This window comes from Dryas octopetala, chromosome 6 (assembly GCF_963921425.1).
Source record: "Dryas octopetala chromosome 6, drDryOcto1.1, whole genome shotgun sequence".
Taxonomy (NCBI): Eukaryota; Viridiplantae; Streptophyta; class Magnoliopsida; order Rosales; family Rosaceae; genus Dryas; species Dryas octopetala.
In genome coordinates, this window is record NC_141371.1 from 13,469,579 (window position 1) to 13,539,396 (window position 69,818).

A 69,818-nucleotide genomic window follows, 5' to 3' on the forward strand; every position below is an offset into this window, starting at 1 on the left:
ATTTGGCGTCGATGTTATGTTTCACGAAAAGTGGAGGGCAAAGAGAGGAAGATGAAGGATAGGTGAGTGTGATGGGATCGGTATCGCCGGCAACCGTCGCCAGACGGGGGCGCACGCGCTGACTACAGTAGTGGGAAGAGAGAGAACGCAGAGGGGAGAGAGGCACGCATATGGGAGAGAGAGAGAGATAGAGAGAGAGAGCACCTATAAATGGAAAATGAAAATTAAAAAAAATGATAAAATTGAAAAATTAAAAGATGAAGAGTCAAATTTGGCTGGGTATTAGTTGACTAGGGGGTTTAAGAAAATATTAAGTATTAAATTAGAGGTTATAAGAGAGGTAGATTTTGGGTGGAGGTTATGAGAGATTATAATATTAAAATTTAAATATTATTAATTTTAGGATAATATTAGATATTTTTAAATTAAAAATATTTAGATAATATTTTTGGACGTGAATCAAAAATTCAAAAGTATTAGTTTAAGTGAGGAGAGAAAATTGGACCGGCTGAAATGGCTCTCTCGTTTTAAACCCAATATTTATAGCAGAAGTTTGAGCCAAAATCCACTAATCAGAAACCTATTATAAGGTTCAACTCCAGTAATCAATTAATCAAAGCAGTCCAAATCCAACACCCATATACTTCAAAGAGAAAATCATCCAACACCCATATGCTATTTCGTAGACACCAGACCACCAGACTTGCGCGATAGTGAGAGAGAGAGAGAGAGAGAGAGGAGAAGACTCACAGTCACAAGCTAATGGCTGCTGATTGAAGGTTCCTGCTAAAAGTTTGGGGTTGAATGGTTCCGTAAATTGCATTTGGGCGGGGGCGATAGATAGCTTGTGGGGGTCCTCTGCTTCGACATTGGGGCAGTGAGTGTGAAATGGTGCTATGAATTCATGGCCTGCTCTCACACTTCGCTGCTTCACATTCTTCCCCTTCGCAGAAACTTCACATTGTTTTGTAGAAGCTTATCAAGCACTGCGAGGGTTGGGCACCACTTGCGCAGTCCGAAGAAACCCAATTCAGTCCATTTTTCGCCTATAATATCCCCAAAGGTATATTACCCAATTATGTAGTTATTGTTTGAAACGGTTTGAGGCGGTCTTTTTTTTATTTTAATGTGAAAAATTTGATGTAAGACAACCCCTTTAAATTTGAAGTTAGGTTTTGTATGATTATCAGTGGAATGCCAAGTGACCACCATGAAATTTTGGGTTGCGTATCCTTAAGTTTAGTACACAACAAGTTAGTATGCAGTTGTGATTTATGTGTATAACTGTATATGTATATGTGTGTGTATAAATATATGGTAATTGGTTTTTGTGCAAGTATTTTGAATACGTTTAGTGGGTTTAGTTAATATTCTTATGTTATTTATAACATTTTTTAAACTTGGTTGTTTTTCATACATTTTAGGGCTATTGTAATATATCAAATAGTTTTAATTCGGCTTTACCGGGAGTTGTTAATGAGAGCGCTAGTGCTGAGCAAGTACGACATGGAGATATGCTGCTTGACTTAGTCAAGCATGAAGAAAAGAAAGTGAATAGTAACCCTTCAGATGGTAGAGTAATGCTCATTGACGGCACATCAATCATATATAGAGCATACTATAAACTTTTAGGTATGTTATACAATTCCTTCTCTTGGTATATGTCTTTCTTTATTCTGAAATTGGATTCGTCTATTGTTTAGGGTGTACATTGAAATAGATGAACTGGTTGACTTTTTATGATGTTTTTGCATATTTATTTTGGGTGTAAGAAATTAGGGTGCTACATTGAAAGCCATAATAATCTGATGGCTACCAACATGATCTTTGAACGTGCCAGCATTACCATAACTATCTTCAACATTACACATGTAACTTGAAACAACAAGACCATAAGTGAAGTTAGTTCTATACAATCTGGCAGTTAAACGCCAATGTATAATCTTCTTGCCTTTTAAGGTTATCCATGTTACAATCTGGCCTAGAGCCACTGATCAATAAACAGAATGCCACTTTATGAGGTACAATCTATTGCTAATTTTTTCTTTTTCTTTTTCCTTTTTGGAGTGCCAATATCCAATCTTACTTTTGATGCCTGATAGTTAATTTTAACCTTTGACATTAAATTCTCAGATGATGAACATGTAAACCTATCATCCATATCTGTCTGATCTCTGAGATTATAAAAATAATACAACATGAAATAAAAAACTGATAAATTTTGATGTTAAACTCTGCCAGAAACCTGATATACAGATTCTGATTATTGTCTTTTGAATCCCTTCTTGCAGCCTTTGGATTCTTCATTTTTTTCTTGTTTAGGTTTTTGGGGGCCTGAACCCGTCTCTTCCTTGAAATAACTGTTGCTTTTGTAGGGAAAATTCAGGCTGACTTGTCATATGATGGACATTTTGTGGTTGGACTTCTATGAAATTCCTAGTTCTCACTTCTCGGTCTCGATTTAAATACAATCATGTTCTGCTCCTCTTTCGTATAATTTTGTGTCGTTGTTACTCCTTTCCTATCTGCTGAAGTCAGTTTTTACTCCTGAAAATAAAATTTAAAGTACTGGAAAGATTATAAATTTACAGATTTTTTCAGTAAATTATAAGGTTAAATTTATGCCGATATATTATGCACATTATATTTGTACACTAGCTTTATTCTGCAAATTAGAAAATTTTTCATTTTCTATTGCCTTATTGAATGCTTAACAGAAGGCTACCCCCCCAAGAGGATGTTTTCTGCCAGACTTTTAAAAAACATAAGCCAATTTCCTTTCTTATTATCTTTTGCAACTTTACACAAACAAATTTAAGATTTAGGGCAGTATGTCTGTATTTGAAACTTCTTTTTAAAATTTTTTAGAATTGGTTAGAAGAGGCACCACATTTTTAATATATCTCCTTGTTTGGTAGTTCGCTTCTATGGTATATGAGTTGCTTTTGGTCATAGAGTGTGCATCCTAAAATTAGCTCATTTGAATTCCAATGATGTGCTTTTCTTTTTTGTTTGATAATTTAGCACCACTAACCATTCTTTATTTCTTTTGATGAGAGTAGCGAAGTTGCACCATGGCCATCTGTCACATGCTGATGGAAATGGAGATTGGGTGCTGACCATATTTACAGCGCTTTCTCTTGTAAGTGATGTTTATGTAGAGGATTCAATTCTTTTTCAGTTCTTTCTTTTTATGTACTTCTAATAAGAACTGACCTTATGTTACTCTTCTTTTCAGATGTAAAATTTATATGCCTTTGAAATTTATATTTTCTCATATTTTATAGATTTAGCAGCAAAATTACGTTAAATTGCTGTGTGAATGTATGATTGTGTGACCAAATTTCAATTATTATTCTTCTTTTTTATTTGACACTGCAAATAGAATCCTGATTCTGAGAATAATAAGAAATAGTCCAATTTGTTATATTATGGGAAGTTATCTTGTTCCAGTGCTTTTTTAGGATGTAACTTGGTCTGAGTTGGAAAGTTTGTAGTTGTGAATCTTATTGAGTAAGTTAGACTATATGTGATTAATCCTTGGGCATCCTCCTGTTATACTAGCCACAAGAAAATTTGATTATTTTCCCATTTCAGCTTCTTTTTTACTCTTCCCATTTCAGTTTCTTTTTTACTAGTATCTGGTTCCTGTCTAATAAATACGGTGTATCAGTGTATGACTGGAATTTTCTAAAGGGTTTACTTGGTATATTTTATATAGGATTGCAATGCACTAAGAAGTCTTTATGGCTGGGTCGAATGCAAACCAAAAGTAGTTACATTTCCTTTTATCATTTGTAATTTTAGGTCTAAGGCTTTTTTTATTTTGATTTTCTTGCAGATAATTGACGTGCTAAAGTTTGCCCCTTCCCATGTGGCGGTATGATTTTCTTCCATTATGTGTGTATCATACATTATATCTGCATTATCATTCTATTTTACTCATAATTTCTGGTATGCATGTTCTTGTTTCATTTTCCTGTTCTTAATTGGTTGGCTTACATTTTGTTTCTTCCTGTTTGGCCTTTTCTAATTTTATTTGACAAACTTAGAAAGACTAGTGATATGGAACCAATAGGCAAAAGAGAAGAAAGAGAAATAAAAGAGAGGGAGAAAGAGATGAGGAGAGGAGAGGGGGAAGTGAGAAAAGGAATAGGATTAATTTTATAACTCAAGTGTGTCTCAAAAATGTTGTATCATGGCCTATTTATAAGGCCAGTCTGTAAACCACACCAAAATCAACCCCTCAATCAACTCCATGATCAAATTAATATGCTCCCTCAAATTAAAATCCCTAATCAGATCCATTATCAAATCCTTCCCTAATCAAACCAAATCCCTTGTTTTTTTCCCTTCATTCTCCATCAACTAGTGCATTGTTGTTTCCATTTATGTGGTGTCAAATGTATTTCAATCATCATATAAGATGCAAATATTGATTGCACAGAACAGTTATTTCTTCTAATTAGGACATAGTAGCCTTTGATCCTTGTTTGGTTCTCCTTGAATATTTCTGAATATCATATCCTCCATTCTTTTCTTGCAAGTGTCTTTCTACTTTTGAATTGGATACAACTGCTTGTAATTTTTTCTTCTTTTGTTCATCTTTTCATGCAGGTGGTATTTGACCATGATGGTGGGATATGAATTTTGTTGACCTCTTCCCTTTGTACTTGATTTGCTTAAATGCTGTATATACTTATACACCGTATTAATGTTCTACATTAATTGCTATTTAGCTCTTTTAAATGCTATATACTCCAAAATCATGGGCTTAGCTAATGAAGTTTGAGTGAAGTCATATATAGTGTTCTCAATATGTAAGTTGGGCCGTTGGGGAAAGGGGGGGGGGGGGGGGGACGGTATTTCGCTTAAAAAAAGGATTTTCTGTTAAGATACCTTGTCCTATGGTTACTTATATTTTACATACAGTGGTATTGCAGGACATCCTGACTGTTGATCTCATGCATGGTTGGAGGGCTGGATGTCAGGGATGTCAGTGTTGTGTGTTTAATGTGGTGCATTTTAAAAGAGAAGAATAAGTTTTAGTTTTCCCTAAGGGGATTTTAGATTCAGACAACTTTAGATAAAATATTATTACAACAAACAACAAACTAAGCGGTTCCCCCCCCTTAAAGGAGCCACTTTGTATGTATATTTTTTTCGGGTTCCACTTTTTGATCATTCAGATCTTTTCATGTAAATACTATAAATTAACATGTGCAACATGATATATAACAGATATAATAAATTGATGATCTGTCACCCGCCCACTCCCTCCTCTTTACACATGGGAATATTTTCATATACTTACTCTGGTGATTTTCCCAGGAACCATTTACATATGAAACTATTTACAACTTTTACTTCTTGTAATATCTCTTTCCATATCTCTATCAAGTTTAATTTAATAAATTTTTCTTCTTTTATTCTCCACATTCCTTTCGTTTACACCGTCTTCCCTTTAGATCTCCATCTCTCATGCTAGATTTGTGAAACCAGGTGCAACTTATGTTTTAATTATGAAGTCTACGTGGTATTTCATGTAAAGTAATTCATTAACTAATGGATAAGCTTCAAGAGCATTATGCTAAAGTAGCATTTTGTGGTCCAAGCAGTAATGTACATATGCCTGGAAGAGCTTATTTCAGAGGATGTATCATGTCTTGTGGTTATTCATGTAAGAAGTAGTTCTAGGAGTTGATTGACTTGTAAATTTCCTCTCATTGGATCAATAATTATTCATAGAGTTGAACATAATTATGCATTTCTGGCGGGTGAAATCTCTATTTGAAGGAGGAATTTTGAACAAGAGTCTATAGAAAGTACTTTGTTCCCTGTTCCTTTAGGTGGTTAGAGATTACATAGGGCCACAGTTGGTCATTCAATTTTGTACAGAAAAAAGAGATGTATATTCTTTTGTAAATTGTTCAGTAATGGTTTACCTTTTTGTCATAAATTAACAATTGTGCTCTTATGTCATATAATACTTTGCATATGCTTCTAGAAGCAGTTAATTTTAGGTTTTATCTGAATTTTAAGATGTTGAACACTGTTATTTAGTTTCATCTACCTTTCACCCCCAATCACTGGCTAATTATGAGTTATCAGCTGCTTTGGTATGTGTAGCCGTTTTTCAAGCCCATTTTTGATTACACAGACCTTCTCTTTTCAGGAGTTTCATTTGGTCAAACTTGTATTTCATCCAAAGAAAGTGTTAAAGGAAAAGGTATGATTCTTTGTATTTTAGTTTTTTTCTCGGTTGGCATGTTGGAGTTGCGAACGTTGGCCAATCTGAAAACTAAGTCGTGGTCGTTAGTAGGTAGGAATAGATACCTGCCAAGTCTTGTGAGGTTTACTTATTATATATTTATCCTGCTGAGTTTACCTACATAATGTACACCTAATGTAGTCATCAAACACCCTACCTTGTTATAGGATGACCCCAGGTTACTTCCTATGTTCCCACATCAATAAAAATTGAAATGCATATGCAATGTCTTTTAACCCTGCTTGGAGACTTTGAATTTTCCAGTTGTTGCTTTCTTGTTGTAAATATTTTATTTTGCTGTTACATTCTGTTAAAAATTCTGTTACCTAGGCCTAGTAATGATATATTTATTTTGCTAGAGATTCTGATTAATTATTTTTTGAAAAGAAACAAAACTTTATTAACTCAAAAGCCATGTCAATGCGTGGATGAGAAGTCCACAGCCAACTTATAATAAGAAACAGTATGACCAAACACTATACAGAATACAAGTCAACAAAGAACAAACTGAACCAACAAGCAAACACCAATCCACCACAGCTAGCAAATCTAGAAAAATAGTTGAATAGGAAATCCCTCTAAAATCAGTAGAAACCCGCCCACAAGGCTGACCAAAATCCTGTGGAAAGAACAAACGTATACTGATATCCTTGTTTTCTTTCTTTTGCTTTTCTACCCTTATTCTTGTGGTTGGGTATGAAAAATGTTTTTTTTTTTTTTTGTCTTTTTCCTGTTCCTTGTGATACTGCTTATTTGGGTAATTACTGAACTTAATATTTTTTTAGCTATAAAATTTAAGGTTTTAAAACCTTGTCTAAGAGCTGTTATCTGCTTATTATCTAGGAAGGTGTAGGTTAGTGGACCATCTTGTTCACTGCACTGTATGTTGTGTTGTTCTTTCTTTCTTTTAATGAAAGTTTGTTTCTAATAAAAAAAGAAAAAGAAAAAAAGAGCTGTTATCTGCATTGTCTCTTTTTCAGGAGTGACTTGTCTTATAATATGATCTTTATTTTTATTTAAAGGCCTGAATTTTCGTCATACTTTATACCCTGCATACAAGAGCAATCGGCCCCCTACACCTGATACCATTATTCAGGGACTTCAATACTTGAAAGCATCCATCAAGGCTATGTCCATTAAGGTGATTGAGGTAATAGCTCTATATCACAGCTTAATATGGATAGCTGATCCTATTGGTATGTGGTGATTGATCATGAGTCTACTTAAAGGCAGGTACCAGGTGTGGAAGCTGATGATGTGATTGGAACGTTGGCTGTTAGGAGTGTTGATACTGGGTACAAGGTTAAATTCCGAAGTTCTATTGTTGAAAGAAGACTGTTCTTTGAAATATGCTTAATGTTATCCACGATGATTTTTCTTTTTCTGTTTTGTTTTTTTGTTGTAGCTGAAGAATGAATGAATGATTGAACACACTTTCTTGTTCATAAGATAATTCACAACTTTGATTGTCAAGTGGGAATCCCACTTTCATATATGCTCCAGCTTGAGGTGGAGTGCTGGAGATTAACTATAATTAGGATTCCAAGCATATTTGGTTTCCTTCTTTTTTTAAGGGTGTGATCTAATTTTCTGAATTATATGATTGGGTTGTTATTTAGTTTCCTATTGTAATTAGGGTTGTACCTTTAACCGTATGAATCTTATTCTCTCCCTGTTTTTCTTAACAAAAGGAACAAATCAAAATAGTCGCATGATAAATAACATAGTGGGATAATAGTATACATTTTTTTTCCTTATAGATCTGCTCAATCACTTTTGATTGCACGGACCTTTTCACAGGTACGTGTTGTCTCCCCAGACAAAGACTTTTTTCAGATCCTATCGCCTTCATTACGGCTTCTACGAATTGCTCCACGTGGCTTTGAGTAAGTAACTTTATTGAATATCCATGTTTACTTCATGGCTTATGCTCCAATCTGTGTAAAAATCTTAGTTCTTCTTTACAAATTTGCTTATAACAAATGAAGAAAGCTCTGAAGAGAATTATGTATAACAATTAACCTATGAAACAGTGGTCTGATTGGTTGATACAGGGTACTTCAAATTATAATAATGCCACAGAATTAATCAGTATCATTTTCTTTTACGTCCAGTAGATTAAAATCATCGGTTACCTTTGACTTTATGACATTTCAGTTTCAAATATTAGGATTGGTGCAGTTTTCTTCTGTGATTCTGTTCTGTTTACTCCGGTGTCTTGAATTTTCGTCATAGACTTGAGTAGTTGAGTGTCATGTGTTCTTGGTTTAGTGTATTCCTTGTCCACACTTGTCTTTTGAATTAATAGATTTCTGTTTCGCGTCATAAAAAAAAGAGGAAAGAAGAATGATTAAAACACAATTTTTTTCTTATAAAAAAACTATATAATTTTTTCTTACCGGTACATAAGATTGTTGCATCTTCTTTTTATTTTGCACTTCAATGAAGTTTCAATAGTAGAATAGTTTGAGATAAGTATCCCTCTCATCCCGCTTCTTATTTATAAACCCAATGGAATTACACCTTGAATTGTTGTTATTGGTTAGGAAAATTTTTTTTGGCACAACTTTTTGATTTGAACCTTAAAGTATAGATGAGGGAAAATGTCTGAGATGATTTGATCAAGAGCCTTGGAGATCCAAGGATGATCCACTATGGAAAACTAAGTTGGTAAACCAAAAAATTAACATGAATAGAAGTAGTAGAAAGCATAGAGATAAATAAAGAGTGAGCTTGGGTAGGTCCAAGTGGCTGAGGAGTGTTCATATTGAGGACCCCAAATTATTCATGAATAGGATTCACCCCCAATCATTTCTAGGATAAAGGCTTGAGTTGAGTTGAATTTTATTGAATGGTTCAGTGTGTATCAATTAATACTTATACCTCTGCATTCCCTTTCCTTATCAGGAAAAGAGAAGGGTGATGCATAGCAATTTTTTTCATCCATCGTTAGTGTTGCTGAGAATGAAAGATTTGAAAGTGTGAAACTTTGTATTCATATTCTTCATTCATTGTTATTGTCTTATTTTGTATTTGTTTTTCAGTTTGAATTTGGACTCTGATGTATGCGTATTGCTTTCCCAGGATGGTTTCATTTGGTATGGAGGATTTTGCTAAAAAATATGGAACTCTGCAACCTTCTCAGTTTGTTGATGTGATCTCACTTGTCGGTGACAAATGCGATAATATTCCAGGTTATGTGTGTTTCATTTTGTGAAAATTCAAATGAGAAAGTAAGAAAGATTTTTCAGTTTTCCTTGTTTAATGGAAGAAAATGTATAGAGAATATGAATATTTAGTACTGAAAAATGATGAGTAATTATAGCATGATATTCACTATTTCCAAGGCATGAGATGAAATTCAGTGAAATTTTTCTTTAAAATGTGAGACATCAGCCTCATGGCAATATTTTCATATGAGAAAAAATTGTCAGAGTTTTCATTTCTGGGAAAGTGACAATGATGCACCTGTTCCATTTTTCGAATGGTAATGTAAGAGCATTTATGTAACAATATTTTAATTTAGTTGCTTTTAAATGAAGTTCCTAGGTATCTTAATAATTATCTTTCACTTGAGCTGGGGGGATGGGTGGTTGACGTATCCCTGTTGTACTAGAATAATTAAGAAACAGAAGTATAGTTTTAATGAATGTCAATGGCTTATAAGAATGTTGTATTGGGCTTGGGAAAGGATCCTTGTTCTGGAACTTTTAAGCAGTTTTCTTTTCATTATTATGTTTCTGAGAGCAAAATGAGCATTGAAGCTTGTGTTTCAATAATTGGTTGTAATAATTGCAGGAGTTAATGGAATTGGAAATGTTCATGCTGTGCAACTGATCACTAAATTTGGTGCGTCAATATGTCATCTTTCGTACTTTCTTTTGGAAATGTGAAGCTCGCATGGTTCCAGCAATAGGGAGTCTTTCATGAAGGCCCAACTGCTCATGTAGTGCTTGGTATACTAATAATTAACCTCACTTCTGCTGACAGGCACATTGGAGAATTTATTGCAGTGCGTTGATCAAGTTGAGGAGGAACGAATCAGAAAGGTAATGGCATTAGTTATGTGTAATTAACAATCTCATGAATAAAAACTGCTTGTTAAAATAATTTTTCACTCATTATCAACTTTCTTTATTAAAAAAAAATTGAAAAATGAAAAAAAGAACACTGGTCTGGTGTCGGGGGATAAGTCGGGGTGAACTAGGCCAGGAGATTATTTCTGATTGATTGTACCTGTTTGAACTTTTAATCACATTTGAGATCCTTAGTGGGGTTTGAATCAATATGGCTGATGCACAACCTGAGTTCAAACAGTTTGAATGAAATTGTATTTTTAATCCTGGAAACAAATAAATTTTAATTCACATTGGGTTCTGTAACCTGGACCTGATTTGAGTTTTCATGGTTTTAAATTAATCAAGCATGGAGGGAGCACATCTGATCCTTGCTGGACTTTAATTTTAAATTGGTCCATTGGTACACAGCAATCCGATCCAATGTTGATTGTTTTGTAAATTGTGCAATTTTCTAATCTGACCTAAGATTGTAATCCCATTTAATGTTGATTGGATTGGATTGGATGATCGGTATTTAGTGAAGGCAAAAGGATATTGAAAAAAAAAATTTGTCATAAAATTAAATCCAATCACAGATTTTATTAGATTTAGATGTGAAATGAAGATTGAAGACAAACGAAAAGTATTATTTTGTATAATGTACCAAACATAATTCTATCGAATGCTATCTTATATCATTCCAGAAATCAGAGCTGTATATTAAGAAATTTAGATGTGAAATGAAGATTGAAGACAAATGAAAAGTATGATGTTTGTATAATGTACCAAACATAATTCTATCGAATGCTATCTTATATCATTCCAGAAATCAGAGCTGTATATTAATAAAAATTTCTATAATATCAATGCCTACAAGTTACAGCCAAAGAATCATGAATTGGTCGGTTGCAAATTGGATTGGATTTGAACACCCCTATTCTCTTGGACAGACAGTATTACCTGTAAGCTAATTCATAATTGTTCAGAACTTATAATGTGATATCTGATTGACAATGCTATATATTTGTTTTTTTGTTGTTGTAGGCCTTGATAACAAGTGCTGATCAGGCTCTCTTGAGCAAGAACTTGGTAATCATATCAGCATTTGCTTTACGTAGTTTGCTCTTCTTTCATTCTCTTGTCTTTTTTTTTTTTTTCTCTTTCTCCTTTTGGGGTTGAGGTTTGCCCGTTAGACATTTGCAGGAACTCCCAGTGAAAAAAAGAGTTGTCCTTCCATGAAGTGATATTTTGAGGGCATAAACACTTATTTATGCTATTATATGTTAAACAGTGAATTCCTTATTTCTGATAAAGCAGAAGAAAAGTTGAAGGCCCTATAAATTTGTGGTTGTGTGGTAAAGATCACACCAAAAGAAAAACTAGAAATGTTTAATCAGAATGGAATAGTGAGATCGACCAAACAAACCAAAAAGAATGAAATAGTGAGAGGATTTTGTATGATTTATGCAGATTTTGACTTTGTCTGGGTAGAGTAAGTATCTATTTATTGTCATTTCATTCATATACAAGGACTTCCTCCTGGCCAAAAAAAAAAAAAGGCTTCCTAAGAGGTCATTGCCATTTCTTTCATATGGCTAGTAATGTTTAACATCTTTTCATAACATGTTTTCTTTTGATATGTAATTGCTCTCTATTATGACAGGCACTACTACGTTCTGATCTTCCATTCTACATGGTACCTTTTGGCACAAAAGATCTGACATTTAAAAAACCTGAGGTTTGTGCAATTACAACTAGAATTTTGAAGTATGCAGTTACATTGGCTTGAATCCCATAAAGCAAGTCATCATACATGACAGCGCTTCTTTTGTTTGTTATGGAATGAATTCTAGTAGATTATTAATAGATTGAACATAGTCTGTGGCTTAGAGTTTCCTATCATCTGCGATAGATGAATGCTAGATCTACCACCTACTAGTTACTGTGTTGGGCTGATGTCTTAGTATACTTTTCCCTTTATAGAAATTCATTACATCTTTAAATTTTAAGATATTCTTAAATGTTGCTTGAATTTGTAAAGCTTCCAGACCATTACGTTTGTCACTGTTAAAAATTACGAAGTGCATGAATTATATCTATACCCTCCTTAACTAATCTAAACATGTTGAACACATGCATTTAGTATACAAGTAAAATGTTATGCCCTGATGGCACAATTAGTGATTCTGGTTGTTGATGAGTTTGTATTTGGAAAACTGATTCGTATGTTTACAGGACAATGGAGAGAAATTCACGAGCCTCTTAACTGCTATTAGTGCATATGCGGAAGGATTTTCAGCTGATCCACTCATCAGGAGAGCATTTTACTTATGGAACAAACTGGAAAACCATAATCAAGTTTTTTAGTTCCACACTTGGTTGTATTCGTATAGTAGGAAGCCTAAGCTTGTTATAAAAAGGATACGCAGGCAGCAGAAGATTCAGGGGTTTTCTTTGTAAATTCAGTTTATCAATTTTGTTTTAATACTGGGTATATAGGCTCATCAGCTTGAAATGTATTCAATGTAATCAATCAATCAAATTTCATCCACATCAGCCTGAAATTTATTACATGGAAATTACAAGAATGCCATGGCAGCTAGGGTCGGGGCTGAAGGGTGCAAGCTCAAGGGTGAGGACTAATAGTGCCTTCCTCTACTGCCAAATCTTATCAAGGCTGCATATCACTTATTAATAGTGCGTTTTGAACAATCTTCCAATTGAAAGTTTATGTTTCTGAAAAATCTTCATCAACTGTAAAATCATTATCCATTACATTCCCAATCTTCTTCATTTTTTTATGTAGATCAGAAAGTAAGGAATATATAAGTTTAGATTGACAATGAGATTTATCACCAACCACAAACACATGCACCATATTTCCAACTTCTATCCAAGTGCAACCAGGCTGCTTCTTCAACCCCTTCTCTTTCATTTTCTTCCTCATCTTTGCAGCTTCTCTCCAATTCCCAGATGAAGCATATATGTTACATAACAACAAGTAACTGCCAGCATTTTCTGGCTCCTCTTCTAAAAGCTTCTCTGCAGCCAGTTTCCCGATATCCATGTTTCCATGAACATTACATCCAGCAAGAAGAGCCCCCCAAACAGATGCAGATACCTTAGTCCCCAGCTTCTCAAGGATATCAAAAGCCTCCTTGAGCCTCCCCGCCCGACCACAGAGATCAACCAAGCACGTGTAATGATCTTCCCTCACTTTTATCGACTCATCTCTAAGAAGCTCATTAAAATACTGCTGCCCCTCCTCCACCAAACCAGCATGGCTGCATGCAGAAAGCAGCCCCACATAAGTAACATCATCAGGTTTGCACCCTAATTGCTGCATTTCATTAAACAATTTAATTGCCTCAAAGCCACATCCATGATGTGCATAGGCTGCAATCATACCATTCCAGGAGACCAAATCCCTATGGCTTGTCAATCCATCTTCAAACATCTTTCTAGCAGTGACCAACTCCCCACATTTTGAATACATGTTTATAAGTGCAGATACCAAAAATGCACATTCCTGATAGACTGTTTTACTTATCATCTGATGTATTTGTTGTCCCTCACTAAGACCAGCTAAGTTGCTACAAGCACTCAAAACACTCACAAAAGTTCCCTGGTTAGGTTTCACCCCATTATCTGCCAGCATTTTTGAGAAAATCATCAATGCTTCTTCGTTTTGCCCATCTTGTACATATCCCGTGATCATCGTAGTCCAAGAGATGGCATTCTTTTGCGGCATCTGAATAAACAACTTCCACGCCCGCTTTAAATCCCCATTCTGAATAAAACCAGTAATCATTGTATTCCACGAAGGCATGTCCCTCTCCGGCATCCTCTCAAACAATTCAAGAGCCGCATCCAATCTCATATTCTGGGTGTAACATGTAATCATTGCATTCCACGAAACCACATTTCTTTTAGGCATCCTATCAAAAATTTCTCGAGCTTCATCAATCATGCCATTTCGGGAAAATCCTGCCACCATTGCTGTCCACGAAATAACATCCCTTTCAGGCATCAAATCGAAAAGCGTCCTTGCCTCTTCAATCCTGCCACATTGTGCTAAAGCTGTTAAAATTGTATTCCAAGAAACCACATTCCTCTCCGGCATCCTCTCAAACAATCCCAAAGCCAGATCAACCTGACCATTCCTTGCATACCCATCAATCATGGTGTTCCACGAAACCACATTCTTCACCGGCATTTGATAAAACAACCGCTCTGCCTCCTTAATCCGTTTCAACCTTACATACCCACCAACCAACGCAGTCCAAGTGATTACATTCTTCTTAGCATCCAATCTGTCAAACAGCCTCCGAGCCTCCTCCATCATCCCACACCTTATATACCCAGTGATCACTGTCGTCCATGTGACCACGTCTTTTTCAAGCATTTCATCGAACACGTGGCGTGCTTCTCCAATTTTACCATCTTTGCTAAGTTTAGTAATCACCCAGTTGGATTGTGCCACATTAGAATTGGCACTATAATCTCTATCAGGTGATCTGATTCTGGGCGTCACCGTGTAGTTCATGGAGTGGTATAGAAGTTTAAGATTACATAGCATGGGAAGGATAGCTTGAGCAAAGCTCCAGAGAGGTAATCTAGCTTTGTTGTTAACATGTATCATAGTAATTGGTAATCGTAACAGGGTTAACATGTAACGCTCTGTTCGGTTCACATCAACTCTAGATGCGATCAGATCTGAATAAAGGGACAGAGCCAAGATGGCTTTCTGGGTTGAACCTCCAACAAAATATAAGAGAGTTGAGCAAAGTAACAGATCACTCAAACAAGTACCAACCAGTTATGAGAGAAGACTGATATGGGTGATGGGTGGTGACTGATGTAAATAAGCCTATACATATATTATGTGTATGTATGCCTATATATAATGAATGATTGGCTACAAGAAAAAAAAAAAAAAAACCTGTTCACAATAATTTAATAATTTAATGTATAAATACAACCTGTTCACAATAATCTAATAATCAAAATGTGGCTAGGATATAAGGCTTCCATGTTATAGTCATCAGCTGTTTTCAACAAAATGTGGTTTATTTTTCGGTAATTGAGGGTGTCCTAGGCTAGTTTTTACGTACCATACTAATCTTTTGAGCCGGTCAAAAGCAGAAAATTCACGCTGGGGCTAAGGGATTCACAAAAGATTTTACCTCCCTTGCTGACTGGTTCAAAGAGTCAAATTAGAGATTCGAACTTAAGTGCATGGATTTACAGCTACACCTCTGAATCAACTCCTTTAACATTATACATGGTTTATTGTTGAAACAATTATTGTAGGATACATGTAAAACATACTTTATAACATATAATACACCAATTCAAAAAATGTAATAATAAGGTTAACTCCAAGGTGTTGGAGAAGTTGATTCGGAGGTGTATCTGTAAACCTCGAAGTTTGAGTCTCCAGTTCGACTCTTGGAGCCAGGCAGTAAAGGAGGTAAAATTCCTTGTGAATCCTCTAGGCCGGGCATGGATTGTTTGCCTTTGACTGACCCAAGAGATTTGTCTGATACGCGAAAGCTGGTCCAGAACATTCTCGATTACCAAAAACAAATTAAAAATTAAAAATCACATAAGTTAGTGTGTTTAGCTTGTCAGGTGGCATTTTTTATTAGAGTGTGATTTACAATTTTGCCTTTTTGTTGCTTGTTTAATTATTAGGTCGATGTTGTCCTTAATTTTTTCATGTTGCCTCATTCTTATTGGATTTACGTGCGTATATTAGAATTCCAACTTTGAGCTTTGGATTTTAGGGAGGTTTTTCTGATTTTTGAGCTTGAATGCTTGGTTATTGGGCAAGTTGTGGATTACACATAAGTACAATTGTATACGTGGCACATGACTTATCAACACAAAACAATTCATCAGAAAATGACATGTGCCAATTAACACTGGGAAGCTACACCAAAGGTTAAGTCAAATGCTGAAAAGAAAAAGGAAATTATCTTTGATGGGTTAAATTCTCCAATAAAGAATTAATTACCAAATCAAATAATTTTATTTGAATTAAATATTAAATTAATTCAAATCAAGCCAATTAACTCTAAATCACTAAAATTAGGGCTCAATCCCACAAATCAATAGATTGAAAATCTAAAATTCTAAAATAAGAATTTCACTCTGGCTTATAAATACAAGCTCTTGATTCAAAAGAGGGACATGGACACTTTTGGGCAAAATCAGACAAACATCAAAACACTCAAATACTTTCATTAAGCTCGTGGATAATCAATAAAAACAATACACACGAGATTGTAACTTTTAAATTTATTAAATACAAATATTTGGTACACCTTTCTTATTTTATTTAATCTGTAGAAAAATTTTGTTCACAAAAATATTTATATTTTCAAGGTTGAGTCCATCCATCGTGAAGTATTAACTTTTAGGGGCACCCTTGGTTGGTTTTATTGACATGTTTTGATGTTCACAGCTATTTGTTCTAATCAAAATGAAAAAGGTACCCTAGGTATTTATGTTGCAATTTGCCACCGTTGGCGTGGCATTTATTTGTTTACATTGAGGATAAACAATTTGAGGCATACAAAGCTCAAGTATAGGAATTGCTGCCTTGTAATTCCGTATTTTCTTTCGCTCAATAATCAATACCATGAAAACCCACAACTGAGAGAAGAGAAGAGAAAAGTGAAAGATGTGAGAGAAAAAAAAAAAAAAAAAAAAAGACGTCAAAAGGCAAAATTGTGCCATAGTCAAATGATATTATATCTTACGTGCACGCGAATGGCATTTATATATGCAATTTTGGAGTTGTATTTGCAATTTATGATATTTTAAACTTACATATACAGTTTTTATGATGTATATGCCCGTGTTTAGACCGCAGGCGTAGCCTGCATCTATAATCTTCGAGTGCTTAGCAAGAATTACTGAGCCCTTGGTAAGAATTGAGCCGAATTGACTGTGATATAAGTTTTTTTCTTATTTCGACATTCTATGTTAAATACCTTAAATTATAGAAGATAAAGTGAGATACAAGACAAATATCATATATGTCTTGTCTGAGCATAATTAAGCCAGCATGGCCAAAAAAAGAAAAAAGCCTGCCAAACAGAAAACGGACAGGGGTGTCATTGTCATTTCACGGTAAGGCCATCTCGGATCCAAATACTATTCTGGCCCGAGCCGTAGCCCACCCGATTCCGTCTAGTACGAAAGGTCATATTCCCGCTCGTTCAAAAATTTTCAGTTCCATTTGAAATCTGTATAAGAGAAAAAGAGAGCAAATCAGCAAAGGGAAAGAGAAAGAACCTCTCTCTCTCTCTGATGATGGCTCGCTTCTTTGTGTTTCCCCAAAGCCTGCGAGCCTTAGAAGAAGAACACGAAGACAACCGCCTCTACGCTCAGAACCCCATTGACATCGCTTCTCTTCGTCCCTCCGAACTCGAAGAGTTCGTCAAAGGTATCTTCCCTTTCCCTCTCTCTCTCACGAAATTTCACTTATCTCTAGCATTTTTCCAATTCTAACGCTCTGTTTGGTTTCCGGGAAATTTCACAATGCAAGACCAGTAAAAAGGAAATTTCAAAATGCCAAATTATACTCTTTTTACTGTTTCTGGTTTTTAAAGAAAACGAATCCATATTCTGCACTTGTCTGGTTTCAGTTTAAGTTCGAATGTTTAGCATTTGTTTACCTCAGTTGTCAAGGCAACCATATAGGGGTTGATTTATTGTTAAGGACACCCTAGAGAGACGAAAGCTTTACCTTGGCTGCAAGGGGCATTAGGAAATAGTAAATTTAGAAAAATTTAATTGGAGTTCAAGAAAGATATGAGCCAACGGTAACATATTTTAGCTGAATTTATTTGTTCTAACAAATACCCTTTTTATTTTTGTTTTGATTTTAAGCAAAAATTATAGACAAATGGGCTTACTGGAGTTCGGAATTCACATTTGTTTGTCTATTGGGGAAAGTGTTTGCTCTTTTTTTTCCCCAAAAAAAAAATTTGCAGTTTTTGAATTCTTGTCTTCCATTTTTGTCCAAACAGGTATATCCTTTGATCTATCCGATAAGGAACTATTTTGCATAGAAGAGCAAGATGTGTTTGATCGTGTGTACTCGTTAATTCGGGGTTACAATAGTCTACCCCCATCTTGTAAAGTCAATCTTGTAGAGAGTCTTCGGTCCAATCTCAGTGTTCTCCTCCCAAATGTTGATTCACTCTCGCGGGTTTCTCAAGGGCAGGATGATGCCACTCCAGTGTTGGATCGGGTTGCATCACATCGTAATGCTTTTAAAATCTACACATATTTCCTCCTTACTGTTGTTCTCACTGAGGAGTCCAGCATCACTTCCAACAACACTACGAAGGTGTTTTCTTTCTGCCCACATCTCTCTTTCTCTATATATATGTTAATTGTTTATATATTTATCTATTGTATTTCTACTTCATTTATGCATCTGTGTTTGTGTGCAAGCATGTGTGTATAGAATATGAACGTAAAATGTTTATAAGCATGTATATAGGTAATTACATTAAGTGTGATATTTCCAATTTTGCTGCCAATATGGTGAAGCGTTTCGCTTGGATTTAGGTGACAGCTAGTACGAGGAAGAAACCTCCTAAGAACTCATGGAACTCATGGAATTGGGAGCCACAGAGGGGCCGCATACTTAATTTGATTGCTAATTCATTAGAGATCAAGCTTTCTTTGCTATTTGGTTCATCAGGCCTGGAAGAAAACTACCTTTCTTTCATTTCCAAGTAAGTTTGGTAACTAAGTCAATCAGATTGACTTCATTTTTCTTTTCTTTGGTGTTGATTATAAATTGAATTTCTCTGTTTGGGGTTTTGTAGAAATACATTTTCTTTGTTTGAGAATGCTACACTTCTAAAAGACTCTGACACAAAAGATGCATTGTGTCGTATAATTGGGGCTTGTGCCACAAAATACCAGTACATGGCACAATCATGTGCATCGATCATGCATCTAGTTCACAAATATGATTTTGTTGTTACCCACATTGCCGATGCGGTTGCTGGGGCTGAGAAGAAATATACAGATGGAAGCCTAGCCAATTCTCTTATCAGAGAGATAGGGAGGACAAATCCCAAAGACTACATCAAGGATACTGTTGGGGCTGAAAATGTTGGTCGTTTTTTGGTGGAACTTGCTGATAGGCTACCTAAGCTGATCTCTATCAACATTGGCCTGCTTGTCCCACATTTTGGTGGGGAATCTTATAAGATAAGGAATGCTCTTGTTGGGGTCCTGGGAAAGTTGGTTGCAAAGGCTTTTAAGGATGATGAGGGTGAAGTGAGTTCTAAATCTGCTCGTCTTCGAAACAAGCAAGCCATGTTGGAAATTCTGCTTGAGCGGTGTCGAGATGTTTCAGCTTATACAAGGAGTCGGGTTCTTCAGGTTTGGGCTGAACTATGCGAAGAGAATTCTGTTTCAATTGGCTTGTGGAATGAGCTTGCAGAAGTTGCTTCCGGGAGGTTGGAGGATAAGAGTGCAATGGTACGAAAATCTGCACTAAATTTACTTATCATGATGTTGCAGCATAACCCATTTGGCCCACAACTTCGAATAGCTTCATTTGAAGCAACCTTAGAACAGTACAAGAAGAAGCTGAAAGAGCTTGAACCAGATATCTCTTCAGAAAGTGAAATGAACAGGTTACCATCTGATGGTAATACCTCTGGAGATAGTGAGGTTGATGATGTAAATGCAGGCGTGACTAAGGAGCAGCAGGATAGTTTACCTGATAGTTGCTTGCCCCATATGGAAGAAAATATAGGTCAGAAGGATGGCTCTGTGCCAGATGTTGGGAACTTAGAGCAGACCAGGGCCTTGGTAGCATCACTTGAGGCTGGCTTAAGGTTTTCAAAGTGTATATCTGCCACAATCCCAACACTTGCTCAATTGATGGCATCATCTTCTGCCACTGATGTTGAGAACACAATTCATTTGTTAATGAGGTGCATTCAGTTTCAAATTGATGCCTCAGAAGCATGCCTCCATAAGATGTTGCCGCTGGTATGTTATTATTTTTGTTCATGCCCTTGAAATAATGATTTAACATTCCATTTGGGTCAATAAATTTTTTCCATGTTCAATCTTGATTCTTGAGTAACTGCTCTGGAGCTCATTGTTGACTGGTACATGAGATTTATAGGGTCCTGAATGTGTCTTGGCTTTTGTAGGTATTTTCTCAGGATAAATCCATCTATGAAGCTGTGGAAAATGCCTTCATTAAAATTTACATAAAGAAAAACCCAGTAGAAACGGCCAAGAACCTTATGAATCTTGCCATAGAATCAAATATTGGAGATCTAGCTGCTCTTGAGTTTATAGTTGGTGCTTTGGTGTCCAAAGGTGATATATCCACTGGTGCGGTATGTTCACTTTCAATTCTCATACTAATATTTTGCTTATGTTAGTTGAAAGCTTCCAGTTATGTGAGATTTAATTGAAAATATTTCCTTATTCTGCATACAAAAGATCCACATATTCTTGATGCTTTCAGCTTGACAAACTAAAATTGTTTTGCTTAGGCAAGCAGAAGCCAAATTTTGTTAAGTTATAAAGTTGTTGTTGGCATGTTTGTAATATTGACATTAATATAAAATGTCAACTAAGACAAATATCATATAAAAATTTCACATATGTAAAATTTTATAACTCAGTTGAAGTTTTAAAGAAAGTGTTTTCAATGGAGAAAATAGTTTTCCTATTCCCCCTTACCAAGTGGGTTTATATAAACACTTTGTAATATATTTGCTATCATGATTGGTTCAGCGACATTTTCCCTGCATGTAAGCAAGTATATACATACACATAACAATTGAATCTCATTGTGATTCCCACAGATACTACTTGGAGAGAAAAAAAAAAAATTCATACCAACAGGCAACCTTAATATTGATTTTAGAGCATGGGTCTATGTTTCTTTTTTGTATGATTGTTTTTGCAGATATCAGCATTATGGGATTTATTTTGCTTCAACATAAGTGGAACTACTGCAGAGCAAAGTTGTGGTGCGTTGTCTGTCCTTTGCATGGCAGCAAAATCATCCACTGCAGTTCTTGGCTCTCATTTACAGGACATTATTGATATTGGATTTGGTCGTTGGGCTAAAATTGAACCTTTGCTTGCTAGGACAGCATGCATTGCCCTTCAAAGATTGTCTGCAGAGGATAGGAAAAAGTTGTTGTCTAGTAATGGAAGCCGGGTTTTCGGTATTTTAGAAAGCTTAATTACTGGTTTTTGGCTTCCAGAAAACATATGGTATGCTGCTGCTGACAAAGCCATAGCTGCTATATATACACTCCATCCAACTCCAGAAACATTAGCTGCCAATCTAGTGAAAAAATCCCTTGGTTCTGCATTTGATTGTAGTGGAGGTGAGGAGTTGCAGAATGAAATCAGCAGTGGTACTACTGGCATACTTACTACAGTTCAGGTAGCAAAGCTTAGTAGATATCTCTTTGTTGTAAGTCATGTTGCCATGAACCAGCTGGTATACGTTGAATCCTGCCTTCGGAAGGTTCAGAAACAGAAAATTGGGAAAGAGAAGATGGATTCTGATTTTCAGCATGCTAATGGTACAATACCTGTTGATACCCCAAAGGTGAGATTGAATATTGCATAAGTAATCAATCAATGAAATAGGGTATTGTTATTAGCAATTATTCAGTATTTTTTTTTTTCTAAATTTATCTTTGTTATAATAAATTTTACTGAGTTTGAAGTATTTTTCTTTCATGCCATCCTGCAGGAAGATGGTATCAGTGCTGAGCTGGGCCTTGCTGCCTCTGAAGATGCAATACTTGATACACTCTCTGAAAAAGCAGAAAAAGAAATAGTTAGTGGTGGTTCTTCTGAGAAGAATTTGATTGGACATTGTGCAACTTTCTTGACAAAACTATGTAGAAATTTTAATTTGATGCAAAAGGTAATTCCCGTTGCCCCCCCCCCAACCCACCAAAACAGAAAGAAACAAGAGCTTAATGTCATAATTTCCTTTGGTTTTCTATGAAATTTAAATCATGATAAATGAATTCATCCTCGTAGATTAGCTATATAAGAAATAGGCCTTTCTGGAGGTGATTGAAAATATGAAATTTTATAACTTTTTTTTTTTTTTTCAAAAACTTATGAGTGATGTCATATATGTAATTACAATTTAGTTTGTAACTTTGTATGTACTATTATTTTTAAATTTAAACATTGCAAGTGCATTTCTTCGATATAATGTGTTTGTGCCTTCTTATCATAAAAATTTACATTTAAATTTTATTTTAACTAATTCAATATATTGACTGACTGCTGTATCCTTTCAGTATCCGGAATTACAAGTGTCTGCAATGCTTGCTATGTGTCGGTTTATGATTATTGATGCAAATTTCTGGTGATCTCTCTGTCTCTCTGTCTCTCTCTCTCTCTCTCTGTCTCTGTCTCTCTGTGTCTTGCAAATGCATGTGCATGCATGTATTTAGAAAAATCAAACATGATCTCTGACTTTTAAGTGTAATTTCCAGTGATGCAAATCTCCAGCTTCTCTTCACAGTTGTGGACAGTGCACAATCAGAAATTGTTCGTTCCAATTGCACAATTTGTCTAGGAGACTTGGCAGTTCGGTTCCCTAATCTGTTAGAACCATGGACAGAGAATATGTATTCCAGGTTACAGGACCATTCAGTTTCTGTTAGGAAGAATGCTGTTTTGGTGCTTTCACACCTTATACTAAATGACATGATGAAGGTCAGAGAGACTGGCTGGGCAATGCTGCTTGTTCTTTTTATTTTCTTATGATAAGTGGGCTCTCATTCTGGCTATTGTGTGATCAGGTTAAAGGTTACATAAATGAAATGGCTATACGATTAGAAGATGAAGATGAGAAGATTGCAAATCTGGCTAAACTATTTTTTAACGAGTTATCCAAGAAAGGTAAATTTTGATATCCATCCAGTAACATAGTTTTGGCACTATCATTTTTCTTTTGGTCTTATGAAATTTCCTTTTAAAATGACTACAATTTTTTTCACCCCAATTATGCCTTCAGGGAGCAATCCAATATATAATCTACTTCCAGATATACTTGGAAAACTATCCAACCAGAATCTGAAGAGAGAATCTTTCTGCAACATCATGCAGTTCTTGATTGGTTCCATCAAGAAGGTACAATTTATTCAACCAGTTCCTTTTGGAATTTTTGATTTTATTTACTATTATTGTTTATGAGTTTCTATTAATCTGGAATTTCTGCAGGACAAACAAATGGAAGCTCTTGTTGAAAAGCTTTGCAATAGGTTTAGTGGAGTTACAGGTAAGCATTTCCCGTATTCTTCCTTTTTTGTTTAAAACAAATTATGATTTGATGGCTCTTTTCATTTTTTGCCACTTTTCAACTTATGACATTCACACAATTTAAGGTGTAAAATAATAAAGTCACAATGACCTTCATGTGTTAAGCATTTACTTATTGTTGAAGTGTATAGTATTATACTATCTGACCATTGCAAGTTTTCAGATTGACAACATACCTCATTCTGTCTTTTCGGTTAGATAATGATATTTCTGTTTTATTGCTCTAGTTATCTGCGACACCTTGCTTTTTTTAGTTTTGCTTTGAGCTGTTTGTCTTCTAAAAAAAAGTTTATAGAGGCTTTGGTACTTGCATATGGAATTTCATTGGATATTCTCAATATTGCTTATTCCCTTTCTATTTTCGGTCTGCGAGCCACCTAAAAGTTGAATGTTTTTCCTGGACTTCATGGGAAATACACTATTATAAGTTCATCCGTGTCCATTTGAGTCTAATGCCCGCATGATAAAGGTTATTCACGTTATTCCAGGACCAGAAGGCTGTTTCCTGTTCTGCCTCTTTTAGTTAAAGCTGTTTATTATCTGTAACATCATGCCTGGGATATGGAAGCTGCTTATTCCCGTACCCGCAACCATAATAAACAGTTTCTGAAATTTTCAGTCACATTTTCTTCATGTTTCTCTGATGTTGTCTTCTTGACAATATATGTTAACGTTGATGTTTTTGCATAGTCGTAAATAATAAAAGTATATTTTTCTTATTGGCTAATCTATTGCTGCAGATGTCAGACAATGGGAATATATTTCTTATTGCCTCTCTCAGCTGGCATTCACTGAGAAGGGCATGAAAAGGCTCATGGAGTCATTCAAGACATTTGAACATGTCCTATCGGAGGATACTGTGATGGACCACTTTAAAAACATAATAAACAAGGTTTTGAATAATCTGCTCTTATAGCATCCTCTCATTCATAATGTGAAGTGTATTTTTTTTTTTTTTTTCATACATTATCTGAAACAGGGCAAGAAGTTTGCAAAACCAGAACATAAATTGTGCATTGAGGAGTTTGAGGATAAGCTGAATAAGTTACACTTGGAAAAGAAGGAACTAGAAGTGACAGCAAGAAATGCCCAAATTCATCAACAGAAGATCAGCAGCATGGAAGCTTTTGTGGTTACTAGGAACACTGGAGATGCTAGTTCAGAATCCGATATTGTTGAAGGTTAGTATCATCAACTTATGTGTAATCAAGATATTGTGCTTACCAATAGAGTGTGGAATATAAGCTATACAATCTTCTAACAATGCAGAAGTTTGTGATTTGCATCAACCTCTAGGCACAAACATTTCAGTCTTGGGTTTTAATTAAGTTTTGGTGCTTTTATATGGAATTATGGTAATTTTTGTTAAAGGTTTGGAATTTGAGGACCAAACATCAAAGTTTGGTCTTTCACAGTTTACTAGGTTTTCAAGATTTTTTTTTATTATCTTATTCTTTGATGGATATCATTGATATGGCATGTTGAACTGAATGCACAGGATTTTTTGGTTTTATCCTGTTGCTTCTTTGTACCAAAGAATTCCATGCATGTGTAGTGTGCTTCTGAATCGGTGTGGTTAGGGTCTAACCTCAGGTATTTGGTGTAGAAACAGATGGTGAAGTCATTGATCCATCTAGTAAAGGGATGATCAAGCCTGTGAATGACTTGTCAAAATCAAGATCTGTAGAGTCAGAAGAACATTCTGGTGCTTCCAGTGAGTTGACAGAATCAGAACCAGGTGATAATGAAGTTCAATCGCCAAAAGTTAACATCAGAGGTAGTTTAAGCACCACAGCTTTTTGTAAAGTTAATTGTGTTGGACATTGGTACTAAAGTGCTACTATGACAGGGCCCTCGAAATCCAAAGCGAAGAAAAGCAATATGAAAGATCAGAAAAGTCATATTTCTTCATCCACAAGAAGAAATATTAGGTCAAAACAAAGGTAGGGTCTTATTTTGTTTGCTCTTTCTTAGCATGTGGAAAGCATATATTCATTTTAGCAAATTTCTTATAAAAAAATATTTGTTTTAGAAAATTAATGCAGTTTTCTTGAGGATTGCTCTTTGATAGCTTTAACACCTTTTCTATGACATAAACATACTGGGTAGTGTTCTTGTTAGGTATTTAGTATGTTGCCATATTGTGAATTTGGATTATAAATGTTAACATGAATCTACCTAATCAATGGTTTAAATTGACAGTCTAACAACATAACATGCATGAGTGGCTAGTTAAAACTTCTTTAAGAATTCTAGATTAGGATGTAGGCAATATCCAGTATTAACATTAATATTAGTTTTAAGTTTTCAACCAAACAGTTCCTTATCTTATGTACCATATAATACTTTGGAAATCGCTCCACAAACAAGCTTCTTCAAAAGTTAAAAACAAACTGAAAATAAAGCAATGTAAGTTAATGTGTTAGTGCTGCTCCATTTGCTAGCTTTAATTAAGATCATGCTTTTTGGGTAGGCAGTGTTTCCATTAACTGGCACATTTAACATACCTTTGTAACATTATGCAGGTAGAATTGTAGAGTGGTTCACATTAATTAATCTTCTGTGAGTAGAAGCAAGAATCTCCTTTTGTTGTTGACTTGCTTGGAGTCTTTGTAATTTGCGTAAGGTAATATTTTGGCTGCATTAGTACAACGATAACCAGAACCAAGAAGGGACAGAAAAAAGAGAACCAAATATTGTATTGGTGTAAGAGAAGAACTATCTAAAGACAGACATGAGGGTTGTTGTTGGACGACCTACTTTTGCTTGTAGTCTTGTATAGATGAATGAAAGCTGTGGTTATTGAGTATATAATCTTTACTCTTATTTGAGACCTAGTCTACCCCAAAAAAAAAAAGCATGGTGCATAGTTTAACCTTTGTTGCAAGCATGCTCATTGTGATTTTGCTACGAGGAAGTATGAGCATTGGCTTAGTAGTAAGTGATGGGTCTATACGTAGAGGGACATATTTATAAGGAAACTGCATGCTATGCTCCTTTTGGCCTAATTACATTTATAGTTTCTGTAATTTGCTTGATTTTTCACCTTCATCCATGTAGTTTTAATTTTGCCAATTAGAAACTTATAGTTTACTAATTTGCAATTGAAGACAATCCGTTAAATCTATCAAATAAACAAATGGAAAAATTACGTGGTACCATGTGGTGCTCAGAGTCAGATGTTGGCTGTAAAACTGTCTTTTTGGATTTGATTTCAAGTGTGCCTTAATATTTAATGGTCGTCTTCCTCGTTGGTTCCACTGTCGTTGTGTCTCATCAAATATTTGGTGAGCTACCATATAAGAATGAAAAATATGTGCAAACACGACGGAGTGAGGGGTCCGTGGACCGTAGTCATGACCTTCAAAATTGTATAATATATGCCTTAAAGTTAGATATGTATTTCAATTTATGTTCTTTGTTAATTTGATAGTATTTGACCGTCTTTTAAAGTATTATTTGCTTGTGTGGAAACTATAAAATCAACGCAATTTTTTACATAGTCTGTTACGAGGCATTCATCCTAGATTTTGTTAAAGGCATTTTTGTAAATTAAATACCATTTTCCCACCCAAATTATCCACATATGTCATTTCACAAGATATATGCTCCAATAGAAGTTAAGGTGGATTTCTTGTCACTTGCCACATAAGAAAACTTAGGTTCTATAACATCCATGTAAACGCTAATACCTCAAAAGAGTGATCACATTAACAAATGATATAAATCAAAAGACGAACATAATGTTAGGGTATACATTGTAAAGTTTTAAAGATCAAGGTGCAAAATGAAAAATGACCTGAACGTTGGAGCATATAAAGTGTAATAAACCTTTGCTTATATTTATCCATCTCTCTAGCTTCTCTCACATAAATCAAAAACTTAGCAAAAGCATTAAAAAAAATCATGCATATCTAATCTCTGGAACGAAGAAGACTTGGTTTAGTATAATGATGGAAGGAATCAAATGTGGTGGTGGTGGAGTTGAAGGGACTGGAGGAGGGAGTTGGCATGCAGTTCAGTGCCCATCCTTAGAGGACAACCCAAGTGGGATCTATGTATTTTGCCTCCAATAGAAGCTTGGAAAGCTTGTATCTTCCTGTTGGGGCAATTTTTTGTGGAATGTAGATTGTACAACAGCCCAATTTTTTGAGTAAGTGGAACTAGGTGCTTGCTAAACCCAATAGGAAGATTTAACAATTATAATTTTTTTTAAAAAAATATTATAAAAGTAATTTTTCTTTCTGGTTGATCAAAATTATAAAAAGCTCTTTTAAATTTTCTTTAGGATAATTCCAAGCATAATTTGTACCTTTAGGCGGCGACAAACTATCAAGAAACAATATCTATCAAAATTATATCAATGTACACAGTACAAGTTATTTTTAATTATTAAAAGCATGAATAATTTTCCAAATTATAGGAAAAACATGATTGAACCTATGATTTGCAGAGAAGGCATGATGATGGCATGGCTAAGAAAGGTAGCATGGAGAGGGTTGTGGTGATGGCATGGCTAGGAAAGAAAAGAGTGGTACGCTTGCTCTCCCCTTCTCTCTCTGAATGAATTCTCCTTTGGTTGAGGTCTCTATTTATAGAGAATTTTGGGGGCTTTTGTGTAATAACAGGAAATATGGGATAAAAGGTGTAAATACCCTTTTTTAAGGGATGAACTGTAAGGTTTAGTTCGGTTTAGTTCCTAATTAATCAGCCAATGGGATGAAATAGACGAGTAGTATTATGTTTCTATTTGCCTACCCATTAGTTTCAACAATCAATGGACTTGGGTTTTAGGCCCCCCAAGTAGCCCAAAACTATCATTGTTTGGATCCCCTTTTGTAGCCATCTGACAAGTCCCGGTAGCATGGACGTGGCTTGGATCCCCTTTTGTAGACCCTGCTTTGTTGCCATTGATAAAAAAATCATTATGAAGTTAATATGTATCTTCAGAATAGAAAGTTGATACAGATCCTTCTCACCATCACAGTGAACTTTGAAACTTCAGCACCTTTTACAACAATGAAAGTATCATTTGTGCTATTTATTAATCAATCATGTGCAATTGCAATGTCAGTTTGTGGTTAAAATTCCTCAAATGTTGAAACTTCTTTGCATTTTTTGTTTCGTGCAAGAGAGAATATACTGTCACTTAAAGGTTCATGGCTACTTCCACTGCATGCCTGTTTATTTATTAAATCCATTTTTTCGTGGATCAACCTATGCATCAAAAGAAATCGATGGCTCGCTTTTGTTTGCAGATCCTTTTTTATCTAGAGAGGAATTCCTTTATTAAGGGTTACAGTACATGTTGAACTAGTATAATAGTTACTCGATTCGAAGTTCTATATGAGTAACATAAATAAAACTCTCATTTTATTTTTGTTTATGGAGTTATATACCATTTAGTAGCTTTCACTGCAGGACATGTTGAACTTGTATGATAGTTACTAGATCTAAACTTCTATATGACTAACATAAATAAAATTCTCATTTTCTTTTATCTCTGAAGTTGTATACAATTTATTAGCTTTTGTTGCAGGACCAGAGACTTGTAGATAAACTCTCATATGTTATTGTTGGTTGGTGCAAAAAGGTGGGACAGTAACTGAAAATTGAAGTGCTTTTAAAGAAGATTGGATTCTTGGGGAACTAGTGAATCTCAGTTTTTTAGTTTGTCTCCAAAGGTAAATATTCCGCTATTAATCATACTTTCTTGCTAATTGAACATGTATTGAGAAATCTAAACAGAAAATTGGCATTGCATTCAGTTTTCAGTTTTTCTGTACCATCTTTTGTCCTGGACTCTGGAGTAATAAGTGGTTGGCACTTGGCAAGCTTTTAGAACAGAAGCTAGTAATGTTAAGAACTGCTCTTTGTTGTGTTTTATGGTGCATTTGGGGGAGCGAAATAGGGCACATTTACGAGATACGGAATTGATGTGTTATGCTGAGAGGGCAATGCTTGAAAGTTCGTAGATGAATTCCCAAGATATTGGAGATGTACTGAAAGTGCAGAGTGAAGAAAGTTTATGAGTACCTTTACCAAGAAGCTATGTTTTTCAAGAGGTTTTTTAAGCTTAACTTGTTGTTGGTGAACCATTATTTTATGCAGAAAAGTGAAAAGTTGACTGCAATGCTGCACTATCTTCATAATCAGCATTCAATGTGACATGTTTACTTAGCAGAATACAGGTTTGAGTTTCTCTTATTCTTTTCCTTAGAGAATCATAATTAGTATTTGCATTTTTTAAACATTGGATTTGTTTTTACTTAAGTACTGAACAACTAATAGTTGTCTTGGGTCCTCAACTATATATGAAACTTTTTCTTTTTGGTTGATAACAAAATATGAAACTTCGAATGAAAGGAAATGAACTTTACTTTTATTGTATAGCATTTTAAATTTAGAGTTTCAAATATATATCACTTTTGTTAAAAGTCATGTAAATTAATAAGAAAAAACTAACACCATAAACGAAAAAAGGGGAGAAAAACCCTTAAATTTTATGCTTTCCTGCAAATGGCATATTTATTGATCCAATCCAAAGAGTTCCATCCTTCTCCTCCACTTCACTAATAGACTTCCATCTATGCCCACTTGTGTCTTTAAGCATTTCCAACACAACACCTTCCTCACTCAACCTGATTGCCAATCCCCTGCTCCCTGTCCATTTTGCCACATATGAATAAGCTTTCATAATGTTCAAAAAGGGCAGCTTAAGCAGTGTATTTCCTATCAATGGATATGAAAGAACCCATTTCAAAATCCACAGCCTTCTTGAGTGAATTGCCACCCAAAAGCCCCCTCTAGGACTCCTCTTGATGTTGTCTGGAAATCCTGGAAGCTCAGCAAAGACTTCGAATGCTCCGGCTTTCGACGTTTTCAACCAGTACCTCATGATCCTGCAAGGAGTGGTCTCTGCAACTAGGATGAAGTCTCCATTTTTGCTCAGTGCCACCCCATTTGGGAATGAGAGGTTTTCAAGAAGAACATCTACTTGTTTGCTTTCAGGGTCATATTTCATTAGCCTTCCAGTTTTGTCCCCACTTAATATCACAGAGATGTAATTCCTGAAAAATTATGACAAGTGCACAACTTACTTGCTTAGCATTGTAGGGTTGGAAAATTTGTGCACCAACGTAGCTGAGTAATTCACAGCATAACTATTGGTGTTTTGTTTATGTATGTAATATATATGTACATATCATGTTTATGTAGTTATTATATTACATCAAAAAATGCAGCTCAAATCTAATGACCATTTTTATGGAATAAAGTAGAGACATAAGACTGGGGAGGAGGTGAGCGAGAGTTAAGCTCTTACTTGGGTGCAGGATTAATACTGTCAATCACTGGAGCTACAAGCCTTTACTTATCTAATGACATTTTTGAAAGATAAGGGCTTTAGCATATGCAAGAAAAATAACGTTTTAAAGAAATAAGAAAAGCCCAGAACTTTGTTCTGTAGAATTACACTCAAATTCGATCACCCTTCCCCCAAAATATATAGTATAGTTCTCAAATTAAAAGGAAGTATCTATATACATAGAGGGTATGTGACATTGTACCTTCTCTGATATTGTGAACTGCTATCTGTGAAATACACTGCTCCTTGTTCTTGATCAATGTCCAAGGCATTGGTAAATCGAATTGGAGTGCCTTGTGCACTTGTCGCAACTGTAGAAGCCGAGCCACCTTCAGGCCCCACAATGAGCAGGCCCATATAAGCATCAGCAATGTAAAGGTCACCGCTGGTTTTGTTGAAACATAGGCCCAATGGACGCCCACAAATGTGCTCCGCTTGATCGTGTTCATGTGGCCCTTCACAACCCTCTCTGCTAAATGATAAACCAAGTTTCTACTTAAGCAACTCAATTTTTTCACATGTGCTATCTAGTCAAAAATTGATGAGAAGTCTTCTAAAATTACCTTTTTTGATGAGGGTTAAACTATTTTAGTTCAAAATATAAAGTCTTACTTTTAGTATAAATTGATACCTGTTTGGAGAAGTTAGAGCGAAATTGATCCATTGGTGTTTGTGTTGTTGCCATTTGACTATCCTGCCATCTGAGACTCCAGTATAGGGACCTCCACCAAGAGGATCAAAGGCAAAGCTCTCAGGGCCAACACCACCACTACCCAACATTTGAACGCCTGCTTCAAACTGCTGCCCAAACTTGTTGTCATTGGAGAGCAGCTTCTGTGCTTCATCTTCTGCATGATGAGACCAAAACTTGATGGCGTTGAGAGTAAGCAGAGCTGAGAGGAGAGCACCCATTGTTGCTGCCAACAACAGCTTTGTCCTCATCATGCTTCTCTTGCTTGTCCAGAACACAAGCCAGTTATGAACAGAGCAATGCCACTTACGCCTATATATACGTGGCCTCCCGCATGTCATACTTGCACCACTTCTCTTTAACTCAATCAAATGTGGGCCCACTTCTGTGGATAAAAAAATAAAAAATAAAACAACACTAGTGTTTGGAGTTTCTGCTCATTATTTTTCTTTTTGAGTTTATTTTGTCTAATATTATGTAGTTTTTATTTTTTATTTAATTTTTTTTCAAGGTAATTATGAATGATTCTAGGCATTTCTAGCTCTTTTCCTTCATTAGAAAGGAAAATAAATTTTAAACACTAAACTTGAAACATCAATTACTTACCTACATTTTAAAATGGGGAGCTTTAGGGGGTGGACTTTAGTTGGGACCTTTCAGCTTGAACTTAGCTACGTCTTCTCCATCTGGTGGACTTTAGTTGGGTTGGTTCAGTCACCGAACTTTAGTTGGGTTGATATGTAGTTTATTTGTTTATTTGTGGGTTTAAGAGGTGATGTGGATCTGATTAATTAATTTGTTTGGTTGCTTTTGATTGCAGAAGCTTTAATTTTGGTTTATTTAGATTTGATTACATGTTTAAGAGTGACAACCTATTATTGTGTTTTTTACATTCCTTTAGGCTATGATATTTTATATATATATATATATTTTTTTTTTTCATATTGAATGATTGTCACTGTCAGATCGTAGTAATAGGTGATTATTACTGCAAAGCAGTAGCAATAAGTAATTGTTACTATCAAACAATAACAATACCTGATTATCACTGCAAGACAGTAGCAATAAGTGATTATTACTGACAGGTAGTAGCAATATATAGGTAATTGTTACTATTAAATAATAACAATACATGATTGTCACTACCATGCAGTAGCAATAAGTAATTGTTACTATCAAACAATAACAATACCTGATTGTCACTGCCAGACAGTAACAATGGCACTAAAGAAAAGTCTCACATAATTAAATCAAGATGTGTAGGGTACGTCTTATATTCGTCAACTCCTACACATGACTTGGAGTTGTGTATCAACATTAATTCTAAAGTTGTAGATTGTAGATGATCATGGTGCACAACACTGGATGTACAAAATAAATCATGACCACTGATTCTTTTGAATTAAACTATTGATTCTTAATCATAATGTAACTGAACAAACCATTTGATTGATTAATATATACGGTCGCCGAATGAGACGAAACAAAATGGATAATGTCATATCCATCCTTGCCAAGGACCCATCATGAGGATTACTAGTAATTCTCATCTTTGCTTTGTTCTGCAATTTCTAATTTTTCTTTTTCATCAACCGTATATTATCTGCTTAGAAAAACAGAAAGAAAAGAAAATCGTCCTTAAGTCAGGCTCTTTCAAACAAACAAGGAACACATATAATCCATAGACTAATGCCCCACTCCTCCAAGTCCAAGCACGACATTGGTGAAGCATACTCCTCGGTTCATCTTAGCCACATGAATGATATATATTGGGTGAAAATGACACATGAATTTGATGGTTGAAAACTAGGAAAGAGACATAACCAGACAGTGTTATTGAGGAGTGTGACTGAAATTAGATCATTGGGCTTGGGCAACCAAGCTTGTGGACATAGTCTTCTAGACCTTCTCCACCTCAATTTCTGATAATTTTATGGGGCCACAGTGCCACACCCACACTTTCTAAACCTTGTGGCCTTTTTTCTACATCTTTTTGCTACAATTTAAAATGTGTGACACTGCTTTGCTTGGTAAAACAAGGACTTTGTTATGATGGAGAATCATGCAGACCGAGGACCCGCCTGGTCCTATGACTCACTCCTTCATTTGGTCATCTGAGTCATGTCAAATGTGAGCAAGGGTCCAGCTGTTCTCAAAAAGATTAGATAATTTCTTAACACTCTATTGTATGGTATGGAGGGGAAGCTATATGTCACTTAGAAGTTTGCATTGATCCTTAATTATAACAGGCTTACCGCATTTGTTGTTTGCTTGTATGTCTTTTGTGCATGGCAGTCTTGGCAGAGATCAATCAACTAATTCTAAGAAGAGGCACCAAAATTGCTTGAACACTTCTAGAGTAGTGCAAGAAGACTTTCCTCGGGTAATGTTAAACTGTAAACTATATATAAAACATCCAGTTATATATACTTGAGACATACATGTATAAGAACACGAAAATCATCACTACCTGCAAGTCCAAACTTACCATTAGATGAGGAAGACATGGTGGAATCAACAAGCTAGCCTTCTACTCTCTCTACAACTTGAAGTAATTGATTCTATGGGGCTCAATATTCTGCAGTGTGTATGAGAGCAGGGACTAGCTCTATTGTATAGAGGTTGTTTCGGCAAGTCCTTCCCATAGTAGACTTTGTGCCGAGATACAATCCTGCTTCTCTAAGGTTAAGAGTCCTAGTTCATATCTAGGTGGAGTCCTACAACTTCTATAAGTCCCTCATCCCTTAAAACTTATTAACATAGCTGTCATATGGGGTGAATCCGGATAGACCATGGAGAGCTCAATTCCTTTGTTCTTAAACATGATGAGTTGTTTTGTTTCCTAAGTAAACTAGATTTGTCCATAAATAATTCTTACATAAACTCCCTTGAACAGAATTCGACAAGGTTGAAGCACATCTTAGAGAGAATTCGAGCACTATTTGAGATTTGAGAATTGAGAATTGAGAGTTATATTTATAAAATTTCAAACGTGTTAAGTGTCTTTAAAGAATAAAGATTCAAAATTGACATAATTTAAAAATTTATCAATACATAAAGATAATATTTGCTATTGCGGTATCTATATTATATAACAAAAAGTAAGTCCCCGTCCAACTCTAAGACCTTTATGACTTTATGTAGCAAGCCTACCACCATGCAATCTCGATAAACTATTTACAACCACAAGTAAAAAGAACAATGTTAGGTATTTAAATGATCTGTTTCATCATATTACACTAAAAAAATTAATGTATATGTTCTCGTATTATTTAAATAGTTTAACATGTTATACTATTAGACCGTGAATTCAAATAATTAATTAGAAAGATGCTTGTTTTGTTATATGATTCAAACCAATTATGTAACAAGAAAATATAACATATAAATTACCTTTCTATTTGGATTCTCATTGATGGCCTAGAGGTTGTCATAAGGACATCCTAGTTGATGCCATTGCAATGTCTGCATTGTAATGGACAAGTTTGAGTGATGGGTAAAATCAAAGCATTGCCTTAATTAAAAAGCTTTGTAGATTATAAAATACATGCACCAAGACATTGTGTGCTCACCCAATTACCTAGTAGAGCCAAAATGAACATGCCAATATATGAAAAAACAAACAGAGAAAGGTTAAAAGTCGGAGATTGATTATACCGTGTGACATCTTTTAATCTACTTTGTCTTTTTTTTTTTTTCAAAAGAAATTGTGGTTCGAAATACCGGGAAAGTTAATATTATAAGATTAATAATTAGTTGGTTACCTTTGCTCTACTTTATTTTGATAATAAAAAAAAGATTTTGTTTATAGGTGGACCACCTCTATTTGTACATGGATTCAAGGGTGTGTGACAGTGTGAGGAAAAAGAGAAAAAATTCATAACGAGTCCATTTTGAATTTGTCAGATTACAACTAGATATGTATTTGCAATCCTTAAATCTACACTACATTAGTTAGAAATAAGTCAAATAACACAAGGAAAACAAACGCAACAAAAAATTCAAATCCCTCTACTATACGCCTAACTTATGCATAGTGTTTTGGACCTTTTTATCTCAATTACTGAAAAGCTAATAGTTGTATTGGGCCATCAACAATATATGAGACATTTTCCTTTTGGTTGATAACAATATATAGGAGCAGACTCTTCTATTGAGGTATATCTAAACTTATTTATGTTGAGGTATATCTCAACTTATTTCGTTTTGTGTCGATCTAAACCGTTCATTTTTTCCATCTTCATTAATAGATCATCCTTGTAAAAAATTAACCAAATCGAAAATCATTTGCCTATCTAACTTTGATCAAATAAATGGACGAACCAAATATTTTCGATAAAACCATTCATTTGTTTTATCAAAGTTGGATAGGCAAATGATTTCCGATTTGACTAATTTTTTGCAAGAATGATCTAATCAATGAATATGTAAAAAATGAACGGTTTGTATCGATACAAAACGACTCGTGTGGCCCCAACAAGGTCATATCTCAATATAAATAAGTTAAGGTATACCTTAATGAAAGGAGCCTGTATATATGAGAGTTAAAAGGAAATGAAGTTTAGTTTTATTGTATAGCATTTTAAATTTAGACACTACAAGAAAATGAGGCTAATGCAAGGGTTTAAATTTCGAAATTTTCAGCGAAATTTCGTCGAAAATTTCGTTTTTCAGGGGTTCCGAAATTTTAACACCTATTCGACTAAATTTCGGAAAATTTTGGCGAAATATTCTAAATTTCGAATGCCCTTACAGCAACTTTTTTTGAATTTGAGCGAAATTTCGCTCAAATACCCAGCCTAACCCTCGGCGAGGCGAGCTGCCCTCGTCGCCAGCCATCGCCGGAGGCAGCAGATCAAATGGCAACGACGTCGCCGGAGGCAGATCGAAGAGAGACAACGTCGCCCGAGCCAGATTAAAGAGAGATCAAAGGGTGATTGGGCAGGGAGGAGAGAGAAGAAGGAGAAAAGATCTTGGAGAGAGAAGAGATGAGGGAAAGGAAGGAGGAAAGAGATGAGGTCTGGTGTGTCTCTCTGCAGTGGCGTCTTAGACTAGGAAAGAGGAAGTTACGGGAAGAAGGGAAGAAAGGAAGAAATAAAAGAGAAAAGGAGGAAAGAGAAGAAAAAAAGAAAAAGAAAAAGAAAAGAGGAACTGAAGAAGTTACGGGAAGAAACTAGAAAGGAAGAAAGAAAAGAGATAGGAAGGAAAAAGAAGAAAAAGAGAAGAAAAAAAAAAAGAAAAGAAAAAGAAAAAAAAAAGTTTATTGTTAATTGGGATTTGGGGCCTTTGGGCAATTGGAAAGAAAAAAAAAATTTAGAATTTCGTTTAGTTGTTTTAAACTCTAAACCCTAATACATTTATATATAAAAATAATTAAAAATACTTTAAAGGGCCTAAACCCTAATATCTTAGTGTGTAGATTATAAAGAATAAAGAGTATTAGAGTATATATAATATATAGGATTTAGTGTATGAATTATAAAATATGAGTATATTAATTTCATTTATTCATTGTACTAATTTTATTTAACAGTATTTGCTTCCAGCGTCCATTATATTCATCACATATCACATGGAACTTATCATATAATTTGGTTTCTTCAATATTTTTTATCAATGTAGTAGATAATATGTTAAATAAACATATGGTAAAGTTTCATTCAAAATTTCCGTATTTTGATAGCAATTTCCGTCGTTTCTGTCGAATTTTTGTTGAAATTTAAAAATCTTCGAAATTTCCGTCGAAATTTCTATCGAAATTTCCGTCGAAATTTCTATCGAAATTTCTTCGAAACCCAAAATTTTATTCCTTGGGCTAATGTGAGAAATTATTCTGTATAACCGATATATTGAACCAGCCTTGCAGAGATTGATATCGAAATTTCCATCGAAATTTCCTCGAAACCCAAAATTTTATTCCTTGGGCTAATGTAAGAAATTATTTTGTATAACCGATATATTGATACCAGCCTTGCGGAGATTGATACCAGCCTTGCAGAGGAGCAAGGTAGGGGATCCAGTTCCCTAAACCTATGACCAATATGCCTAATAGAAAGGACAAACAATGCTATAAATGTAGACATAGAATAAGAAGAATAGTAATGGCTCCGTTGCTAAGAGCCTGTACAATGGCATATCAATATACTATACTATAGCTATATCTTTATCATTTTCTAAATAGAAGTTATGTAACGAAAAAATAGTTAAGAGTGTTTAGCTTCTATTAATTTGGGTTTGACCTTGCTTGATAAACCTCCCCAGGCGTGTGAGCACCTCCTTTTCGAGGATGATTATGTTAAGCTTTATAAAACCCGTTTTGCAAGTAATTAGTTAATTAGTATATTTTTTGAAAGTGAGAGTGTGTATGTTCAAAAGAAAAGTGAGTATTTAGTATTGGATAGATCACTGATATAGAATGGAATGTCAGTCTAATGGAATTATGGACCTGCTAGTCTTTAATTGTAACACCAAATCAACATATCATAATAAGCGGGCAAAAAAAAAGTGAGTACATTATTAGATCCAAATTAAACAAAACAACAGTATAAATTGGATCAAAATTAAAAAGAAAAACAAAAAAACAAATCGACATTGAAGAGAGATGACAGAAATAACAGGATGGTATTTTATAATTATTTTCTAAATAGAAGTTTATCTGTTTATGTAACAAAAAATTAAAAAAGAAGTTAATAGCGTTTGGCTTATATTAAGTTTGTGGACAAATGTTAGTGGCGGACAAATGTCAAAATATTAAGAGATGACATTGGGAACAGAGTATTTGGGACAGCCGATTTCATCTCAAACAAAACCCTCTCGCTATCTGAACAGAGTATTTGGGGGCTCCGAGATGCTGAAGACGACGATGTGGAGAAGTGCTTCTTCTTCTTGCAACAGACACAGAGGTATTCCTTTGCCTTGTCTTCACAGAGGTATTCTTTTCTTCAACAATTACTTTGCCTTGTTTCATTCTCAATCCTCAAACCCAACAAAATCTACAAACCCCCAACCCAAACCCACTAATCTCCACGATGCTTTCAATTTGTTCAATACCATGCTTCAAATGCGTCCTCTGCCTTCGGTTGTCCGTTTCAATCAAATTATGGGTCAACTTGCCAAATTGAAACATTATTCGGCAGTCATCTCTTTGCATAAACAAATGTGTCTGTTGGGAATTGCACCTGATATTTATACTCTTACTATTGTCATCAATTGTTTTTGTCATTTGAAACAAATGGGCTATAGCTTATCTGTCTTGGGAAAATTCTTCAAATTTGGCTTTGAACCAAATGTTGCAACCTTCACCACTCTAATCAGGGGCTTTCTTCTCGAAGATAGAGTTGCTGAGGCTGCAGGACTGTACAGAAATATGGTGGAGGGAGGTTGTAAGCCCAATGTGGTCACATTTGGTACATTAATAAACTCCTTTTGCAAAAAGGGTAATAATGGTGCGGCTATTCAATTGCTTAGGAAGATGGAACAAGAAGGCTGTAAACCTGACGTAGTTGTCTTTAACACCATCATTGACAGTCTTTGTAAAGACACACTAGTTGCTGATGCATTGAATCTCTTCTCAGAAATGATTAGTACCGGTATTGTCCCAGATGTTGTTACATACACCTCTTTGATTGATGGAGTTTGCAAATTAGGCAAGTGGGAAGAAGCTACGAGATTGTTGAAGGAAATGGTGAGTAAAAAAATCTTTCCAAATGTTCACACCTTCAGTGTCTTAGTAGATATACTTTGTAAGGAAGGGAAAATTGTGGAAGCAAAAAGTGTGGTTGAAATTATGATTCAAAGAGATATTGAACCTGATACGGTTACATACAATTCACTTATGGATGGTTATTGTTTGCAAGGAGAGTTGAAGGAAGCAAAAAAAGTTTTTGATCTAATGCGTAGCAAGGATGCCATTGTTAATGCTCATAGTTATAACATATTAATAAATGGATATTGCAAGCATAAAAACATGGAAGAGGCCTTGATGCTTTTTGAAGAAATGTCTCGTACAGGAGTGGTTCCAGATACCATTACTTATAACACTCTTATGGATGGTTTTTGCGAAGTGGGGAGAACACAAGATGCTCAAAACTTGCTCTCTAAGATGCAAGCTTGTGGCCAACTTCCAAATGTCCGAACTTATGCTGTTTTACTGGATGGCCTTTGTAAAAACCAACGACTTTCTATGGCAATAGAATTGTTTAGAGAGATAGAAGGCAAGAAGTTGGATATGAATATTGTGATTTACAATATTCTAATTGAAGGTTTGTGCAAAGTTGGAAAACTTGAATCTGCAAGGGATCTCTTTTGCAGTTTATCATCAAAGGGATTTGAACCTGATGTGTGGACATATAATATAATGATTAGTGGATTTTGTAAGAGGGGCCTAATAAATGAAGCAGAGAAGTTGCTTGCACAAATGAAAGGGAAAGGCTGTTCTCCAAATGGTTGCTCGTATAACACAATTATCCAAGGGGTTGTAAATAACAATGAGGCATTAAGGGCGACGGGACTTATTCAAGAAATGGTGGAAAGGGGTTTCTCCGCAGATGCATCAACGTTGGAATTGATAGTTGATTTATTGTCTAAGGATAATGTAGATCCTGCTTTGTTGGCATTGATAACATGAGTTGATTTGCATCTTTGAAAATTCAAAGTTTTTTCAGATCCTCCTCTTTATCACAATAAACTTTGAAACTACTGCACTTTTAACAACGATAGATGTCGGTGTCTATGTTATGTGAAATTTATGTCTCTTATCATGTAGATTCTTCTGGTCTTTAGAGCTGGGTGTGAAAGTTTGTTGGTGTGATAGTTGTTGCAGGTTGGTTGATTGTGGTGGTGGTGGTGTTGGTGCAATGATAGTTTGTTGTGTTGGTAGAGGTTTTATGGTCCAAGTGGTTCACAGTGCTTATGGGTATGCGAGGACCTGGTATGAGGCTTGACCTGGTATGGTTCTTCCTTCGAATGGAACAAAGATATCCCTGAAAAGTTAATATGTAAGTTTAGTTTACACTTGGTGGATATTCTCGAGTATAACCTTGTATTTTCTTCAGACTCCATGTTTTAAATGAAAAAATTCTGTGATAATATGTCACTTCTTTACATAGAAAATGTAGGAAGCAGTTTGGGTTTTGTGTTGGGCATTGAAAATCTTGAAAAATATTCATTTAACTTGACAAAAAAGAAAAAGGGTTGAAAGCAAAAATTGCGTAAAGATGAAATTACCTTATTGACAAAATGTAATTAATCCAAACTAAAGTAGACTACCAGCTTTCAATTTTTTACAATTTGGTCTATTTTTTACAAGGACATGAGGTATAATTTGGTCTATTTTTTACAATTTGACATGTATTTTATGATATATATTTTTTGTATTTTTCTTAATGACTAATTTCTGTTTATAAATTACTATATGTCTGATTAAAAATTTTAAAAGAGGAACAAAAAAAAAAAAAGGAAAAAAGGAAGCTATAATTAAAAATGAAGGATATATATGAGTATAAATTGATACCTGTTTGGAGAAGTTAGAGCGAAATTGATCCATTGGTGTTTGTGTTGTTGCCATTTGAGTATCCTGCCATCTGAGACTCCAGTATAGGGACCTCCACCAAGAGGATCAAAGGCAAAGCTCTCAGGGCCAACACCACCACTACCCAACATTTGAACACCTGCTTCAAGCTGCTGCCCAAGGCCGGCCCTGAGGGCAGGCGAGCTGGGCGACCGCCTAGGGCCCACCCACCAAAGGGCCTCTTACTTCTAAGTTGGGTTTCTTAAAAAAAAAAAAATATATATATATATATATATACAGGCTCCTTCTGTTGAGGTATACCTCAACTTATTTATGTTGAGGTATACCCTGTTAGGGCCCATACGAGTCGTTTTGTGTTGATCCGAACCGTTCAATTTTTACATCTCCATTGATAGATCATCCCTGCAAAAAATTAGCCAAATCGGAAATCATTTACCTATCTAACTTTGATCAAATAAATGGACGAACCAAATATTTTCGATGAAACCGTCCATTTGTTTTATTAAAGTTAGATAAGCAAATGATTTCCGATTTGACTAATTTTTTGCAAGGATGATCTATCAATGAAGATGTAAAAATTGAATGGTTCGGATCGACACAAAACGACTCGTGTGGGCCCCAACAAGGTCATACCTCAACATAAATAAGTTGAGGTATACCTCAACAGAAGGAGCCTATATATATATATATATATATATCTTTTTTACTATTTTTACTTTTAGTTTAGGCCTCCTCCATCCATTCGACTATTCCTCTAATCCTCTACCTCTTTTCTAACTATTCCTTGTCGAATATTTCTCTTCATCACTCTCTAATAGTCTCATAGTCCAGGGCCTCATTCATCCATTCGACTATTCCTCTTCTCTTTGCTTTACACTTTGCCTCCTTTAATTAATATCGAGAAGTAAGGAAGCTCTCTAATTTGGTAGCAAAGGTTTGTTAGCAGAGAATTTGGAATATAGATTGCCAAGAAGCTTGTTACATGTATTAGTTATCTTTAAAATTGACTCCAGCTTTTGTGTACTTAAAGATTCTCAATTAATTCAAATTAGTTCTATTTTTTAATTTCTCTTACTAAATTGATGGTTATCAAGTTAGAAATTGCTTATTAATTTTTGGGGTTAAATACAAAAATGGTCTACGAACTTTACAGTGAATCTCAATTTGGTCCACTAATTATAAAAAGTGTCAATTTGGTCCACAAATTTTTCAATTTGTACCAAAGCAGTACAAATGCTAACTTTCATCCAAAAATTAACGGAATTGGTCACATAAAAATGTGATGAACGGACTGAAATACCTCTGAAAATGTGGTCACTTGCTGTGCACATGATCACTTTTCGTTAAATTTTTTTTTATAGAAGTTAATGTTTGTACTGCTTTGATACAACTTGAAAAGTTCGTGGACCAAACTGACACTTTTTATAGTTAATGGACTAAATTGAGATTCACTGTAAAGTTTGTGGACCATTTTTGTATTTAACCCTAATTTTTGGGTCAATTAATTTTAATTATTAAATGGGCAAAGGGCCTCAAATTTTTTTTTTTTTTCGCCTAGGGCCACCTAAATTCTCGGACCGGCCCTACTGCTGCCCAAACTTGTTGTCATAATTGGAGAGCAGCTTTTGTGCTTCATCTCCTGCATGGTGAGAACAAAACTTGATGGCGTTGAGAGTAAGCAGAGTTGAGAGGAGAGCACCCATTGTTGCTGCCAACAACAGCTTTGTCCTCATCATGCTTCTCTTGCTTGTCCAGAACACAAGCCAGTTATGAACAGAGCAATGCCACTGACGCCTATATATACGTGGCCTCCCGCATGTCATACTTGCACCACTTCTCTTTAACTCAATCAAATGTGGGCCCACTTCTGTAGATAAAAAAGAAAAAAGAAAACAACACTAGTGTGTTTGAGTTTCTGCTGATTATTTTTCTTGAGAGCTGTTATTTGCACACCTTTTTTCTTTCTTTTTGCACACCCCTACAATTTAATTTGTAAATTTACCTAATTAACACAAAAGAAAAAGACATTAAAGGACAACTTTTACACACCTATCAACTTAGACAAAAGAAAAAAAAAAAAAACACACGCACACACACACACACCACACCACACCACCTCTACCCGACCCACACCTTCCTCCATCCCCCTCCCTCACCGGACCACCTCCCTCTCTCCCCCCGTTTCACCGGACCCACCCTGCCCCTCCCTCTCTCTCATCCCTGCATGCAGCACCGGCCACCCTCCTCGATCCCTCTCTCTCCTCCTCGCATGCAGCACCACCTCACTCCCTCCCCCCATTTCACTCGACCCACCCAGCCCCTCCCCTCCTCACCTGACCACCTCCTTCCCTCCCGCACCCTCCCCGCACCACCCTCCTCCCTCTCTCTTTCTCCTTCTTCCCCCGCACCACCTCCCCGTCACAGCCATTTGGAACTGGTCCGCCAAAACGGTTAGCTTCGTTCGGCAGACAGCCACCGAACAACCAGGAAACGTTCGGCGGATGATTACTGAACCGAAACTAACTGTTTCGGCCGACCAGTTCTGAATGGCCTGTGACGAGGAGGTGGTGCTGCCGGGGAAAAGAGAGAAAGAGAGAGGGAGGAAGGTGGTGCAGGGAGGGTGCGGGAGGGAATGAGGTGGTCGGGTGAGGGGGAGATGGGCTGGGTGGGTCGGGTGAAATGGGGGGAGGGAGGGAGGGAGGTGGTGCTGCATGCGGGGAGGAGAGAGAGGGATCGAGGAGGGTGGCTGGTGCTGCATGCAGGGAGGAGAGAGAGAGAGAGGAAGGAGGGTGGTGCTGCATGCGAGAAGGAGAGAGAGAGAGAGAGAGAGAGAGAGAGAGAGAGAGAGAGAGAGAGAGAGAGAGAGAGAGAGAGAGAGAGAGAGAGAGAGAGGGATGGAGGTGAGGTGATCCGGTGAGGGGGGATTGGGTGTTTTTAATTTTTTGGTCAGAGGTTGTCCGGAGAGGGAAGGGGAGGGCTGGGTGGGTTGGTGAAGGGGTGTTTATTTATTTATTTTTTTTTTTGTCTGAGTTGATGGGGTGTGGTGAGAAATTTTGTGAAATGTATAAAATAGGGGTATTATGGTAATTGGGAGGGGTGTGTATTTGAGAAAATTTAATTGTGAGAGAAGTGTGAGGGTGTGAAATGAGAAAAAATGTGAAAAGGGTGTGCAAAAAGAAAAAAAAAAGGTGTGCAAATAATAAGTCTCTTTTTCTTTTTGAGTTTATTTTGTCTAATATTATGTAGTTTTAATTAATTATTTATTTTTTTTAAAAGATAATTATGAATGATTCAGGCATTTCTAGCTCTTTTCCTTCATTAGAAAGGAAAATAAATTTTAAACTCTAAACTTGAAACATCAATTACGTACGTACATTTTAAAATGGGGAGCTTTAGGGGGTGTCTTCAACTCTGATTTCATTCGATTTTAAATGTCCAATGAAATCTAGGTATCCTCAACTCAGATTTTATTGGAATCCAAAGAAATCAAGGTGTCTCCAATTCAGATTTTAATAGATTCCAATGAAATCTAGGTGTCTTAAAAAAGTCATAGATTTCATTAAGTGAAAAATTTTAATAGATTTGAATGGATTTAGATGAATTTTTTACACATACCAACTTTCATAAAAATTTTAGCCGATTCCCTTAGATTTTATGAAAAACTAAATAATTGGTGAAGATGTCATAAAAAAGTTTCAGGAAAAGGATGTCAAGAAAATTTTATATGAAAAATAATCAATTGTCAATAAATAATGTCATAAAAAAAATTATCAATTGATTTTCGAAATGCAATAACAGTTGGCACTAAAGAAAAGTCTCACATTATTAAATAAAGATGTGTAGGGTACGTCTTATATTCGTCAACTCCTACACATGACTTAGAGTTGTGTATCAACATTAATTCTAAAGTTGTAGATTGTAGATGATCATGGTGCACAACACTAATGTACAAAATAAATCATGACCACTGATTCTTTTGAATTAAACTATTAATTCTTAATCATAATGTAATTGAACAAACCATTTGATTGATTAAAATATATAGTCGCTGAATGAGACGAAACAAAATGGATAATGTCATATACTCATATCCATCCTTGCCACGAACTCATCACGAGGATTACTAGTAATTCTCATCTTTGCTTTGTTCTGCAATCTCTAATTTTTCTTTTTCATCTACCGTATGTTATCTGCTTAGAAAAACATAAAGAAAAGAAAATTGTCCTTAAGTAGGCTCTTTCAAACAAACAAGGAACACATATAATCCATGGACTAATGCCCCACTCCTCCAAGTCCAAGCACGACATTGGTGAAGCATACTTGTTAGTTTCTAGGATTTGTTAATGTTGGCTATTTTCCTTGTCAAAACAATTGTATTAATTTGTATTTATTCACTCACAAGCTCTAGGCTAGATTTAGGACAAGACCTGCTGCTTTGAAGAAGTCATGAATGAACAAGTCACAAGGTATACTGCACTTCATTCATTTCATGAAATTAACAGATTTCTGTCTATTTGACTAGTCATTCACTGATCATAATGAACACTGTTTTTCACGTACTGTAACTGTCACTTAAGTCACAGTTGCTACAGTGGGTCATTTCGGGTTTTGCTTTTTAACCCCAATTCTTTGAAAGCCCATATTCTGTTTAGTATTAGACATGCATGTGCATTGCACAAGACTTGTTTTTTCCACTGTAGCATTCAGATCTGATTTCCTCTTTCCCATTCACACACACACTATTCATCATCTTCTACATTCTGATTTTTAAATGCAAAATTCCTTTTGACAGCTGATTTTTTCTATCCTTAGTAAATACTAGGATACCCCTCTAGGACAAAGGGAATATGCCCTTAATCCGTCTCTTGTGGACAGCCATTGATTGGCTTCCACGTGGCATGGGCGAACATGCCCCTTGCGTGGGTGTGTACGGGGATAAGTGGGCTGGCTGTCCAGATCTGGTGTGGGCGTCGATGAGCCATTTTGAGCGTGATTCTTGATTTCTCACGCCTGGGTATTTTTCCATGTGAAGTGCTTATCTTCATAAATTTTCAGAAAATGGTTTTTAAATCTTGATAAATCACAAAGAGATTTTCTGAAATTGTTTTTGTTAAATCTGAAATTCCATATGGGTTTGAGTGCTTAAATGTCTTCACACATTCTTCAAACACATTCATTTTAGATTTAACTTGAAGGATTCAATATTGATCTTTTCATGCCGATAGCTTGAGAAGATTGATCTTTGTTTGTGAATCCTACATTTGCATATCATGTTCATGCATTGATGAAACCACTTAGCTTGGTGCGGATTGGTGCCATGGGTTGATGAGCTTGGAGTGGAGCTGCCTTCTTCATGAATGACCATCTGCCTTGCGTATGGAAGTTGCACAAAATGGGTAAGCTAGCTGCCACTTAGTCTAGGACTTAGTGATTGAGCTTGTGTGCTGATTGCCCTCCTTTGTATTGAACTTCTGATTTAGTGGATTGCCTGGTCAGCTGGATAGACCCCCAGTTTTTACCCTTTGTGGTTTTTCTGGGTGAACATCTTGTGTGTTTCTGTCTTCCATATTTGTGTTGTTATGATTACTGACTCACTCATCTTTTAAACACAAATCTGTACTGGAGCTATTTGATTAAAATTGATATATGCCTTATATAATTGTTTAGAAAAACACACACCACTGTAGTTGTGGATAACACTGGGATGCCTATTGTGATGGATCCTCTGAGTGTATAGGATGTCACTTGATCCTTGGTGTGTTTGATTTGTGTTGTTTTACTGAAGTGATTTTTGGTTTTTAGAAGTCAATGTGGAGTTTCACATTTTGTTACTGGACTGTCTGAGTTGTGTTTGGTTGACTAGTTCGTGAGTAATCACATAAACCAAAATTTGGGGTCCGATCACTGAAAGTAAAATTAATCAAGTTAATTAAGTGAATAGATCACCTAAATTAAACTTACAATTGGTATCAGAGCGCTACTCTAAAAGCAAATAGAGAGATCCTAGGGTGTTGTTTGTTTTCTAGGTGTGTCTAGATGGAAAGAGATCGCGTTGCAGGATCTTGCAACTCACCTCCATTCTTTGATGGCAGCAACTACGCTGCTTGGAGAGAAAAATTTGAAATTTTTCTTGATGCCTATGACGAGTTGGCATATGAGTATCTCAATGTTGAGTGGATTCCTCCCACACGAACTGTTGATGGGATTGAAACTCCTAAGCCTAGGTCCGAATGGTCTTTTGCCGAAGTCACGGCCTCTAGCTCCAACAAGAAGGCTAGAAATGCTATTGTCACTGCACTATCTTCCTCACAATTTGCACACATACAACATTGTGTCACGGCTAGGTAAGCTTGGAACAAACTTAGGGTTGTTCATGAGGGGGACAAACAAGTTAGGTCACTTAAGCTTCAAATGGTACATGCCAAATTTGAAGAAATTAGGATGAAAGAGTCCGAGTCATTTTCCGAGTTCTATGAAAGATTGGAAGCCCTCACAAATGAAGCCATGTCCCTAGGTAAACCTTATGAGGAGTCTACCATTGTCCAAAAGGTTCTTAGATCTCTACCTAAGAGATTTCAATCTAAGAAGCATGCAATACAAGAAGTCCAAAATTTGGATGAACTCAAAATTGGTAAATTGGTAGGAAAGCTTAAAACCTTTGAGATGGAACTTGAAATGGATGAAAGGGATAGCAAGAAGTCAAAAGATATTGCTTTGCAAAGTGTCAAAGAGATGAGTGAAAACTTGAGTGAAAAATCATCCATGTCCGATGATGAGGTTGCCCTTTTTGTCAAAAGATTTAGACGAATTCTTAGAAATAAAGGGAGAGAAGCTAGAACTAGTGGTAACAACTTTAAGGAGTTCAAATTCAAACCTCAAGGAGAGAATTCATTTGAGAGAAAACAAGAGAGGAAGCCTAACTTTAAAGAAGGAAGAACAACCAAGAGAGATGTGAAATGTTACACTTGTGGTGGAATAGGTCACATAGCAATTGAATGTGCAAACAATAGAAAGAATCATTCTTCAAGTAAGAATAAAGCCATGAAAATCACTTGGAGTGATAGTGAGAGTGATGACTCAAATGATTGTGAGTCTTCTTCCGATGTTGAGGGTGATGAAGTTGCATTTGTTGCATCAATCAAGGAGATTGATCAAGTAGATGGTGGGTCTGACTCAGAATCTGTTCCTGATGATGAGTCTTACACTGCACTTTGTGATAAGTATGACTTACTTTTCACCGAAACTCTTAGCATAAAGGAAGAAAATCAGAAACTAAAGAATGCTAAATTGAAATTGTGTGAGAAGATTGAGTCATTAGAGAGTGAATTAGAAAGTGTGGCTATCTTGAAACAAAATTTTGAGAGTCAAGTCAAAGTGCTCAAGGAGAGCAACATCTACTTTAAATCTTTGAATGAAAAGCTTGAAAAAGAAGTTCATGAAGCAAATGAGAGCATTGTTGAGCTCACCATTGGGGCTGAAAAGGTTGATAGGATGCTTAGGATTGGAAAGCTTCATGGTGACAAAACCGGTTTGGGTTTTAGTGAAAATAGTCCTAGTGTATCCAACACAAAGACCATTTTTGTCAAGTCAGAATCTGATCATAGTGTCAAAAAGGGTCTAGGTTTCATTGACATTGGTCAAAATGCATCTCATTCTAAGTCAAGTCAAGCCACATCAAGTGTCACACAAATTGATTGTTCTACTTCACTTAGAAAAACAAAGTTTGTCCCGGTTTGTCATCATTGTCATGTCAAGGGTCACATTAGACCAAATTGCAACAAACTTAGAGGAAAGAAATCAAGTGAACCAAAGAGAAATGTTTCTCTACAAGAGCAAGTGAACAATCTACTCAAGGAGGTAACCAAAATTGCCTTACTTGTCACCCCACTTCCCAAAAATAAGCCAAGTCCACATCAAAGATGGGTTGTGAAGAGCTCCACTAAATGTCTAGTAACCTTGAATGCTTTTTCAGCCACTAAGAGGAACATTTGGTACCTAGATAGTGGGTGTTCCAAACATATGACGGGAGATAAGGAGGTCTTTACCTCTCTTGCTCCTTATGATGGTGGTAGTGTGACTTTTGGAGGAGGAGAGAAGTCATATGTGAGTGGAAAGGGGGTTGTACACATACCCGGTATACCCGAATTGAAAAATGTAAGATTTGTTGATGGGCTAAATTCTAATTTGCTTAGTATTAGCCAACTTTGTGATGAATGGGGTGGTGAAGTGTGTATGTCCAAAAGTGGATGTAGAATTGTTGACTCCCAAGGAAGGGAGATCTTGAATGCCCCTAGGTCTAGGGATGATTGCTATGTGTTTGATGGCAATGTTGGAAAAATTGAGAATACTTGCAATAGAGCTATTGATGACACTAGCTCTCTTTGGCATCAAAGACTTGGTCACATTAATGTTCATGACCTTTACAAGTTGTCTAAGCATGAGGTTGTTAGAGGTCTTCCAAAGATAGGAAAGCCCGAAACTTTTGTTTGTGGTCCATGTCAAATGGGGAAACAAACCAAAGAACCACACAAAAGAGTCAAAGACATAGGCACCTCTAGGACACTTGAACTAATTCACTTGGATTTAGTTGGTCCGGTCCAAACCTTGTCAATAGGTGGAAAGAAATACATTCTAGTCATGGTAGATGATTTTTCTAGGTACACTTGGGTGTCATTTCTTAAGGACAAGTCGGAGACATTTCATCATTTTGCCAAGATTGTGAAACTGCTGAAAAGTGAAGGTATGATGAGTCTGTCAACCCTGTCCAGAATTAGATCAGACCATGGTACTGAGTTTGAAAACTCTCAATTCGATGAGTTTTGTTGTCAAATGGGTATTAAACATGAATTCTCAGCTCCAATAACGCCCCAACAAAATGGAATCGTTGAGAGAAAGAATAGGGTTTTGATTGAGATGGCTAGAGTGATGTTGAATAGCAAAAATCTTGCTAAACATTTCTGGGCTGAGGCGGTAAACACGGCATGTTACATCATAAATAGAGTCTACCTTAGGCCGGGAACCAAAAAGACTCCCTATGAACTGTGGAAGGGTAGGAAACCTAAGGTTACACACTTTAGAGTGTTTGGGAGTGCATGTTACATCCTTAGGGATAGAGAACATTTGGGAAAATTTGATTCCAAGAGTGATGAGGGTCTGTTCTTAGGCTATTCATCCAACAGTAGAGCTTTTAGAGTCTTCAATTTGCGAACAAATTCTATGTTGGAATCCATAAATGTGAAAATAGATGATCATGATGCATCTATTGAAATGGCTGCAGATAAGGATGGATTGTTCCCACAATCTGATCCGAAAGAGGTTAGTTTGGTTAAAGAAGAGTCCAAGTCAGGTAGTGATGAACCTACTGATGACTCAAAAATTGTTGAGTTTGACAAGTCAGAGAGCGAACAAAATGAAAAAACTCTGAGTGACAGATCTGAAAAACCAAGATGGGTGAGGTGTAACCATGGTGAAGATGTAATTCTAGGTTCCTTAGACCAGCCAGTTAGGACTAGAAAACAAATGGCCAATGAACTTGCTCATGTGTGTTATGTTTCCATTGTTGAACCTAAAAATGTCAAAGAAGCACTCAATCATGAGGAATGGGTGAGTGCAATGCATGAGGAATTGAACCAATTTGAGAGGAACCAAGTGTGGACCCTTGTAGAGAGACCAACCAACACAAATGTCATTGGAACCAAATGGATATTCAAAAATAAATCCGATGAATTTGGGAATGTAGTTAGAAACAAGGCTAGGCTTGTTGCTCAAGGGTACTCTCAATTAGAGGGTATTGATTTTGATGAGACTTTTGCACCCGTTGCTAGACTTGAGTCCGTTAGGTTGCTTTGTGCCATTGCATGTCATCTTAGGTTCAAATTGTATCAAATGGATGTCAAAACAGCGTTTTTAAATGGTTACTTGAATGAGGAAGTTTTTGTAGAACAACCAAAAGGTTTTGAGGATCCTCACATGAGAGATGGTGTTATAAATTGAGGAAAGCCTTGTATGGGCTGAAGCAAGCTCCAAGAGCTTGGTATGAGAGACTCTCTCATCACTTGTTGTCCAATGGGTATCAAAGAGGGTCGGTTGACAAGACCCTATTTGTAAAAAGATTAAAAAATGATGTCTTGATTGCTCAAGTTTATGTGGATGATATTGTCTTTGGTTCAACTTCAGATTTTCATGTTAAGAGATTCATTGATGTAATGTCTAGTGAATTTGAAATGAGTCTAGTTGGTGAAATGAATTTCTTTTTGGGGCTTCAAGTCAAGCAAGTAGATAGTGGGATATTATCTCCCAATCTAAGTATGCTAGAAACTTGGTCAAAAAGTTTGGGCTTGAGTCTTCCAAAGTGGCTACTACTCCAATGAGTAAAAGCTCCAAACTTCATAGGGATCCAAGTGGTAAGCAAGTGGACCAAACCTTGTATAGAAGCATGATAGGAAGTCTCCTCTACCTCACAGCTAGTAGACCGGACATATCATTTGCGGTAGGAGTGTGTGCTAGGTTCCAAAGTGATCCCAAAGAATCCCATTTGTTTGCAACAAAAAGAATCATCAAATATGTAAGTGGGACTCTTGACTATGGGTTGTGGTATACCCATGATACCAACACTAAATTGGTTGGATTTAGTGACTCCGATTGGGCTGGGTGTAGTGATGATTTGAAGAGCACCTCGGGTGGTGCTTTCTATGTTGGGAATAACCTAGTGTCTTGGCATAGCAAGAAGCAGAATTCTGTCTCTTTGTCGACTGCTGAAGCTGAATACATAGCAGCAGGGAGTTGTTGTACACAACTCATTTGGATGAGGCAAATGTTAGCCGATTATGGAATTGATGAGAAAACTTTTCTCATCTATTGTGATAACATGAGTGCTATAGATATCTCCAAGAACCCGGTGCAACATACTAGAACCAAGCATATTGACATAAGACATCATTTCATTCGAGATCTTGTGGAGAGTGGCACTCTTACCTTGACTTTTGTTCCTTCCGAACAACAACTTGCAGACATCTTTACAAAAGCTCTAGAGAATCCAAAGCACATTAGTCTTCGGAAGTCAATTGGCATTTGTACACATGCATGAGTCTTTGTAGTTAAATGTGCTTCATTGTTTAAGTTTCTTTTATTTGGTTAAGTAGTTTTTCTTTTAAAGAAAATAACCACCTTGAAAGGTCTTAACATTATGTGTCACACTCTCTTTGATATTCAAAAAGCTTCTTGCATAACATGAGTCATGTCAATAAGCATAATCCCCCCTTCTTGTCAAATGTTGGCCTTGAGATTTTTTATTTTATTTTAACACTTTGTCATAATCAATCAAACTTGTTCAATGATTTTCAATGACAATTTGTTTGAGGATGGAATTTAGCCCTTCAATATAATCCCTCATTTGTGACACATCATTAGCTAAAATTTTCCTCATTTGAACAAATGTGCACCATTCAAAAAAAAAAGGAAGGAAGTGTGACCAAAGAAGTCACGGCCCTAGGGAGAAACAAGGTGTTTTTATGGTGTTCTAGGGTAAAGAGTCGCAAAATTGGACCAATTCATTGCACTTAACTTGGGATGTGCCTAAACAAAACAAATGAAAATAATTTTTGAAAAGCCATTGTCATGAGTTGAAAAACCTTGTTTTCAAGAATTGTTCCCAAATCAGAAATTCTCTTGAGTTGTTAAATTCTAATCTCTTATTGTGGATGAAAATTATTTAACCTCTTTGGTTGTCATTGACATTGTTTTACCATCTTGAACAAGTCTTGCATGCTAGCATTGACCTCCCTATATCCCAAATATGCTTATTTTCTTGCTCAAAATTTGCATTTTTCATTTTCCATATCTATGAGAGTGTTGATATTGGTGGTTAATTCTTTTCAAATGTGTTTGTTGTTTTGTCAAATTTGTTTTGTCAAAAATAAATTCCCTGAAGCACATCTAACTCATAGATTTTCCTTGTGTGTCATTGCTTCCAATTCTCCAAGGATTCCTCTATCTTTTTCTGTTTTATGTTCCAGTACGCAGTTTGTTCATTTTGACTAGTCTCACACTCATCAAATACAGTCAATTTAACACAGACCCATTCTGCATTTTAAATCACTGTTCATTAAGGGCTTTTCAGACTTTTGTCATCTCTATCAGCCCTTATAAGCCACGCGCCCCTCTTTCCTATTTCAAATCCCTAACATTTCAGAATTCCCCTCTTATATTCTCCTCTCCAGCCGCATCTCTCTCTCTCTCTCATCTCTTCGACCTTCCGCCTCCCACATCTCGCTTGCGCCGCCGTCGGCCCCACCTCCTCTCGCCTGCGTCTCTGTCGGCCTCACTGCCATTCGCGACTCAGTCTGTGTCGCTGCTCGGGTTTCTTGTCTCTTCTCGCGTCTTCATCCATCATCTCGGGCCTCTCCCCATGTCGGGCTCCACCATCATTCCTTCTCGCAGCCGACAACGACCCTCTACGCCGGAGGACTGTGAAGAGGAAGACTTCCTCAACGACCACAACCGTTTTTCAACTCGATGGGCCAAGCGATTCTTTCGCATTGTGCAAACCCGATCAGTGGTCTCTGAGCGACATTACAGGTTAGAGGAATTCAATCTCCACCTTTTTCGTCAAGTCTTCTCCTTCCTCAGTGACTATCAAGTTTCCACATTGAATGACCTCCCTCTCACCGTCCCCTCCTACAACCTCACCATAGTTCAGGAGTTTTATGCAAATTTTCCGGGTCGCCTTGCCCGAACAGATTTTAGAGTCTATGTGCGAAATCGGGATGTGTATTTTCGGCCTAGTATCATTTGTCGGATTCTTGGGTTAAAGCCATCAACCTACACTAATTACCAGCAATACTTGGAACGGTCTCGTTCCTACACTGCTGCCCACTTCCAGGCCGTGGCCTATGTTAACCCTGCTACCCCTTTAAAGGATGGTGTGTTGCTTGAGAAGTCTGAATTCAAACCTTTTCACAGGTTTTTGTGGGATTTTGTGCGTCACAATATCATTCCTACCTCCCACAACTCACACCCTTCTGCTGAGCAAATTCAAGTGATGATGTCTTTTCTGAATAAGGACCCTGTTCCCATAGCTTTTCTTATTTATGAACACATTCAGACCAAGACAATAGGCAGTGGTCGTGACCACAAGGGTGCCCTCATTTTCCCTCTCCTTATTCACCTCCTCTGTGCCCGCAGTGGTGTCTCCTCTGTGGCTGACTTGGATACCTTTGCTGAGCCCATGGCTGATTACACAAAATCAGTCATGAAGGTTAGTGAAACCTTTGCTCGCAAAAAGCGAGGGGATCAGGCTCCATCTCTTGAACAAGCAAACGCTGCACTCCTTGCCAAGGTCAAAGGTCAATCGGCCATCATTGCGGATCTCATGGCCCAACTAGCAGCCCACACAGCTAACTTTGCTACCTTTGCCCTCGTTCCATATTCTGATGGACTCCACACTGAGGATGGTGATCCACATGCTGATATTCGTGATCATTCTGATGACGCTCCAGAGATGGACCCCACCGCCACTTCCGTGCCAGCAAGCTCAGTAGCCTTTCAGCCTGAAGATGACTTTGAACTTGCCATGCAAGCTCGTTACAGAGATGCCGCTGCTGCCGGTTCTCAGTTTTAGGGGGAGTTAGTTTTAGGGGTAGTTAGAATTTAGGGGGAGTTAGACTTGTATGAAATGTTTCTCTTTCGGCATGTACTTTTCTTGCATATCTCTCCATTTTTCTGTGTTTCTGAACTGGATTTTCATTTATGACTGACCTTTTGTCTTTCCGTGACAAAAAGGGGGAGAATGTATTGGTTGTTGTTTAATTTCCATTGCTTGCTGCGTTTAAACTGCATACTATCATATTTTGTGTTGTGCAAGTTCTTCTTCTTGCAGGTACATTATAACAAGTGTTGGGCTGTGTGTTGAGAGTCTTGTGAGGTGATTGGGTTATTGTTTTGTCAAGGAAAGCCAAAGGGGGAGATTGTTAGTTTCTAGGATTTGTTAATGTTGGCTATTTTCCTTGTCAAAACAATTGTATTAATTTGTATTTATTCACTCACAAGCTCTAGGCTAGATTTAGGACAAGACCTGCTGCTTTGAAGAAGTCATGAATGAACAAGTCACAAGGTATACTGCACTTCATTCATTTCATGAAATTAACAGATTTCTGTCTATTTGACTAGTCATTCACTGATCATAATGAACACTGTTTTTCACGTACTGTAACTGTCACTTAAGTCACAGTTGCTACAGTGGGTCATTTCGGGTTTTGCTTTTTAACCCCAATTCTTTGAAAGCCCATATTCTGTTTAATATTAGACATGCATGTGCATTGCACAAGACTTGTTTTTTCCACTGTAGCATTCAGATCTGATTTCCTCTTTCCCATTCACACACACACTATTCATCATCTTCTACATTCTGATTTTTAAATGCAAAATTCCTTTTGACAGCTGATTTTTTCTATCCTTAGTAAATACTAGGATACCCCTCTAGGACAAAGGGAATATGCCCTTAATCCGTCTCTTGTGGACAGCCATTGATTGGCTTCCACGTGGCATGGGCGAACATGCCCCTTGCGTGGGTGTGTACGGGGATAAGTGGGCTGGCTGTCCAGATCTGGTGTGGGCGTCGATGAGCCATTTTGAGCGTGATTCTTGATTTCTCACGCCTGGGTATTTTTCCATGTGAAGTGCTTATCTTCATAAATTTTCAGAAAATGGTTTTTAAATCTTGATAAATCACAAAGAGATTTTCTGAAATTGTTTTTGTTAAATCTGAAATTCCATATGGGTTTGAGTGCTTAAATGTCTTCACACATTCTTCAAACACATTCATTTTAGATTTAACTTGAAGGATTCAATATTGATCTTTTCATGCCGATAGCTTGAGAAGATTGATCTTTGTTTGTGAATCCTACATTTGCATATCATGTTCATGCATTGATGAAACCACTTAGCTTGGTGCGGATTGGTGCCATGGGTTGATGAGCTTGGAGTGGAGCTGCCTTCTTCATGAATGACCATCTGCCTTGCGTATGGAAGTTGCACAAAATGGGTAAGCTAGCTGCCACTTAGTCTAGGACTTAGTGATTGAGCTTGTGTGCTGATTGCCCTCCTTTGTATTGAACTTCTGATTTAGTGGATTGCCTGGTCAGCTGGATAGACCCCCAGTTTTTACCCTTTGTGGTTTTTCTGGGTGAACATCTTGTGTGTTTCTGTCTTCCATATTTGTGTTGTTATGATTACTGACTCACTCATCTTTTAAACACAAATCTGTACTGGAGCTATTTGATTAAAATTGATATATGCCTTATATAATTGTTTAGAAAAACACACACCACTGTAGTTGTGGATAACACTGGGATGCCTATTGTGATGGATCCTCTGAGTGTATAGGATGTCACTTGATCCTTGGTGTGTTTGATTTGTGTTGTTTTACTGAAGTGATTTTTGGTTTTTAGAAGTCAATGTGGAGTTTCACATTTTGTTACTGGACTGTCTGAGTTGTGTTTGGTTGACTAGTTCGTGAGTAATCACATAAACCAAAAATTGGGGTCCGATCACTGAAAGTAAAATTAATCAAGTTAATTAAGTGAATAGATCACCTAAATTAAACTTACAATACTCCTTGGTTCATCTTAGCCACATGAATGATATATATTGGGTGAAAATGACACATGAATTTGATGGTTGAAAACTAGGAAAGATACATAACCAGACAGTGTTATTGAGGAGTGTGACTGAAATTAGATCATTGGGCAACCAAGCTTGTGGACATAAGATTCACATGGGCCTACAACTTCGAACTTATGCTATTATGATTCGAGCCATGAAGGTACGTGGGGTCACTTTAATGGGCCAGAGGTATGGGCCCATTAGGCGGCTGGATTATAGTCTTCTAGACCTTCTCCACCTCAATTTTCTAATAAACCTTGTGGCCTTTTTTATACATCTTTTTGCTACGATTTAAAATGTGTGACACTGCTTTGCTTAGTAAAACAAGGACTTTGTTGTGATGGAGAATCATGCAGACCGAGGACCCCACCTGGTCCTATGACTCACTCCTTCATATGGTCATCTGAGTCATGTCAAATGTGAGCAAGGGTCCAGCTGTTCTCAAAAAGATTAGATAGTTTCTTAACACTATTGTATGGTATGGAGGGGAAGCTATATGTCACTTAGAAGTTTGCATTGATCCTTAATTATAACAGGCTTACCGCATTTGTTGTTTGCTTGTATGTCTTTTGTGCATGGCAGTCTTCGCAGAGATCAATCAACTAATTCTAAAAAGAGGCACCAAAATTGCTCGAACACTTCTAGAGTAGTGCAAGAAGACTTTCCTCGGGTAATGTTAAACTCCCATGAACATTATTCGACAAGGTTGAAGCACAACTTGAGAGAATGAACATTTTTGGGGTATTCTGTCTGCTTTTCCCGGAATGATCAAAGGCATGAGCAACCACTAAGGAAGGCGAAGTACAAAGTCTAACACTTCCAAGTCAAATATATATATAAAAAAAAAAAGATCAAATGCATAGCAAAACGAGTTTTTGGTCTAATGCATAGCAAGGGTGCCATTTTTGATGCTCATAGTTATAACATATTGATAAAAGGATATTGCAAGCATAAAAAGATCAAAGACGCCATGATGCTTTATGAGGAAATGTCTCGTAAGGGACTGGTTCCAAATACCATTACTTATAACACTCTTATCGATGGTTTTTGCAAAGTGGAGAGATTACAAGATGCTCAAAACTTGCTCTCTAAGATGCAAGCTTGTGGCCAACTTCCAAATGTTCGAACTTATGCTGTTTTACTGGATGGCCTTTGTAAAAACTGACAACTTTCTATGGCGATAGAATTGTGTAGAGAGATGGAAGGCAAGAAGTTGGATATGCATATTGTGATTTACAATATTCTAATTGAAGGTTTGTGCATAGCTGGAAAAATTGAATCTGCAAGGGACTTGTTTTGCAGTTTATCATCAAAAGGGATTCAACCTAATGTGAGGACATATAATATAATGATCAATGGACTTTGTACTGGAGGCTCAATGAACGAAGCAGAAAAGTTGCTTAGAGGAATGGAAGAGAAAGGTTGTCCTCCAGATGGTTGGACCTATAACATAATTATCCGAGGGTTTTTCAGTAACAATGAGACATTAAGGGCAGTGGGACTTATTCAAGAAATGGTGGAGAGGGGTTTATCTGCAGATGCATCAACGACGGAGGTGATAGTTGATTTATTGTCTAAGGATAATGTAGATCCTGCTTTGTTGCCATTGATAATTAAAAAAAGCATTATGAAGTTAATATGCATCTTCAGAAATAGAAAGTTGATACAGATCCTTCTCACCATCACAGTGAACTTTGAAGCTTCAGCACCTTTTACAACAATGAAAGCTGTGAGCGTAACAAAAAGTTTGTTGGGTAGTTTCTGTTGTATTCAGTTTGTGCTTCTAGTATTGAAGGAGTTTCCGGAGGGTTTTTTTGGTTTTTTTTTTTTCATTCTCTGTTTTCGGATTTTTAATTTTTAATTTTTTACAATAAAATTAAGTGGCTTTCCATTCATTTTTGTTGTCTCTCTTCATGTATCTGACTTTCTTGTTATCATCTTTGCATACGCATGCAGTTGTGTATAAATAATGCCTGTGGCCCAACTTCCCGTTAGAGCGCAGTTGTTTGAAATGTTTTGTTGTTGGATACAGTAATGGTGTTATTTTCTAGCAACTTCCTCCTTTTGGGTTGAACAAAAAAATCAAGTTCTTACAGCCTTACAGCTGGTACCATGGACACTTATTCTAAGAAATGATTGGATGCGTCTTTTGGTTCTACATTTTCCACTTCCTAAGTTTTCTGTGAATCTATAATGTCTGTTTTATACAAGTTGAATTCTCAGACTGAGATGCCATGAAGTTATCATAAGGAGAAAAATTAAATTTTTATGTGATAGAATAAAGTATAAGAGCATATGTGTCATCATGTTATTGGATTGTGATACTAAATCAGTCTTATCCATATTGCAGAAAAGTTTCTTTCTATCATAAGATAAGATGCTTAAATTTGTGATAAATAATTTAAATCGTTAGCAAGTGCAAGGTTTCTAGCATTTTCATCTACTCTTTTTTAATTATTGTAGGTTATTATTGAGTTGTAATGTTTGCTATAGTAGATAAATGAAAGTTGTACTTATAATCTTTTATATTGTCTTATATATTGCTGCTGCTACTCTTATTTGAGATCTCTGTATACCGTAAAAATAAAATAACATGATCTCGATCGCCCATAGTTCAATCTTTGTTAAAAGCATGTTAACTTATTGTGATTTTGCTATGAGTATGAGCATTAGCTTATAAGCTCGATCAGCTAGTCAGCTGGGTGCAAAATCCTGTCAATAAAAAAGTTGACAGACCATGAGGGTAAAATTGAAATATGAGGCAAACCACGAGACCATATCTAACATATATATATAAATATATATATTATCTCAAATATATTGAAAATACATATTTAATTAACTAATCCACATTAATTATACAAAATGATAATTATTAAAACATATAATGATTATAAAGTCCACTTTTGGACTCGATAAGCTAACCCAGCTACTGTACCCAAATCTTAAAAAAATCCACTTAATTAGTTAATTTTAAACCCATCTTTCAAAAAAATAAGTTTTTCTCTTTCTCTCTCTCCCCTCCCCCTCGTGATCTTCTCCTACCTCTCATTGTGTGATCTCTTTATCTCTGATCTCTTTCTCTATTCTCTCTTTGCTATCTCTCATCGTCTGCTCCATCTCATCTTGTGCCGATCCCCTTATCTATTTCTGTGTGTTCTTCACCATATTCCAACGTAAGAGCCTTGAAGGAGGTCGACGACCTCTGATCTGGAAGTGTAAGGCGCGATATGGAAGTTTTGGGCGTGATCTGTGTGGCAATTGTTACGGGACGATAGTTACTGTTGGACAGTGGCAATTATTGGATATTGTTGCACAATGAGAATTGCCACTGTCCTGATGCGAAAAAAAAGGCTAGGAGTGCTGGGGTCCATGCCCAGTGCATTTTTTCAGGTGATTTCATTAACGTGGATTGCATTGAGAATTTTTTTTTTATAGTGGACCTTTAAAAAAGCCTATTTTCTATAATGGACTTTAAAAGAATAAAACATAAAGAAAGAAGTTTACTTAAATGAGCAGTGTTGTTCTTGACTTTTTGGAAGCCCAGGGCGAAAATATGAAATGGGCCCCTTTGTACACAATGTTAGTTTTACAAAACAAAATATTATAAATTTTTGTAGAGATGTTTTCCATTTGCTTTTTCTTGAAAAAAGATAATATGATCATAAAAAATGAAATAATATCATAATTTGTACAAGCTTTGAACAATAAATGATTAAAGTTGCGGAACCTTTGGTTATACAAGCTTTAAACAAAACTAATTAAAGTTGCAGGGCCCTTGGCCAAAAATAAAAAAATTGCAGCCCCTTTGGACATATAAGCTTTGAAGAGGGAATGAGGATTAAGAAAGAGAAACCCCAAACTAATTAAACTAATTACAGTAAATCCTAATTTCTTTAGAAATAAGGTATTGTACACTTTTATAGGGCTTATACAAATCACATGTCTTTAATTTTAATTTTTATTGTATACTATATATATATAATAATGCTCTAAAACTAACTTGTTACCAAGTTAATATAAAGCTAACCACCCTGTTGAGCCTACTGCACAATGTAATCTCAAAATCTGAACCATCCATTTTTTAAGCCATACTTCAAAGATCATCTCTATTAAAAAATCTATAAAATCGGAAGTCATTTAGCTATTTGATTATGATAACCATTATTTATATGCTTTTATCGAAAATAGTGATCGTCTATTTATTTGATCACAATTAGATGACTGAATGATTTCTAATGTAGTTGATTTTTTACAATGATGATCTTTGAAGTATGACCTAAAAAATGGACGGTTTGGATTATGAAATTAGTTAAGTTGTGGACCCAAAAGCATTGTTAGTTTCATATTAACTTACTAACTAGTTAACTTTAGAGCACTCCTCTATATATATATATATATATATATATACATATACACAAATATTTAACTTTGATCAAATAAATGGACGAACCAAATATTTTTTATAAAACCGTCTATTTGTTTGATCAAAGTTAGATAGGCAAATGATTTCCAATTTGGCTAATTTTTTGCAAGGATGATCTATCAATGATGAAGTAAAAAATGAACGATTCGGATCGACACAAAACGACTTGTGTGGGCCCTAACAAGGTCATACCTCAATATAAATAAGTTGATATATACCTCAATAGAAGGAGCCTGTATATATATATATATATTAAATTGCTAAGTTGATCTCCCTATTTTTAAATTTCAATTTTACCCTTAAAATAAAAAATTTCAATTTTATTTTTCAGGTCATTTGACACTTGTTTGTTGAAAAGTTTGTGGTTATTCAGCACCTAACTTCTGAACATTGGCAGAGAGTTCGGTAAGTAACCACTGAATGGAAATGAAAAAGGCATTCGGTAGTATTCTGCCGAACATTGTCATTATATTTGGCCGTAAGCTGCCAAAGTCTTTAGTATATTTCAGTGGCATGCTGCTAAATTAGTCTGGGTGATTCTATAATTTTTTACAAAAAAGGGTAAAATAGAGAAAATTTATCCAAAATATATTAGAGTGGTTAACTCAACAATAGAGAGTAGTCAGAATAGTCTCTACCATAAAAATATTTGGGCCCCTCTCGAAGATGGCCCCTAGGCGGTCGCCTCTCCAGCCCATGCACAGGGACAGCTTTGTAAAGGAGATGGGCTGCATTTTGTTTCTACATTTTGTAATTGGGTTGCTCATTGTTTAGCTAGACACGATCTTTCTCAAGATTCTGCTTTGTATTGGCTTGAGGAATGACCTCCATGGTTAGACCCTTTACCAATCTCTCGATAATAGTTTTTCATCTTTTGATTAAAAAAAAAAGTGGGGATGCAAATTTTTTTTGGTTACAATGAGAGGAATTGAATCATAAAATATTCAAATTCTAACTCATTACCCTACAAACATCTTTAATTTAGCAAAAAGTAGTATATAGTACATTATTTTATTATTTTAACAAATAAAATGAGTTTATATTTTTTATATTTTTTATTTATCTGGAATGGGATATGTCCTTGGTAGTTGTGAATACATATGGAAAAATAGAAAGAAAGAACGTACCCTTGATATTGGGCTGGATTCGGACGGAGTGTTAAAAATTTAAAAAAAAAAAAAAAAAACATGAAAAAGAATAGCTGAAGTTGCACGTGTGCACTGAAACAGTCACCCAAAGACCAAAAATAGAGGAAGCACTTGGCAACGGAATGAGCGTTATCAGCACTGAGCCCCCCACAAATGTCTATCTATATATATAGACTTGCAATTGAGAATGGCGGAGTCTGTTTCCAGTTCCACCAACCTTATTATTAGCTCCTGTAACCAGAACCAGCAGCAGCCCAAGCCAAACCCTAGCTTTCGCTTCAACAACAACAATGGCCGCTTCTTCGTCTCTCGCTTTTAGGCCTTTCGTTAGCTCCCTCGCCATTGATCCCAACGACGTCGTAAGACTTTCCGCTCTCATTCCTTCTTTACTTTTGTTTCCAAAAATGCTGTGTAGTTTGGTAAAACTTCCGATTGAGCTTGATCGAGCAGAGAGCTGATCTCTGTGTATGTTGGGTACTAAGTTACTAACATAAAATACTTGTAATATACTTAGCTGGAAAAAATAAAAGCTTCAAATTTGATCATGTATATCTGTTATATGTGTAGGGGTTTGGTTACATTTATATTCTGTTTGGTTTCTGAGAAAATGTAAGCAAAGGTTTTATGATTTTGAAAACCATCTTTCCCTATTTGGGTCCTCAAGACCCGGTAGAACTGTAGCCTCTACATCAGTTGAAGCTATATTTTATTATCATTTTTCCTTTGTAATGAAAAGCCAAAACCAAAAGCCTACGAACAAGAGATTCGTAATTTAAAGATTATGTTGTCGTTTTATGTACTGTTCATGCTTTTTCATATACAATGCAGTGGATGCTTAAGATTGGTTGTGTTGGAGTTCTGATTGGTCGATTTTCAGGGTTTAACACCTGGGAATTTCGTTGAAAGTTTTGGGAATTCCCAGGTGAGTTTCTGGTTCGGAAAGCCAACAATTTTGAGTGGAAAGAGGTTGTCTGAATATAAATTAAAAGTGAATTGTTCGTTAGACAGAGAGATGGATGTGAGCACTAAAGCTTTGGTTGATGGTGTTGCGGACTGCTTAAATGGTTTGTGTGGGTGGTTGTGCTTTTGTTGTTGTTATCCCTATTAATATGGTTCTTGCTTGCTAATTTGTTGGATTGCTACAGAGATTGAGCTGAAAGAGCCAAGTATTTCAACTATGGTGATGAATTTCGAGAACAAGTTTGATCCTTACAATGCAATGAATACACCACTTTACCAAACGGCTACTTTTAAGCAGGTAAGATACAGAGTAGATAGGAATTTGTTGCTAAATTTTGTGATGTCATTACAATTCTTATCGTTGCTGTTGTTAAGGATAAGGAGGAAACTTTAAAATCATTTACGAAGTTGGATGCTGCACACGGACATGATATACTATTGTAGTTGTGTTTATGTGTGGAACAAAATTTTGGATATGAAAATGAGGTATTTTTACAGTAGAGGAGTGAGAATTTGGCGTGAGGGTTGTTGTGACAGACCATGGAAGTCATAACTTTATCCTCTGATTTAAACCATCAAACTACGCTTTTACTGTTAGGGTTAGGTCTTTATAAGATGAGTTGAAAAGAAGTAAATTGGAATATGTCTGAATGTTTGTATTCTTTTCAGAAAAAAGTCTGAATGTTTGCTCCTTAAAACCTTTCTAAGAGCAATGTTTTTATAGGCTGTCAAATATATGCTTTTATCTGTGTTCTAAGGTATCTTCATTGTGTGAGAAATCTCTGACTTTCAGTGTCTTTGTTAAGCGACATTCTCAAACTGACTTTCATATTAATGGTGTCTTCAATACTTTGTTATGCAGCCTTCAGCTACAGAAAATGGTCCTTATGATTATACCAGAAGTGGAAATCCTACAAGGGATGCCTTGGAAAGGTCTAATTTTACTTGGTTGTGTGCGGAATGCTATTGAAGTAGCTTTGACAGCCCTTGCAGCTATTTTATTCTTCTTTCTCTGCACATTCTTTATTGTGAGTGTTTTGTTCTTTCTGTATTCTCAGCCTTTTGGCAAAGCTTGATAAAGCAGATCGAGCATTTTGTTTCACTAGTGGAATGGCTGCTTTGGCTGCTGTTGCTCATCTTGTAGGCACAGGTACTTTTTTTCGATTATAGTGTCATTTATATCTTATAAATTTCTTTAGTTACTATACTCTAGTAAGAATGTTGATCAAGGTTCTATACATTAACGTGAGTATAATGGAGGAATTTATGAAGCAAAATATTGAGTATTTGATATCAATATAAATTAGATGCTCAGTACGTGTCAGATACCCTTGATACGATACCCTCCCAATACGCCTCAATATGTGTCAGATACTCTAAAGAATTGGCTTTTAGTAAATTTGACTTCTGGATAGCTATTTGTTAAAATAATAAAAAATAATACATACACATATAAATTAGATGGGGTCAGCCCTTGTACAGGCTGATCTAGGCCTAGCCCAAGATCATCCTGAACATCAATTAATCCTTGAAAAATCACGCTGACATTGGTCCAGTCTAAACTCATATAAGCTCAGCTCCCAAAATTTAGTTCCAGTAGATTGGTCGAGGGCTACCTAGGCCAGATTGACAGTCCTGATCTTTGTCTTGTAATTAGTGTATATTCATCATTACTATCATATGAGCTGGACTATGGTTTGTTGTTAAGCTCTTGCTCTGAGCAGGTTAGTTTTGTACTAGACTACTCAAATGAATTTCATCTTCTTTCTATTTGTTACTGATTGCAAATAATAAAAAATAATACATACACATATAAATTAGATGGGGTCAGCCCTTGTACAGGCTGATCTAGGCCTAGCCCAAGATCATCCTGAACATCAATTAATCCTTGAAAAATCACGCTGACATTGGTCCAGTCTAAACTCATATAAGCTCAGCTCCCAAAATTTAGTTCCAGTAGATTGGTCGAGGGCTACCTAGGCCAGATTGACAGTCCTGATCTTTGTCTTGTAATTAGTGTATATTCATCATTACTATCATATGAGCTGGACTATGGTTTGTTGTTAAGCTCTTGCTCTGAGCAGGTTAGTTTTGTACTAGACTACTCAAATGAATTTCATCTTCTTTCTATTTGTTACTGATTGCAAATTGGAAGCTTTCTGAATTATATCATCAATTGGTAATGATGTCATTTTAGGTCAGGAGATTGTTGCTGCAGACGACTTGTATGGTGGTTCTGATCGCTTGCTTTCACAAGTAATCCCAAAGACTGGAGTTGTGGTGAAGTTAGTATGCTTTTCTCCTGTTCTTATTTTTATTTGGTTTAAATGAAATCTAAAATTATAATTCTTTTATCACTCAGACGAGTGAACACAAGTGATTTAGATGAGGTTGCATCTGCTATTGGTCCCTGGACAAAGCTTGTGTGGCTCGAGAGTCCCACCAATCCTCGACTAATAATTTCTGATATTCGTGTAAGATATTTATACTCTAGCATTATACTTTTATAGCTGGGAAAATCTCATAAGCAATAAAGGGGCTTTATTTTTTGTCTCTTGTATCTTTTAAATCTTCTAATATTTTATGCTTGATAGTTTGTGTGTTGTGTGTGAATCCATGAATTCGAGCAATGCTGGTCTAGAAAGTATTCTCAAAGGATGTATTGTAAAATATTGCATAGAAATATATTGTTGATATTTAAACTAAATTCCTATAAATTGTATACAATGATTTAGTAGTTGATATGTGTAAGCATATGTAAATATTGTATTGGCCTAGATAAATAGTGGATGTGTTGTCCTCATTGTGTTTCAAAATTTGTGGACTATTTGAGAGTAAATGGTGTTGGCTGTTGGTTCCCTCAAGAACATGATTCGTTATAGTGTGATATTATTGGGAGTAAGTATAGATTGCATTCTAATGGGTGAATTCCTGAGCTGTGTATGGAGGAACCTTTTGAACCTCCCGGAAATACATCTATCAGGGTTTTCCTGATTTCTATACTCTGTCTAAACTTGCGGTAGGGAATGAGACTACAATTCGTTTTTGGGAGGATCTTTGAATAGGCATGCCTTCTTTTCAGTCATTTCCTAATCTTTATAGTCTTCCCTGAATCACAATGCGGTAGTCTCTACCTTAGCTACATTTTCACCATCTAGGGTTGTTTCTTGGAATCTATTTTTTAGTAGAAATCTAAATGATAGGGAGTTTGCAGAGTTTTCTGACTTTATGTCTCATATTACTAATGTTGAGCATTTGAGGATGGTCTTGAATAGCAGAAGTGTTGAGTAAAATTGTGGCTTAAATGAGACCCATGGCCCTCTATGACCATCCAAATGCAATTGTGGGAAGTCCAAAACACTTCTGAGTGCTAAATTAGAAAAGAAAAAAAGTATAATAAAATAAGCTAGTGGCATACTCTTTTCTGTATTAGTATTGATGCAGGGGTTTATTGCTGATAGACGAAGCAAATAGATTACATTGTTGTTCATTCCTTTGTACATAGTGATCTTTGTTTTTGACTTGATATCATAAAGTTTCTTGATCATTTTAATAATAATAATAATAATAATAATAATAATAATAATAATAATAACATTTAGTACATTTTCTTGTTTAGTTTCTTTATTGGCAAAATCGTGATGAGTGCAACGGGGTGCTATTTTCTAACAGCAAATTTGTTTTCATGTCCATCTCTTAATAGAAAATAGCAGCGATGGCTCATGCACATGGTGCTATCTTGTTGGTGGATAACAGTATAATGTCACCTGTATTGTCACAGCCATTGGATCTAGGAGCAGGTATCAACAATAAACTGTGGACTTCCAAACTTTTGCAAACTACAATCTTTTCAATTGTTACTGACTTTTATTAGTCTATCATTCTTTCAGACATTGTTATGCACTCGGCCACAAAATTTATTGCTGGACATAGTGATGTCATGGCCGGTGTTCTAGCTGTTAGAGGGGAAAGGTTGTGTCTCTTACTCTTTCTCTACTGTGGAGTTTATTTCTTGCTTCTATACCCAACTTCCTACCTGTTTCCACTGTTACCAGCTTGGCAGAACAGCTGTATTTCTTACAAAATGCAGAAGGCTCTGGGTTAGCTCCATTTGACTGTTGGATATGTTTACGAGGAATTAAGACAATGGCCTTGCGTGTTGAGAAGCAACAGGTATGCTTCAAGACCTAATTAGGTGGATCACCTGTTCTTCTGGCCACAATCCTGTCAGTTACCCATGAGATATAAAGTTTCTTGTTTACATGAAGTGAATTTAGGACTACACTTGTGCTTGTAAATATGCCATTTCAGAATTTTCAGATATGTTCAAAATCATAAAATCATTCTTGATACTTTAGGATGCTTTTTTGTTTTTGCAATGCTAAATTAGTAAAGCTTTGCTATAGTGCTGTTTGTACCTTTTTTGCTAATTTTTGCCTCTTTTATGCCCAAATTGCAATGATTAAATTTCACAGTACTATCTTCTAATGCTTCTGCATATTGGGCAGGACAATGCCCAAAAAATTGCAGAGTTTCTCGCTTCCCATCCACGAGTGAAGCAAGTTAACTATGCAGGCCTTTCTGGTCATCCTGGACGTGCCTTACATTATTCTCAGGTATTGACCTTGATGGAATTGTAGATTTGTAATGCAATACACTACCTATTTTCCAGATATTTATATAAACCTCTTCCAGGCAAAGGGTGCAGGATCTGTATTGAGCTTTCTGACAGGTTCACTGGCACTGTCAAAGCATATTGTCGAGACTACCAAATACTTCAGTGTAACTGTCAGTTTTGGTAATAGTTCCTACTCATTTTCAACCTGCAAAAGTTATTTTGACAAAATAATGCACTAAGAAATTTTGAGTGGTAGATGGTGAGAACTGTGGTATGTGTTTTTGTGTGTTCTATAAATAGATAGATAGAGGGAGGTTTCCTTCAAAATTTGATTTCAAAAGCAGATTGTGCTCATTCAGTGCATATATAGAGTATGTGTTCGTCAGTTCATGCACCATGTACGTGTTCTACTGTGGTATACAGTTATTAGACATACTGTTGGTTTGCAATTTTTGTTTTAATGCAATATAATTTTTGTTTCAATGCAATACACATATCATTTTATGTATTTCAAAGGCTTTATTGTTGTTACTATTATTAAATTATGGTCTATTATTGTCGTTATTCTATAATTAAGCTGACCTAAGATTTTTTATATTTACAGGGAGTGTCAAGTCCCTTATAAGCCTTCCCTGCTTCATGTCTCATGCAAGCATACCATCTTCAGTGCGAGAGGCCAGAGGTCTATCTGAAGATCTTGTTCGCATTTCCGTGGGGATAGAGGATGTGAATGATCTGATTGCTGATTTGGACCATGCACTCAAAACTGGCCCTCCGTAGTTGCCTAAGGATTACCAGCCGGCAGCGCTTAATTGGCATAATGACATGCATCTGCTTTGAAAAGGTACTTCAGCAATAGGTAAATGGTAATTCTTATACTGGAGAGCTCCCAAACAGTGCAGGGTTAATTTTTTATTTTTTTTTGGGTTGATTGACTAGATAATTATTTTTTTGGCCAAGGACTAGATAATTATTAGTGACATTCATTTCAGTTTTTTTTTTTTTTGACCAATGACATTCATTTCAGTTAAAGAGGTGGGTTCTGTAAATATGTTGGTATAATCAATCTTAGAATATGAATTTTGAGATAAATGAAATGAAATTGGTGCTCCTGTAATTCATGGGAAATTGTCATGTTATCTAAACTGAAACACTATAGTTACTTTCCTCCCCCTCTCCCTTTATGTTCAATCTACAATGTCATTTTCATGGCCAAAAATAAAAAAATAAAAAAAATCTACAATGTCATTTGATAAGAAAAAAAGAGTTAAAATAGAGGAGCTACAACAACAGTCCAGTCAAATTCGGTCCATAGCCTTCCGATATCAAGCTTTGTCCGGTCCAGTACTCCAATACAATGTGTCAAACAGGTCGTGTGTTTTTTTTTTTAAATTTGGTGAAACAGGTCTTGTGTTATCAAGCTTTGTTTTACAATGGCTATCCCTAATGTCGGTCACTCCATACTTTATTAGCAAATCTTCCCATAAATATTTGAAGCTGACTGGCTGGTTGGCCTCTGCTTGGTGCCTAATATATATAAAGAGTGATTTAAACAAATATATAGAGTTAACCAAGAATTTTAAACCTTGTTGCCCTTGGTCAATAAATAATGAAAGGTTGTAATGTTGTAATTTTTTCTTTCAAAGATGAATTATTTTCTTCTAGGTCTTGTCACTATGTATGATGTACGATAACAACTTACCTACATCCCCTTATAAACAAC

General features: G+C 36.1%; 6 protein-coding genes across 9 annotated transcripts; 4 read left to right on the forward strand and 2 right to left on the reverse strand.

The window, feature by feature from the left end:
- Positions 1-539: 539 nt before the first annotated feature.
- LOC147282578 (uncharacterized) lies at positions 540-12,878 on the forward strand. Of its 3 annotated transcripts, none has more exons than XM_086246643.1 (15): positions 540-1,063; positions 1,425-1,632; positions 3,063-3,142; positions 3,842-3,880; positions 4,618-4,636; positions 6,176-6,322; positions 7,294-7,421; positions 7,505-7,573; positions 8,072-8,157; positions 9,356-9,465; positions 10,070-10,120; positions 10,262-10,320; positions 11,374-11,418; positions 11,993-12,067; positions 12,565-12,878. In XM_086246643.1, exons 1-15 carry the CDS (start codon positions 905-907, stop codon positions 12,694-12,696), a joined length of 1,407 nt encoding a protein of 468 aa, XP_086102769.1. In that variant the 5' UTR covers positions 540-904; the 3' UTR covers positions 12,697-12,878. The 3 variants fall into 3 exon arrangements, with proteins under 3 accessions (XP_086102769.1, XP_086102771.1, XP_086102770.1); XM_086246644.1 differs by having other exon boundaries at positions 542-1,063; positions 6,176-6,229; XM_086246645.1 differs by lacking the exon at positions 6,176-6,322 and having other exon boundaries at positions 541-1,063.
- Positions 12,879-13,025: 147 nt separating this feature from the next.
- LOC147282579 (Pentatricopeptide repeat (PPR) superfamily protein) lies at positions 13,026-15,146 on the reverse strand. The gene has a single exon (XM_086246641.1). The coding sequence runs from the start codon at positions 14,999-15,001 to the stop codon at positions 13,058-13,060; it is 1,944 nt and encodes a 647-aa protein (XP_086102767.1). The 5' UTR covers positions 15,002-15,146; the 3' UTR covers positions 13,026-13,057.
- A 2,506-nt stretch (positions 15,147-17,652) lies between these two features.
- LOC147282580 (binding protein) lies at positions 17,653-25,644 on the forward strand. Of its 2 annotated transcripts, none has more exons than XM_086248647.1 (16): positions 17,653-17,785; positions 18,372-18,694; positions 18,919-19,088; positions 19,182-20,364; positions 20,532-20,723; positions 21,302-21,958; positions 22,106-22,282; positions 22,671-22,738; positions 22,869-23,091; positions 23,178-23,277; positions 23,393-23,508; positions 23,599-23,656; positions 24,438-24,589; positions 24,677-24,878; positions 25,304-25,474; positions 25,547-25,644. In XM_086248647.1, the coding sequence occupies exons 1-16, from the start codon at positions 17,653-17,655 to the stop codon at positions 25,642-25,644; spliced, it is 4,023 nt and encodes a 1,340-aa protein (XP_086104773.1). The 2 variants fall into 2 exon arrangements, with proteins under 2 accessions (XP_086104773.1, XP_086104774.1); XM_086248648.1 differs by having other exon boundaries at positions 24,677-24,871; positions 25,291-25,474.
- A 4,419-nt stretch (positions 25,645-30,063) lies between these two features.
- On the reverse strand, positions 30,064-32,031 carry LOC147282581 (protein STRICTOSIDINE SYNTHASE-LIKE 2-like). The gene is made up of 3 exons (XM_086246820.1): positions 31,695-32,031; positions 31,266-31,532; positions 30,064-30,767 (listed from the first exon to the last, which is right to left on the reverse strand). The coding sequence occupies exons 1-3, from the start codon at positions 32,006-32,008 to the stop codon at positions 30,194-30,196; spliced, it is 1,155 nt and encodes a 384-aa protein (XP_086102946.1). The 5' UTR covers positions 32,009-32,031; the 3' UTR covers positions 30,064-30,193.
- A 6,605-nt stretch (positions 32,032-38,636) lies between these two features.
- On the forward strand, positions 38,637-40,835 carry LOC147282582 (uncharacterized). The gene has a single exon (XM_086246821.1). The coding sequence runs from the start codon at positions 38,806-38,808 to the stop codon at positions 40,378-40,380; it is 1,575 nt and encodes a 524-aa protein (XP_086102947.1). The 5' UTR covers positions 38,637-38,805; the 3' UTR covers positions 40,381-40,835.
- A 21,776-nt stretch (positions 40,836-62,611) lies between these two features.
- CBL (cystathionine beta-lyase) lies at positions 62,612-69,212 on the forward strand. Its single transcript, XM_086248098.1, has 13 exons — positions 62,612-62,876; positions 63,395-63,581; positions 63,663-63,775; positions 64,340-64,410; positions 64,536-64,627; positions 65,675-65,762; positions 65,840-65,951; positions 67,181-67,277; positions 67,368-67,449; positions 67,533-67,650; positions 67,986-68,093; positions 68,173-68,275; positions 68,700-69,212. Exons 1-13 carry the CDS (start codon positions 62,808-62,810, stop codon positions 68,873-68,875), a joined length of 1,416 nt encoding a protein of 471 aa, XP_086104224.1. The 5' UTR covers positions 62,612-62,807; the 3' UTR covers positions 68,876-69,212.
- Positions 69,213-69,818: the final 606 nt, after the last annotated feature.

Excerpts from the sequence above, each read along its gene's own strand:
- LOC147282578 (XM_086246643.1), top strand. The coding sequence starts at position 905 with ATGGCCTGCTCTCACACTTCGCTGCTTCACATTCTTCCCCTTCGCAGA. Across the intron at positions 3,143-3,841 it reads TATTTACAGCGCTTTCTCTT|ATAATTGACGTGCTAAAGTT; the intron begins GTAAGTGATGTT and ends ATTTTCTTGCAG. Across the intron at positions 6,323-7,293 it reads TAAGTCGTGGTCGTTAGTAG|GCCTGAATTTTCGTCATACT; the intron begins GTAGGAATAGAT and ends TTTTATTTAAAG.
- LOC147282579 (XM_086246641.1), bottom strand. The coding sequence starts at position 15,001 with ATGTTAACCCTGTTACGATTACCAATTACTATGATACATGTTAACAAC.
- LOC147282580 (XM_086248648.1), top strand. The coding sequence starts at position 17,653 with ATGGCTCGCTTCTTTGTGTTTCCCCAAAGCCTGCGAGCCTTAGAAGAA. Across the intron at positions 18,695-18,918 it reads CTTCCAACAACACTACGAAG|GTGACAGCTAGTACGAGGAA; the intron begins GTGTTTTCTTTC and ends GCTTGGATTTAG. Across the intron at positions 23,092-23,177 it reads TACTAAATGACATGATGAAG|GTTAAAGGTTACATAAATGA; the intron begins GTCAGAGAGACT and ends TTGTGTGATCAG.
- LOC147282581 (XM_086246820.1), bottom strand. The coding sequence starts at position 32,008 with ATGATGAGGACAAAGCTGTTGTTGGCAGCAACAATGGGTGCTCTCCTC. Across the intron at positions 31,533-31,694 it reads GCTCTAACTTCTCCAAACAG|AGAGGGTTGTGAAGGGCCAC; the intron begins GTATCAATTTAT and ends ATCATTTAGCAG. Across the intron at positions 30,768-31,265 it reads AGTTCACAATATCAGAGAAG|GAATTACATCTCTGTGATAT; the intron begins GTACAATGTCAC and ends ATAATTTTTCAG.
- LOC147282582 (XM_086246821.1), top strand. The coding sequence starts at position 38,806 with ATGCTTCAAATGCGTCCTCTGCCTTCGGTTGTCCGTTTCAATCAAATT.
- CBL (XM_086248098.1), top strand. The coding sequence starts at position 62,808 with ATGGCCGCTTCTTCGTCTCTCGCTTTTAGGCCTTTCGTTAGCTCCCTC. Across the intron at positions 67,651-67,985 it reads TGCGTGTTGAGAAGCAACAG|GACAATGCCCAAAAAATTGC; the intron begins GTATGCTTCAAG and ends CATATTGGGCAG. Across the intron at positions 68,094-68,172 it reads GTGCCTTACATTATTCTCAG|GCAAAGGGTGCAGGATCTGT; the intron begins GTATTGACCTTG and ends AACCTCTTCCAG.